General features: G+C 32.5%; 4 protein-coding genes across 8 annotated transcripts; all 4 read left to right on the top strand.

Moving 5' to 3' along the window:
* The first annotated feature begins 15,185 nt into the window (after positions 1–15,185).
* Positions 15,186–24,105, top strand: LOC131660796 (F-box/kelch-repeat protein At3g06240-like). Of its 3 annotated transcripts, none has more exons than XR_009301025.1 (3): positions 15,186–16,931; positions 17,140–17,220; positions 23,503–24,105. XR_009301025.1 is itself a non-coding variant. In XM_058930119.1 (3 exons), exons 1-2 carry the CDS (start codon positions 15,308–15,310, stop codon positions 17,195–17,197), a joined length of 1,692 nt encoding a protein of 563 aa, XP_058786102.1. In that variant the 5' UTR covers positions 15,186–15,307; the 3' UTR covers positions 17,198–17,220; positions 23,503–24,105. The 3 variants fall into 3 exon arrangements, 2 of the variants coding, with proteins under 2 accessions (XP_058786102.1, XP_058786103.1); XM_058930119.1 differs by having other exon boundaries at positions 17,130–17,220; XM_058930120.1 differs by lacking the exon at positions 17,140–17,220 and having other exon boundaries at positions 15,193–16,931.
* A 4,660-nt stretch (positions 24,106–28,765) lies between these two features.
* On the top strand, positions 28,766–33,011 carry LOC131660793 (F-box/kelch-repeat protein At3g06240-like). Of its 3 annotated transcripts, none has more exons than XM_058930116.1 (3): positions 28,766–30,737; positions 30,936–31,026; positions 32,532–33,011. In XM_058930116.1, exons 1-2 carry the CDS (start codon positions 28,862–28,864, stop codon positions 31,001–31,003), a joined length of 1,944 nt encoding a protein of 647 aa, XP_058786099.1. In that variant the 5' UTR covers positions 28,766–28,861; the 3' UTR covers positions 31,004–31,026; positions 32,532–33,011. The 3 variants fall into 3 exon arrangements, 2 of the variants coding, with proteins under 2 accessions (XP_058786099.1, XP_058786100.1); XR_009301024.1 differs by having other exon boundaries at positions 28,767–30,737; positions 30,946–31,026; XM_058930117.1 differs by lacking the exon at positions 30,936–31,026 and having other exon boundaries at positions 28,769–30,737.
* Positions 33,012–40,071: 7,060 nt separating this feature from the next.
* On the top strand, positions 40,072–43,121 carry LOC131660795 (F-box/kelch-repeat protein At3g06240-like). The gene is made up of 2 exons (XM_058930118.1): positions 40,072–41,119; positions 41,830–43,121. Exons 1-2 carry the CDS (start codon positions 40,072–40,074, stop codon positions 41,976–41,978), a joined length of 1,197 nt encoding a protein of 398 aa, XP_058786101.1. The 3' UTR covers positions 41,979–43,121.
* A 2,636-nt stretch (positions 43,122–45,757) lies between these two features.
* LOC131657766 (secreted RxLR effector protein 161-like) lies at positions 45,758–46,246 on the top strand. The gene is made up of 2 exons (XM_058927127.1): positions 45,758–45,952; positions 46,025–46,246. Exons 1-2 carry the CDS (start codon positions 45,758–45,760, stop codon positions 46,244–46,246), a joined length of 417 nt encoding a protein of 138 aa, XP_058783110.1.
* Positions 46,247–72,089: the final 25,843 nt, after the last annotated feature.

The following is a 72,089-nucleotide window of genomic DNA, read 5'->3' as shown; positions in this document are numbered from 1 at the left end:
ATAATATTTACCTATCATTCCAATTTCTAACTCAACAATTTATGTAATATTGAACATTTTGAAACTACTTTTTTAATTATATTTTAGTACAATTATTATTGAATTATAAATGACAGCTATGAGTTTGTTGTTTTATAAATTATCCGTTCATTAAAATCCTAAGATACAAACTAATTGATAAAACTTATTATGATTCCTATATTGTTTTCAGTTACATCGATCTTTTTTATTAGTCCTTAAAATTTAACATATTCTTAAATATTCTAATAAACTCATATAATTAAGACTCAAACTAACATTCTAATATATTCTAAAATTCTTTAAAATTTAACATATTCTTAAATATTCTAACAAACTAATCAACTAATCTGCAATTTTTTTTATGATAAAAGTAAATTTAATAATCAAAATATCACTATTTAATAAAAAATTAAAATAGCTTTGTTAAAATATTAATAACTTAATTTAATAAAATTTAGAATCATTAATGCCTATAAAATTGAAAAAAAATAACTTTAAAGTTTCATTTAAATTTTCAAAATCATTTTTTCTTTAATTTAATTATTGAAGTGAAAATCATTAATTTATTGAGATGATTAACCCATAATAAATAATCGTTTCCCATACCCCAGGAAAATATTAATGAAGTTATTTGATTAACATAGTAACACCGAAGAAAAAAATCAATATATTAAAAGGGTTAAATATGTTTCTGGTCCCTATAAATATCTCAATTTTGGCTTTTAGTCCCTGTAAAAAATATATTAACTTTTAGTCCCTATAAAATTACTTTTGCACTCACTTTTGGTCCCTCGACAGGACTAAAACTGAGTGCAAAAGTGATTTTATAAGGACTAAAAATCAACATTTTTTTATAGGGACTAAAAGCCATTTTGGACAATTTTATAGGGACTAAAAACATATTTAACCCATATTAAAATACAATATGATTTGAAAAAAATCTAGAGAATATGTGGTTTAAACCGTTTTTTGGACTTGACATTGAATAAAAAAGTTCTTAGGTTTTGTAAATTATAGACTAAACACTAAAAGAATAATTGAAATTTAGATTGATCTACTCTTATATGTATTATAAATTTAATGATTAATCACAAATATTATCTATAAATAATTTAATATAATAATTTATTATTCACATAAATATGACAAATCTTTCAAATTTAAATAACATAATTGAAATTTTATCATATATAAATTATTAGTAATTCTCATATTTTTAAATTTTTGTTTATATTTAATATAACTTTAAAATAAGTGTAAACATATGATATAATTTATATATATAAATTATTAATATAAAAGTTCTAATTAAATCCGTGCAACGCACGGGCCATAGATCTAGTATAATTAGTTGTATATAATTATTAATTAAATGCAAATAATTAGTTGGATACTATAAGAATAATTAAATGCAAACATATAACAACTTAAAACTTTTAGCCTAATGACTGGGCGCTGTAGCTTGAAGTGGATGTGCATGGGTTCAACTCCCACCTCCAACAAATTTTTAACATAAAAAATGAGACAATTTTGAAATGTTAGGGAAATTCTTGTAACTTTTTTTTTTTTGCAGGGTTTTTTTCAAATGACGTCTATATGGCAGGGGGCAAAATAAGTTTAATTAACCCTAAAATTAATTAAATTAGTTTAATTATTAAAACAATATTATAATTACTTAGCATAGAATTTAAAACAAAAATATATCATACAAATTTAATTACTAAAATAAAGAGAACCTTTTTGTGAAAAAGAACATAAAAAATTGTTTAATAAGTTAATATAATCTTTCGCAAATTAATTTCACATAACATGTCTTTATTATAATTTCTAGAATTTGGTTGGATAATCTTACGACATAAATAGTCGACATCAATGTAACCAAAAAAAAGGGATAATAGTTATTTTGCCCCCTGCTATATGGGCGAAGTTTGAAAAACGCCCCTGTAAAAAAAAAAGTTTGGATTCGTCCCCTAACATATGAAGATTCCCCTGTTTTGCCCCTTCAAGAAATTTAATCATCAAAATTATTGACGTGACAATCATTTTTTTATTTTGGGTTAATACCTATTTTCACCCCTGCCACATGGGGCTAATTTGAAAACCCCCCTGCAAAAAAAAAAGTTGCAAGAATTCCCCTAACATTTGAAGATTCTCTCGTTTAAACCCTGTAAAAATTTTATTTTGAAAACAAACCTTGCCACTTGAAAAACTCTATCATTTTGAACCCTGTAAAATATTATTTTTAGTAAAACCAACCTTTCCTGTCATATTCTAGAGGGTTTAAAATGACATAATCTACAAGATTATATGGTTTAAAATGAGTGAATCTTCAAATTACAAGGTTGGTTTTAAAAACAAAAATTTTACAAGGTTTAAAACGAGAGAATCTTCAAATGTTAGGGGAATTCTGGCAACTTTTTTTTTTTGCAGGGGGGTTTTTCAAATTAGCCCCATATGGCAGGGGTGAAAATAGGTATTAACCCTTTTATTTTTTAAAATTATTTTTAGTGACGTGGCATGCTTAGTTGAATTTTTTTTATTATTTTTAATAATTTTTAATGACGTGACGACTTAGTTGGAATTTTTTATTTTTTTAAATTATTTATTTTTATATTATTTTTAATGACGTGGCGACTTAGATGGAATTTTTTATTTTTTTAAATTATTTTTAATGACATGGCAGACTTAATTGGAGTTTTTATTTATTATTTATTTATTTTAATTCCATGTGGCATGTTTTATTATTATTTAATTGTTAATTGTTAAAGCTAAAATCTTGTCTTCCATGGGTGTTGAAGACATGACCTAGTAATTGCAAGGGGGCACTACCAACCACTAGGCTATTTTACTTTTGTTGTTCTATACTTGCATTAAGTATATATTATAATAAATTAGTTATATTTATCTACTTTATTTTTGTCAAATATTAATTATTTTTGTTGTTCTATTTTACTTTTGTCAAATATTAACGTTAATATATTTATCTACTTAAATATTTTTTAATAAATTAGTTAATATTTTAGTTAAATAAATTATAAAATATATCAGATGAAATATAATAGTTATATTATAGTTATTAGTTATCACTAGTTAACATTATTATTAATTAATATGGTTACAATTAATTTTTATTTTATTGTTAAAATTAATTAAATTAAAAAATATAAATTAATTTAGTTTTAATTTAAATTAATTTAATTTGGTTTTAATTTAGTTTATTTTTAATTACATAAACAAATTTAATTTAGTCATGTTTTATAGGCTATATTTTATAAACTAATTTAAAAAATAATGAACCACATTAATTTAGTCATATTTTATAAGTTACGTTTTAAAATATACTGTTAGTCATGTTTCATAGGCTATATTTTAAAAAAATAATGTAGCTTTTAATAAACTAATTTAATAAATTAATTTAAACTAATTTATTAACGTTATTTTTAATTAATAATTTAAACATTTAAAATTATTTAAATATTAACGTTTTTAAATATCATTGATATTTAATATTTTTTAAATATTTATGTTACAATATTTTAAATATTAACAGGACACATGCAATTCATGTAATATATTAATGTTAATATATTAGTTAATAAAAAATTATTAGTTAATAATAATAATAAAACATATATTAAAAAATCATAGCCTAAATAAATATATTAACGTTAATATACTGCAAGTATAGAATTATTATAATATATATACTTAATGCAAGTATAAAACAACAAAAGTAAAATAGCATAGTGGTTGGTAGTGTGTCTTTGTAATTACTAGGTCATGGGTTCAAATTCCAACTAAGTCTGCCACGTCATTAAAAATTATTAAAAATAATAAAAAATTCAACTAAGCATGCCACGTCATTAAAAATAATTTTAAAAAATAAAAAAATGGTTGTCACGTCAATAATTTTGATGATTAAATTTCTTGAAGGGGCAAAATAAGGGAATCTTCATATGTTAGGAGGCGAATCCAATTTTTTTTTTCACAGGGGGCGTTTTTCAAACTTCGCCCATATGGCAGGGGAAAAATAGTCGACATCAATGTCATTTCCCATTTAAAAATTAACCATGATGCATAATAAATCTTTTTTTTCCATGATAAAAGCCACAACACCGTCTTCAATTTTACCCATCAAACATATCAATGAACAAAAGAGAGTTCCGATGAATAAGACTCTAGCATAAAAACATTAAAAACAAAAAAAACAAAGTTTTGTTAGGACGTTAAAATCAAATAAAAGTGATAAATTTTGAGAAATATTTATAAAAATATTTCGTTGACATACTTTTCATTTGTAGGTAGTTGAAACTAATTTTAAAATATGATTATTTGTAAAATATATTAAATAAGAAAACATAACAAACTACTTACATAGACAACACAACTCAACTTAGACATCTATAAAGATGAACACTCCAAGTATAGTATAATTTGTGAACCTTCATAATGATTGTTTTCTTATTTCCTCAAATAATATAACTCTTAAGATCATAAAAATGGTGCCTAAAAACGTGGCTTGACTCTATTTATTTTTGAGGTTGATCGTCTTAAACCTAGACACAAGAGAAAACATATTTTTAACTTTTTATAACTTTATGCTAAATATATTTTCTTTAATAGATAACTTTTTTTATTTTTTTTATTTTGTTTATAAATAATATACTGTATTCAAATCCTTAAATAATAATAATAATAATAATAATAATAATAATAATAATAATAATAATAACACATGTTTATTGAATTTATATGTAGATTTAAATTTAAAATAAGAGTCCAATTTTTAAAATTTAAGCAATAACATAAAGTTACTTAACAATAAATCCAGTATAAAGTAAGCACGGAATGATATTAGTCATATTAGTGGCAAATGTGACGGTTGTAAAATGCTTCCCCAAAAAGTATAAATTTTGGTCGATAACAGGCTTGTTTGTAGATTAATTATATATCAAATTTAAATGAAATATGTGTCTTATTAGTCAATAAATAATGTTTAATTACTTATCAATAGGGAGATAATTGAACTAACTCTAGCCAACATTCTTGGACTTAAGTGGTTGTTAAACCAAAAGAATATTTTATTTATGTATATAAATTTTAGTTCTTAAGAATCGATTGTTGTAAACATTTAATTAAAATGATACAACATAAGATAATTAATTATTTTTCACAGTATATCCTTTTGTTGTAATCCCTTTGTTTTTTATTATAAGTCGTTTTGGAAAAAAAAATTGTATTTAAATATAAGTCGCTTTACAATTCCAATAAATAATTAATGTTATTTTTCTTATTATATCCTTAAATATTTATTATTCTCTCTCCTTTCAATTATATAAATTTATCTTCCACATATCATTAATGAAGGATAATTTTGTAAAAACCTTTTAAATTTCTCATTTTCATACAACAATTATTATTTTTCTTAATCTGTGTGAAAAGTCTAAAACGACTTATAATAAAAAACGGAGGGAGTATTACATTTGTGTGTCCAATACCATTCTAACTAGAAAAGTTAATATATTTTTATAGAATTACAATAAAAGATTCTAATTTTGATAAATTCAACCGAAACAGTCAAACTGTTAACAGGCACACACTAAATAGAAGCAAGTCCAATGGGCTGAAAGACTTTGCTATTTAATAAAGAGAATTTTTTTACAAACTCCTACTCTTCTTGGCCACCCGCAGTAAATTTCTCAGAATGTCCTTTTATTTTGAAAATGTATTTCCGAACCACTTTTTTTACTTAAAAAAGATAATTTCAGAAATACATTTCCGAAAACACCACTTCAAAAATGTATTTCCAAAAAAAATGCGTGTTAGCCTGTTTAAACAAAATAGTCTCTCCCAATTTCCATTTTATTTTTCTTTGACTTTATTGTATTCGGCTTGTATTTCTTGACATTTACGTACACTTTTGTACACTATTAGTTGTATATATAATATTAGTAGTTTATGCTAATATGTCGCTTATTTTATTCGGGTTATATTTTATTTATATCAAGCACTGTTTACTGCAAACGTTGTCGTTTAATTAAAAATACATGACTAATTAAATGTTGTTTAGAAAAACAGTAAAAAAAGTTTCTGCATATTTCGGAGATGTATCTCCGAAAACACCCAAAAATGTGAAAGAGGTGTTTCGGAAATGCATCTCCGATAACACCCCCATTTGATATTTTCGGAGATGCATTTCCGAATTCTAGGAAAATCTGGGGGGAAAAATTACTTCAAAAATGTATTTTCGAAGTAGGGGTATTTTAGTTTTTCGCTGGAGGTTCTCCCCATAGGAGGAGTCTACAAAGAAATTCTCAATAAAGTATGCTCAAGCTAGCTAATTTATTATTATAGAATTTCTTTTTACACCCATATACCTTCTTACAAACTCTCGGTGAAATTCTTAAAATATTCCTATATTTCAGATGTGCATCTTCGAAGGCATCTTTATCTTTTAAAAAAGTATCTTGGGAGATGCACAATCGAAATAACCCAATTTTTGGTCTTGGGATTTTTCGGATATGCATATCTGAAAAAAATATATATTTGTTAAAAAAATTAAAATCAAAGTGAATATTAATAGTATAATTAGTTGTATTAATCAAAATATATAATTAAATATGCACCATTTTAATCAAGATATATAATTAAATATATACCATTTTTATTAAGATATATAGTTAATTAAATATTTAACCGATAATCTTGTGACAAATTAATTTTATTATTTAAAAAATTAATTACTTTTATAATTTAACCGCGTAAATATTTAATCGCATATTAAATATATATCATTTAAAAAATAATTGCTTTTATAATTTTAAAAAAATTGATAAATAGATTATTGCAAAATTAAAACTTAATTTAATCTTTTTATTCCTTATTTATAACAATTTGTATTTAATTTATTCCTTGTTACTAATAACTCGCTCTATTTATATTATAAATAAATATTTTTTTAAAAATAAAATATATGCATATCCGAATTAACCAATATCTCAATTTTTTTCTAAAATTGTTTTTTCGGATATGCATCTTCGAAAAAAGACGTGACATTTTAAATTCAACGTTTAAATGAATTTTTTTAAGGAGAGTGATTTCGGAGATGCATCTTCGAAATCTATAAAATTAGAATATTAGTGTCTTCGGAGATGCACTTCCGAAGGGTATTTTGGGGTTTTTAGGGAGTGTTTTTCACCCTATATGATTGTACAAAGAAATTATCTTAATATTATCCTTTATTATGTTTTTATCTGAGTCTTTTGGGCCTGGCCCATTAGCCCAATATCTTTTATTAGTGTAGTATTAAAACTCTTATCTCTTGGTGGAGATTATGAAATAATTCAAAATTGTATTATTTTCATTGTTCTCTAGTTTTGTGTTTGTCTTGGTAGAATCCTAGATCTAAAATTAATTGTCACATTCCCTACGTATTTTTTTAAACTTGTAATAGTTCTTTCTTAGACAAGGCAGAAGAAATGTTAATTGTCGAGTTAAAAGTAATTGTACCTCTGAATTTTTTGTGTGTGTAGTTATTATTTTATACTTCAAGGGAATAATGTTTAAAATTTTCGAACTAGTGAGATTAGTCATTCATGAAGAGAGAAAAGTTCTTTGGAAGCAATGCATAGAATCATGCAAAGGGCAAGTAAGTCGAGTTGATTTTTCCCAAATCATTCTAGAGGTATACAGGGACCTCTATGAATATTTTAGCGATTCTGACTCAGAGTCTGAATCATCAGGTTCAGTAGAACTTTTAACATAAATGGAGGGATCCTTTATAGATGCTGAAGTTTTGAGCTACAAGAAAAGCTTAGTTGTTCATAGTGACATAGAGAAAATTCGTGGTAAGCATCGTATCTCCTCTACTGGAAATGAGGAATACATGATTTTGGAAACTTGTGGAGAAGGTGAAGTGGTATGTTTATTCCGTCCACAAGGTGTTAAGGATACGTTCTTCTATTCTAATATTGGACTCTTGGATGATTTTAAGATTCGATTTCCTTTTCCCGACTTTGTAGCCGACTTTCTGACCACCTTGAATATAGCCTCGGTCCAATTACGCCTAAATGGTTGGGGTTATATAAAAGCTTTTGAGCTTATTTGTGAAGCCTTTAATATTGATCCCACCCTGGGCATCTTTTTTTCCTTTTTCGAGTTAAAGGGAGCCGATAAAGGTAGCTGGGTATCTCTCAACGAAGCCTCAGATAGGAGCTTCCTCCGAGCTTATACCTTCAACTACAAATACTTCAAAGATCGGTTCATCTGGGTTAAAGGCGGCAGTATGTGCCCATATGTTTTATATGGCAGAGATGGTAGTCGGCGCTTTCCATTTTACTGGACAAAGAGCCTAGTGCTAGTATTTGAGTTTGATTATGACAAGTTAAGTGTAGATGAAATTCAAGCACTCTCCTTTTTAGACTCCTTCTCTATGATGAAAATTAAAGACGGTATGGAAATGTCTGATGACTAAGATAAACTATTGGCCCACCTAGGCAATGATCACCATTATTCCTCCGTTGCATAAATTATTTGCCCTTCCTTTTAGTCTACCGTTCTCTTTTTATCTTTGTAGGAAAAATGAAAACTTCCAACCTCAAAAAACAAAGAAAACTGGTGACCGAAGCTAGGGCTAGGCGTGCTGCCACTGAGTCGACCTTGAAATCTGACTCCTCCGATTTCCAAACTCGGTCCACCCGGAAGAAGAAATCGGAGGCAGACAAAAAGACTCAAGCAGCCTTAGTGACAGATACCGGCATCCCTGATCCTAATGCTTAACCTCCTCGTCTCACTAAGAAGTAGAAGACCATGATAGTCGACCTCGTCAATAGTGTTAATCAGGTTATCTTGGCATTAATGCAAGATCCAAGTTAGGATAGTCAACAACTCTGACCTACTTCCCAATTCAAATTTCTTATACAAAGATAATAACATAACCAAAGTATAGATGTACAAGGATTTAAATCAACAAGTATATAAGTAAGGGGATCAAAGCTACAAGTTATATTAACATGGTGAAGCTTGAAGATCACAAATCAAAATTAGGGTTTTAGGGATTTGTTTTACCTAAATATAATTGATTTTAAAAGTTGATTAAAAGCCAAAGCCTAAAAGAGGATTGGTTTAAGAGAACATGTTATCATCAAAGTTCAAATTTCCAAATATATCTCTATATTTAAAAACTATATAATCTTCAAATATTTTGATTAATTCTTCATACCTTTTGAGCATATAAAGCCTTATATGATTTGTATAATATTCATAAAATATTCTGCATCTGTTAATTTGAAACTGAATCTCATTAATCCAGCACAGTAGGCGCGATGTCAACAGCTATTCCATGGAACATGTTATTCCAGAACATGTTTCAACATCTCATTGGACATCTTCTTGTTGTACCTGTTGTGTTTTGTGCATGTGTTCTATTAGCAAGTTTTACATCCTATGATACATTATTGCTGCCATTATTTGTTTTTACAAAAATTAAGTCAACCCTAAAAACAGAGAACTTACAAGAAGGACGACTCTCGGGTAAACATACTTACTTACACTCATTAATTCAAGTGACAACCACGCATTACCACCCAATACTACTCATAGAATGCTTCGCTCAGAGTAGCCCCCTAAAACACCAATGTAACTGCCTGACTGCAATCTAGCAGCACCGGCCACCATTGTAGCGGGGAAAATCTGATATCGAAGCCATGGGATTGACTCGAATCAATATTCCGTTTAAAATCGCCACCGCGCTTTATTGTTTCCAAAGGAAAAGGGAAAAGAACGTAAAACCCAAAGTTTTGTTTTTAAAACAAGAGAGATCTCAGGTACGGGTGTTGATTATATGAGGGGAAGGTTTTAAGCACCCCTCATATCTGTGGTACTCCACAGGAACCTTTTTGAAAATCTGTGTCGTGTGTGCTAAAAAAGAGTTTGTTTTATTTTTAAAATAAGCTCGGCAAGACATTAAACCTTGGGCCTAAATACCTCCTCGGTGCAATGGAGAAGTCCGAGCTAATGTAGTTCCGCTTAAAGGGAAAAAACAGTTTTAAAAACGGATAAACACTTTATCGTCGTCGGAGAGAAATACTCAGCCATTGAATTTGAGCATGAGAACAAACAAGTTCTTTGCATCGCAAATGAAAGAAGGGCTCCAACTCGGATAAAATCAACGAGTATGCCACTAGCTCTCTCACGCGGAAAAGATCTCATTATATCAATCAATTTCAAAATCGTGGGGTATAACCACTCGTTTCGACAATTGGTCGTGTCTAAACTTTTGAAGAAAAGGCCACTAAGGGCAAAAGATATTTTTAAGAAAAAGGTTTTGAAAAGATTGCAAACATAAGAATGTTTTGTAAAAAGGGAGAAGATTTTGAAAATTAAAGAAGTGGAGGAGATGAAGAGGCTATCCTATTGCGTAAAATAAAAGCTAAGGAAAGAAACGGTTTAACCAAATAAGAAGCCAACACTTGACATTAAGAGCCAAGGTAGATTTCCCATCCTTTGGAATTATCAATACCAACACATTAACACTTGGGGATCCAGATGAACTTATTATCTTAGCACCACTTTGCATTAAGCACATTAAGATTCTGACGAAAATCGGGCAGAGTAACGGCTGTTTTTGGGTAAAATCCTTATATCAATGCCTTGGAATTAACCATCAAGGGCTTTCAAGGAAATACATGCATACACAAACAGACAACAATCCAACGCCAGACAGACAGAATAACAGCAGAGTAACAACAGAATAAGGGTCCAGAGGCACTAAGTCCATAAGTCCAAATCTCCAAAATGCTAGGGATAGTAACCAATAGTCCGAAAGAGAGCCTTATGTGTTTTTTAGATTTTTGTTGATTATTAGTGTTTTAGCATAAAAGTAAAGTATGGTCCAAGTGGACAAAAAGAAAATAGCGGAAACATAAACATAGTGTCCAAATGGACAAAGGGAAAATAGCGGAATATAAACGTCCAAATGGACAAAGAGAAAATAGCAGAATGTAAATATGATGAAATGATAAAGCATAAGCAAAATATAAAGAGCAATATAATAAAAGTGCGGAAATTAAAGTCAATTGTTAGATGTTAAAGATAACCATCTTGAAACTTGTCAAGTATGTTATCAAAGTTAGTAATGAAGATCGATGGTGAGTGAAGGATGTACTCGGATTTAAATTCAATGGAAACTTATCAGAAGCTTGATAAAATCATAGCGACTACACGATAAATTTCCATAAGTCGTAAATCAACCGCATACAATTCTCTTCCATATTTGATCTTTTTTATTCGGGACACGAAATATTGCGCTATGTTAAGCAGACCGCCAAGTGATTTATGTAGAAATCACCCTACAACGAGGCCGGTCAAAACTTTATGTGCTAATGCATGCGAGAGAAATGATATGTAGATCATTCTCCGAAAGCAATACCGCACGAAAAGAAAATAGGTAACGATCTAGTCTTTACTAAGAATCCATAAGAATTCTCAAAGTATTAAGACTTTCATCGATCAAAAGAAAAAAAGGAGAAGAAGAAGATAAAATGCATAAAGTAAAATCAACTCACACTATCATTAATATCATTCATCTAATATTATGGATTTGGTTCTTTCAAACCTATCAACATCCTAGATCCAATGATATTAATGAAGTGGAGGAAGAAGGAAGCCAAAACAAGCATAAAAAAGGCAAAAAACCACATTCTGCCAGCAGGAAATCGATTTACCTCTGTAGGAAATCGATTTCCTGAGTGCAGAGTTCAAATTTTGAAAAAAAATAAGGTGGAAATCGATTTCCTACAGAGGGAAATCGATTTCCTACACGCAGCATTCAAAAAATCAGCATTAGGAGGCATAAAACTTGACTTAAGCAAACATACAAACACCTTATGATCACACATCAATTGGAGCACGAATTTTCCATCAGTTCACCATCAAATAGGACCAATATAGCATCCAAGATGCATCACACACAAGCACAAAAGAATCACATTATGATGGATGAATAAAGATGAAGAAAATTACCAAATCTTGAACAAAACTTAGATCTACTTCAAGAATCACCAACACAAATTTTGATCTCTCAACAATTGAAGAAAAAAGAGTGAAATGGATGGTGGTTTAGCTCAAAGTTTGTGAGGTTCAAGATGTGACTCACAAACTTTATGAAAGAAAATGAGCTTTGGTGAATTTGGTAGGGATAAGGAGATAAATTGCAAGGGGTTTTTTGGCTCTCAAAGCTTGTGAAATGAGAGAGTAGAGGTCTCTATTTATAGAATTGAAGCAAGAGTAGTGACAAATTGGTCTTTTTGTATTTGGTAATTAATTCGTGGTTAATTGGTATTTAAATGGCATTTAAATGGTAAGAAATGGTAAAATGAGGTTTAAGTGGGTTTAATGAAGGGATTAATTTTGGTGAGGTGGAAAATTGGTCAAATGATCAAATAAAAAAGGTGCCAAAATGATGTCAAGCTTCCCTCCTTATATTTTTTTGAATTTCGCCCAAGGGAAATCGATTTCCTTCTTACGTAAATCGATTTCCTTCTTCAAATTTTCAAAAATTTGCTTCCTTGCACTGTTTTGATTTTTGTCCCGATCTTTTACCTGCAAAATATAAACAAAAGAGACAAAAATGCATATTTTTTTGATTTTGGTTAGTATAAACAAATAAAGGGCTATAAATGCTCGATAATTCCCCTCAGAGATAATCACAGTATCAAAGATAGAGCTTCACAATGGTGCTCTTGATTAATGATTGAATGCAATTGATGTATGATCTTAGGGTCAAAAATTGAGGTATGACAACCATCAAGACCACTCACCTCATGTGAGATGTCTCCCTAAATACTCTTAAAAACCGCCATAAAAAGGTTACTCTCTGTTGTGGGCTAGCCCTCACCCATTTTGTTTTCTATAACTACTAGGGCCTCCGAGTCTCCTTGCCCTTGCAGGGGGAACAAACACACATGTACTTTTTTTCGATAGTACAATGGTGCCCACCACGAGGTCCGGTAGAACTAACCTAGGCCTTAAGTTCAAATCATCCTACCGCTAGTGTTGACGATAATGACTATGTTATTGGTGGCAATTGATGGTATGAGGGCGAACAGTGCCTACGGCCGAAGTTGTATTGATGTAATCTCATCAGTGCACGATATTTATTTACTATTTATAACGATATTGTTCGACCCGTGCTAACGCACGGGTAGATGACAACTTAATTATTTCATTTATTTTTTCTACGAAAATATACATTTATGACGAGCTGAGACTACTTTATTTGTATGTTTTCATATACATTTCTTAACCATCATTATATTATATCTATTTATTATTTATAACGTTTTTGCGCAATCCGTGCGGACACACATGCGCAACCCATGCAGACACACAGTCTCTTGCTAGTGACTTTTATAACATTATCATGTAATATGGTGTTAACATTGTATGTGTAGTGGGGTATATCTTAATATATCATTTGTTGTTGTATTTTTGTGATATAATATTCAAGGTTGCTAACAATGAGTACACCAGAGTTGGCTTTGAGTGCATTATCCTGGAATGTTGGTTTCAAGTGAAGTAAATTTGAAAATAACAATCCAAACAAATTGAGACTTGGTTGTCTGTCCCAACACACGTTGGTAAGTCGGGAGAGGGCTAGACAAACGATATCACATGTCAAGTCTACCTCGTTTGGTGGATCCTCTCCCACTTTCCTCGCATAACCAACTTTGAACGTGTGGAGAACTATAATGAGGATTGACCACATGCTTGCCTACATAACCCGCTCCGAGGGAATAACGAGATCGAGCCCTTTTGAGTGTATCTTGATTGTCATGAAGCAAATGACATTGATTTCTGCCCGTACGATGATCACCGGGAGACACGTTTGTTCGACCTTATACTATAGATGGCTAGCTTGTGGGACGGGTCTGGTGTATAGGTATATGCTCGAGTGAGTGATGCGCTAGTTTAGCTATTTGCAGCTTATTCAGAGACACCCCTTGATGTCTGCTTTGGATATAATGGTCCGTAGAGATCTTGGTGTCATCCTTCAAGATTTCGAGAGTCGTCTAGTACAAGAGGACTATCAAAGGGTGTTAGCTACACGTTAGTGTTCTTATGTAGACGAGTACATCACATGGTTCTATAGGGTGTGACGTCCATCAGACGCTTTTGGAGATCCACCTTGGTCATCTCATTAGGAGATACTTGAGAATGGGTATGCTAGGGATGATCACACCATTGATGTGTTGTCGGTCAGTTGGACTATTGTGGATCTTGCGACATCGGGTGTAAAGTTTGGCCAGTTTAAGAGAAGAGGCAGTGGTAGAGTGAACATCGCACATGCCATTATTGTCGAGGCATGAAATGTCTTGCATTACAGGAGTTAAAGGAGAAACCAGAGTTAGACACACACAATAGTTTATGTGATTTATTTGTATTTGTATTATTTGATGTACTTTAGGAACAATTTATGTATGGTTACTATTTTTAACTTAATTAACTAATGTATGTATATTAATGTTTGAGTCAGATTATGATGCTAATAATTAGTTTTAATTAATATTCGAACGCACCTAAGGACGATTTTGTCCATTTAATGGTGGGAGATACATCCGATGGGGTGGAAAGGTAGAAAAATTCTTAGGTAGACACAAACCTAAGAAATTCTTTTACATATAACCAATTACAAAATTTTAATTAATTAAAAAATAAATATAAATTTGTCTCTCTCCTTCATAATCACAACCACCCCATGAATCTAATTAAAAAAGAAATTAAAATTTAAATAAATTAAATTTTTCTTCTCTTCTTTTATTGATTATTCCTAAAGAGAATATCCCAATCCACCTCTTAATACTCTTAGCCACCTGACGAAATTTCATTTTTGCCCTTTATTTTCGGAGACATACATCATGAAGCACATTTTGGCCAAATTTTGGATTTTTTTGAAGCTACATCTACGAAAGTAGTTTAAAATGGTAAACATTAAAAATTTTTCATAATAATTCGATTTAAAAAAAAAAAATTTCGTAGATATACCTACGAAATAAATTACAAAAATTTCATATAATTAAGTTAAGAGAAAGTTTCGTAAATACACATTTTTAACGAAAATACACCAAAAAGGGTGACAAGATAGATTCTTCTTCTAAATATATGGATATAGGATCCTTTAAATGAAAAAATTTATGAATGGGGTTTTGGAGAGAAAATAAAGCAAAAGCCGTTATTATGATGATAAACCAAGCGAAATCAGCAGAAATGGTCACCATCATTCAACACAATGATGTATTCCGTCGCCGTCCCCCACGGTGTTACGGTGCATAAGGGAAACAAGACCTCCGAATCAAATATAGAATATGAAGAACTGGTATCGATTGGTTCGTTCTTGAAATCAATGAGGTTGGCAGATGAAAAGGAAGAAGAAGAATACGGGAGCAGGAGCTATACTCCCCTATCGCTCTTCTACACCAAAGGTAAATCTCGCAAAAACTATATTCCACTATCTTTCTTCACCACCATCGTCCCGATGGATATGGATAATTTTCCAGTATTGTTCGGATCTTACAAGCAAGCATTGATGTCCGATGGAAGCAAGTGCTCCGGATCTGAATCAAATACGTTTCTGATGCATAAGGGAAACAAGTCCCAATCAAAAATGGGTCCGATGGAGAATGGAAACAAGTCCGAATCAAAGATGGATCCGATGGATAAGGGAGGGTCCTCCCAATCAAAGTTTAGCAGAAACTCTATTCCCGACAAACTTGCTTTATCTATTCTTTCAAAATTGCCCATAAAATCATTGAAGCGCTTTGGATGCGTACGCAAATCATGGTCCATTTTATTTGAAAACTCTGATTTCATGACCATGTACACCAATAGTTTCATATCTCATCACGTTTCTGATGGCGATTATCATACATTTATTCTCTCAAATCATCATGCTGCTGCTTACCATCTCACATCTGATTATCTTTACAACTCTGAATTCCATTTACTCAACAACACAGTCAAATTCAATTTGCCGCCTCCATTTCAACAGTCTGGCTGTCATAGGAGGATTCTCAACTCCGCAAGTGTTAACGGCATTTTTTGTCTTCACCAAGAATATCCAATTAATCTCCAATATGTATTGTGGAATCCTGCTACCCAGGAATTCCTGGTCATTCCTCGTAGCCCCGCTGATCTTTTACAAGACTCTCAAAACAACCTCCATCTCAGCCACGCTTTTAATGGGTTTGGTTATGACCAACTTAGAGATGACTTTAAGGTTATTCAGTATATAACATTTGATTGTGAATGCGAGAGCTATCGTCCTCCGATAATAGAAAGTTATTTCGAGATATATAGTTTAAAAAGTAATTCATGGAGAACCATCGACATGAACAAAGATCCGTCTTCTATTTGGTGTCGTTGTCGATTGTTTGATACTCGCGAAGTTTATTTGGATGGAGCATGTCATTGGGTGATTTCCGACGGAACGTACCTTGCTGAAAAATCTCTCTTGTCATTTGACCTCAGTGATGAGGTGTTCCTTACAACACCCATCGGGGTTCAACCTCCTTTGCCATACAGTTATGAAGAACGCTTGGCGGTGTTAAATGGATCAATTGCTTTAATATCAAATTATCACGATAATATTATTTTTCACATATATATTCTGGGTGAACTTGGTGTGGGTGAATCATGGATCAAACTATATATTTATGGTCCCTTTTCTTCCATTACATGGCCCCCTGTTGGATTTGGGAAGTCGGGATATATTTTCTTTCCAAAAAATGATTATGAACTGGCCTATGTTGATTTGAGCACCCAAAAAATTGAGGAGGTTGGTATTACTGGTGCAGAGTCTAGTTATTTTCAAGTCGGTCTTTACAAGGAAAGCCTTCTCTCGATTGGAGGATCAAGTAAATAGTTTTTTTTTCTTCTCTTGATAGACTTTTGTGATTTGGAAACTGATTGTGTTTTCTTTAATGAATGTGCTCCAATTTTACAATTATATATATCCCTTTTTGAGTTTCATTATATTCTGCTTGAAATATATATGCCACTATGTATAATACTGCTCTTTTGATTTTTTTTTGTGTGCACATGATCCAACTCAGTTATGTATAGGTTTCATGCCTTAGTACTTGGGATGCTGATTTTAGCTGGTTTGATGGTTTACCCATAACCTTATTTGGCATTGAAAAACCGGTGAGTTTTAATTTGGGTTTTTAAAGATTGATCCAATTAGTCCAAAATTCTGACCCAACCAAACCCAAACCCACCTGTTTGTGGTGTATTTCAATTTTCAACCAGAGATTTGTGATTTTCTATTATCTTTCAATCTCAGTTGATTCACAACCATGTTCTACCTTCCCTTTGAAGGAATGACATAATCGCTAATCATGATTTGCAAATGCAAAGCTTTATGAAAAATTATCTAAATTATGAATTTTGACTAGATTGTGATTTCCACCATAAATGAATGGAATGAGAATGGAATAATGTACATGTTTAACAACAACTTGTTGCTATAGTTTGAGTTATTATGAAAGAAACTGCATATAAATGTACTGAAGATTATGCCGGTAAATTTCCTCAGTAAGAGTTCCATCATCTTATTCTACATGATAGGATTTATATGCATACACGTAGTGGACTATTTGGTCTGTTTGTAATGATAAGCTTTTCATTCTATCGTCATAAATGTGAAAGAGTTAGTATCTTTTTGGACTTTTTGAACTCTCTATCCTTCACGGATTGGCTTCAGAAGCCTATCATGAGAACCGTATCATGTGTCTAGTCAATAGTAGATTGAGATTCCTGGCCTGGCCTCTGATACTCATTCCTTCAGACTCTAGTCTGCTTTTGGTGGCTCTGATGTCTGAGCTCTAGTTTGGTCCTGTTTGAGTGGCGTGACTTGGTGTGGAGCTTATTAGAGGTGTAGGATAGGAACTAGTGGACAATACCTTAGAGGATAGAATATCCTTCCTTCTGTTTTTCTATTGGCTATATAGTGATAAGAGTTAGTTCATTGGGGAACTAACTGAATACAATTTATAACAGAATTATCGATTGAATAACAAAATCTTCATCTTCTCTATACTTTCTGTTATTTTTCTCTCTCTGTTTTCAGTTCTTATTCATGGAAGTTTGACACATTTGATATGGTATCAGTAGATTTTCTCTGCAAATCTTGCTATTGCAAGCTTTGATTTTACTTCCGCTTCCGATTCTTGGTGTCAAGCTCGTCATCTCCCTTCCTTGGCATCGTCATGGATGATCAACAGCAGAATCCCTTTTTCATTCATCATTCCGATCATCCCGGTCTTGTTTTGGTTTCGCATCTGTTGACGGAGGAGAACTATCCGTCATGGCGTCGTGCAATGATCATTGCTCTTCGTGCAAAGAACAAGATTGGTTTCGTTGATGGCTCGATTCAGCAACCTCCTGACGGTGATCCTCAGTTCCAACTCTGGCAACGTAACGACAATGTCGTTGCTTCGTGGCTTTTGAACTCAGTATCAAAAGATCTCACAGCCAGCGTTATCTACGCCTCCACTGCGGCGGCGATTTGGAATGATCTCCAAGAACGATTCTTGCAGAACAACGGTCCTCGTTTGTTCCAACTGCGCAAAGATTTCATCACGTGTACTCAGGGTACTCTCTCCGTTGGTGCTTACTACTCCAAGATCAAAGGTCTTTGGGAGGAACTCGCCGAATTTCGCCCTATTCACCAATGTGTTTGTGGTGGTGTAAATCCTCTGATTGAACACATAAACCGTGAGTACGTTCTCACATTCTTGCTTGGATTGAATGAAAGCTTCAATCCTATTCGAAGTCAAATTCTACTCATGGATCCCTTACCATCGGTTAGTCGAGTTTTCTCATTGGTAATTCAGGAAGAGAAACAACGTGTTGTAAATGCAATTACCAATGAAAACAATGAAAACTTTGCTTGTGCGGTTACTGACTCTAATGGTGCGAAGCTTAAAGCTGGTAAGAAGGATCGTCCCTTATGTTCACACTGTGGTGTTCTTGGTCACATCAAGGACAAGTGCTTCAAACTTCATGGCTATCCACCTGGATTCAAAAAGGGAAAAGGTTCAAATTCTTCACATTCTAATGTTGTTCACACGGACATCAGGGAGGAAGACACACCCTTGAACACAAAGCAGTACCAGCAACTCATTGCTTACATTCAAGGTCAGATGGCAAGACACTCCAGCTCAGATGCTCCATCAGGTGATTCAGCTGGTATGGTTTTTACTTCATCTTATCAAAATTCATATCCTATTAGCAATACTTGGATAGTGGACTCAGGGGCAACATCACACATTGTCCACTCTTTAGAAATGTTTGATTCATATAAATCTCTATCACACAAGTTTGTGACTTTACCAAACAATGCTAAAATTCCAGTGGCTGCCATAGGCACAGTTACTCTTAGTTCTCATCTGATTTTACGAAATGTGCTATATATTCCTCATTTTCGCATAAATCTATTGTCTGTTGGACAGTTGCTACAAAACCCTCATTTGTCTGTTGTTTTTTCTAAGTCTGGGTTTATGATTCAGGACAGTCAGCAGGGGAAGGTGACTGGTTCGGGTGATTACACTCATGGTCTTTACTTCCTCAAATGTGCACCTACTCATACCTCAGCTACTCTTGAGGATATACCTACTTGTACTGTTGCTAATGTTTCTTTTTCTACTTGGCATGCTAGATTAGGACATTTGTCTGATCAGGTTTTACAGTCTATTCATCATCAAGTTCCAAATGTATTTCCTTCCAATAAAGAGAATAATGAATTCTGCAAAATATGCCCCCTTGCTAAGTTTCATCGTTTACCTTTTATTTCACATAATAATCGTAGTCAATCACCTTTCGATTTGATTCATTGTGATGTGTGGGGTCCCTTTGCTAAACCTACGTATGATGGCTATTATTACTTCTTAACTATTGTTGATGATCATACACGATACACTTGGATTCATTTGATGAAACATAAATCTGAAGCACCTATGTTGATTAAACTGTTTTTTAAGTTTATAAAAACTCAGTTTAATACTAACATAAAAGGAGTCCGCAGTGATAATGCAAAGGAACTACAACTTACTGAATTTTTGCAAGCTGAAGGCGCCATACATCAACTGTCGTGTCCTCATCGACCTCAGCAAAATTCAGTTGTTGAGAGGAAACATCAGCATTTACTAAATGTTGCCAGAGCTGTGTTGTTTCATTCCAAGGTGCCAATACGATTCTGGGGTGAATGTGTCAATACCAGTGCATACCTAATCAATAGAGTCCCCTCCCCAGGATTGGACAACAAATCTCCTTTTGAACTGCTGCATAGTAAGTTGCCAAACTATGAATCTCTGAGAGTTTTTGGATGTTTGTGTTATGCATCTACCATTCCTGCATATAGGTCAAAATTCACTCCACGTGCATCACCTTGTGTGTTTCTTGGTTATCCACATGGTGTCAAAGGCTACAAGATTCTGAACTTAGACACTAGAAAAGTCCTTGTCACTAGGGATGTAATGTTCCAAGAAAATGTGTTTCCTTTTCACTCCATTGCTGATGACACGGCACTGTCCGGTTTCTTTTCTGACACTGTGATACCCAAAGCCATAGCGGATTCTTTCACTCCTCATGCACAAAATCCTTTGGTTCATGGTAATGTTCAACATCCACAGGATGACTTGCATAGCCCTATACATGATACCCTGGATATACATCATGACCACACTGCTGCCATACCTGTTGACCAAATTGTCCCTCATCAAAGAGCATCTAGAATTCACAGACCTCCCTCTTATCTTCAAGACTACCAATGCAGTGTCCAATATCCGATACAACACCACTTGTCCTATGGAAAGCTGAAGCCAGATTATAGACAGTTTATAGGCCAAGTGTCCAATATCTATGAACCTTCCTTTTATCATCAAGCTGTCTCAAGTCCTGAATGGAGACAAGCCATGGCAGAAGAGATTGCGGCCCTTGAAGCAAATCACACTTGGTCCCTTCAAACTCTTCCACCGGGCAAGAAGGCTGTGGGTTGTAAATGGATATACAAGGTAAAATACAGAGCTGATGGGTCCTTGGACAGGTATAAGGCGCGTTTGGTAGCCCGTGGATTCACACAACAAGCTGGGGTTGACTTCGTAGACACGTTTTCTCCTGTGGCAAAGCTCACCACGGTCAGGATTTTGCTTTCTATTGCTGCTCAACATAAATGGAATTTTATTCAACTGGACATTAATAACGCTTTCCTGAATGGTGATCTTTCTGAAGAAGTTTTTATGCAACTCCCTAAAGGCTATCCTATAAAGGGGGAGAACTTGGTTTGTAAACTCAATAAGTCTCTGTATGGCTTAAGACAAGCATCCAGGCAATGGTATCAAAAATTCAGTTCCACCATTACTTCTCTGGGATTTGAGCAGTCATCAGCGGATCATTCTTTATTCTTCAGTGGTACAGCCTCGTCATTAGTCATATTATTAGTATATGTAGATGACATTGTACTTGCAGGACCGGATCCACAAAGATTGAAGCAAGTTGAAGGTCTTCTTCAGCAACATTTCAAATTAAAAGTGATGGGAGATCTACATTATTTTCTAGGATTGGAAATTGCCACTTCACAAAAGGGGATTCACTTATGTCAGAGAAAGTACACCCTGCAGCTACTTCAAGACACGGGTTATCTTGCTTCTAAACCTATGAGTGTGCCTTTGGATTCGACGGTATCGTTCAATGATTCTGACGGTGAACTGCTTGAAGATGCTTCTGCCTATCGAAGACTTATAGGTAAACTCATGTATTTGACAATTTCAAGGCCTGACATTGCATATGCGGTCAACAAACTGAGTCAATTCATGCAACAACCTCGTACCACACATTTGACAGGGGTACATCATGTCTTACAGTACCTTAAGGGGACTCCGGGAAAAGGCTTACTCTTCCCAGCAAAATCTTCTTTTCGCATTACTGCATTTGTGGATGCTGACTGGGGCAGTTGTAAAGTAACACGCAAATCAACTACTGGCTTTTGTGTGTTCTTAGGTGAAGCATTGATCTCGTGGAAATCAAAGAAACAGCCTACTGTGGCTAGATCATCTGCTGAGGCAGAGTATCGGGCTTTAGCTTCTCTTACCTCTGAATTGCTATGGATCAAACAGCTCTTGCGAACCTTTGAAGTACGATTGCAGTCTGTTATGGTGTTTTGTGATAGTATGGCAGCCATTCAGCTGGCATCAAATCCGTTGAGCCATGAAAGATCCAAGCATGTCGACATTGATTGCCATTTCATTCGCCAGCATGTACAAACTCAGTTCCTCAAGCTGATTCATGTCAAGTCCTCCCAGCAGCTTGCCGATCCTCTCACAAAAGCTCTCTCGCGTCCACTATATGAGCTGTTAACTTCCAAGTGGGGAATGTTTGATATATACCTTCCCACTTGAGGGGGAGTATTAGAGGTGTAGGATAGGAACTAGTGGACAATACCTTAGAGGATAGAATATCCTTCCTTCTGTTTTTCTATTGGCTATATAGTGATAAGAGTTAGTTCATTGGGGAACTAACTGAATACAATTTATAACAGAATTATCGATTGAATAACAAAATCTTCATCTTCTCTATACTTTCTGTTATTTTTCTCTCTCTGTTTTCAGTTCTTATTCATGGAAGTTTGACACATTTGATAGAGCTTGCTATATTTCTCCCATTTTTGTTTGTTGTGGTTTTATTTCGGATCTGTTTTGTTCTGTTTATTTGTCTGTTTCCTGTTTTGTTGCTGGCTTGGCACTCCTTGTGCCATTGACTCATTGTATTTGTATTTGTGAGCTTTCGTCTTATTTAATTGTATATATTATTTGACCATTCAAAAAAATAAAACAATAAATTCATAATCATGGAGTTATGTTCTGTATGCTATTTGACTTAAGGACTTGTTTAGGTTGACTTATATCTATTAGTATAAACACTTGTGAAGCTGTTTGGGAATGACATAAGCTGTTTTCAATTATTTTTATAAGCTCTCCATGATAGCTTCTGAAAACAACTTATTAGCTTATATGAAACTAGGTTGATTTCATTCTATTTTTAATAACTTATAATAGATAAGTACTAATATGATGAGGTCTTATGCTATAAGTGCTTAATTAAGTTGTATATCCAAACAAGGTCTTGTTTTGTGTTTGCTATGTAGCACCGTCACCTCTCTGAAACAAGGCGTGTCTCTGTCAGTGTCGGACACCTGCACCGACACTTGTGATTACATTTAATTTATTCATTTTTTTTTCAAATTAGTATTAGTGTCGAGGTCGTGTTCGGGGTGTCCGTGCTTCATAGTGTGTTTGTAACTCATCATTTGCTGTTACTGAGTTTGAGTTTGAGTGGAGAGTCATGAAAGATGCTTGTTGTGACGTCTGTTATGTTGACTTTTCTTCAATAGTATGATCACTAAGTTTTGTGGATTCTTGAAACCTGTAGAGGCTCAAGGAATCTCTTGCTGATTATTTTGCTGCTACACCTATTGTGTCTAAAGATGGAGCTGTTATACTTGGATCCAAACGGAGCACTGTATTTGAAGTCGATGCTAAAACTGGAAAGCTGCTTAGAAGTTATGGTGCTGCTGATTTTCATACTGTTGTCGGTGCAAACAATAATGAGCTTGCTGATCCAACAAAGCTCAATTTACCGGAGTTCTTGCTTCAGATGGTTAGGACCGATTTTTTTTTACAATCTGTGGGTCCTGGTTCAGGAATAGTGTTGTGGACTATGTCAGTAGCTGAATTTGAGGTCGTGCTATTTTGTAAATATAATGAAAATCCTACCTTTGAGGGATCACTTGATGCAGAAGGTGAGTATGCTTCTGTTGTTGACAGTGGCTTGGATTTTTTTATGCCGTATACTTGTCCTGACAGTAAACTCAGAGAAGTCTATCGCCAGCGAAAGAATTTTCTGTTTGAACCTGCTAACTTTGAAAGATTATCTGATATGTTGTACCACATCAAACTTTTAAGAAATAACTTGTTTGTGTCATGTGTAAGTGAAAAAGAAAGCAAAGTTAGTATGTGTTATATTTTCCAACCATATATCACAACTTAAACCATTTTTGTGCATGTTTGGAAATAAATCTACCCACTGCCACCTCACACTTCAATGTGTCTTTCAATAGCATTTTAAGGTGAAATTTAAAAGTTACAAATTGTAGCTTCTAATGGACTAGCGTTTATAAAGCATCCACCCTACAAACAAACATAGGCAGGCAGGCAATGTCAAATATTTCTGAGCATTGAGATGGCCATTTGATTTAAACTTGTCATCGAGTAGAGTATAAGACATTTTTTATATATGTTTTTTTTCTTTCCAACATGCATAAATTCCAAATTATGATGCAACATATTAGACTCCCAATATGAAAGCTCAAATAATACGTTTCTTTTGTCCCAATGTTTAATTTCTTGTCTAGTTCCCCCATCAAACATTGGTCCTATTCCATATTTGTTATTAATATTTTCCACTTGTTTTAAAATGTCAGATCCCGAGAAATTTAATGGTGGATTCCTTTCCTCTAAACATATTATTCATAGTTTAAAAACATTGGTGGCTCATACAAAAACACTTTTTTACTATTGCCTTTATGTTGAATTAAATTTTTTTCCATATCAAGTACTCATGTTAACAAAATGATTAAAATCATCACTTGCATTGCAAGTTCAAAGCAAACATTTGTGTTTCTGAAGAAAATTCAAAATGTATCCATTTAAATTTCTTACACACCTCACCATCCTTAGGAAGTTAGGATGCCTTATTTACTCGTTTATATCATTCACCAAATCATTCCACCACATATCTCAACTCAAGAGTCACCTTGGTTTTAACAGAAAGTAGCACAAAACCTTTGTTGTTGTTTTTTTTTTTCTCTTTAACTCAGTCTAGATGTTCCACAATGCATGCATTTTTGTAAATTATTTTCATCTTCTACAAAATACAACATACATTTATTTGGACACATATCTACCTTGTTATTAATATGGAAAATATTAATAGCAAATATGGAATAGGACCAATTTAATCTAATCTGATTAAATTGGTTTTTGGTTTTCAAGAAAATATGTTAAAGAATAAAATGAAGAGTATTTCTTACAAATTTATTTTTTGAGTGATAAACTTGAGTTGTCTATAGCCTTAAAGTACTACAAAATGATATTAATCGACTTTTATGTTGTAATATAATATTATAAATATAATATGAGTCATGTTAACGAGTGCTCCAAGAACACTGGTTAAGGATTTCAAATATAGAAAATACTCTTTAAATAAATCAATTATTTAAACTTGCAATACTTTTTATTTTTTCCAGGTTTAGCTTAGCGTCTGAGTCTAAGTATTAAATATAAATGTTCATATGATTTTATAAAATTAAAACAATATCTTCTTCCATCTTAAATTTACTAATTAATGTCAATTTAATCCTTTATTTGTTCATTTCAAACATATAGCCCTTTAATGTTTTTTAATAAAAGGTTTTGAAAAAAAAATGTGTATCTCGTCAAATTATATATATATTTTTAAAACATTTGTTAAGATTAACAATTATGAGTTGAAAATTTTGAGAAATACAACGTGGAAAAGTCTTACGTGGAGATTTGAGTATTTATAAGTGAGATAAGACATGCACATCACCTTAAGATTTTGAATGTATTGCCTGCTGAAGCCCTTCTTAACTCAGCACCATAAGACCACAACATACTAAATTATTTACTTGAATCCCCCTCAACTATTTGTCTTGCAATTTGTCTTGCCCTAAATGCTCTGCACCCTGGGATTTCAGTGGAATACCTTGTTATAATATCAGCAACTACCTCATTCAGTTTCATCTTAGTATTGTTCTTCAAACCATCTACAATAACCTTAGCAACCTATTATGCCTTATCACTTTTGTTAAAAAAAATTCTCCCATACTTATGTTTTGCAAATAGTGTCTTTATCCTAAAAGTTGTGGATGTTAGTACCCTACTACACAATACTGTATAATTGCACTTCTTCTTGTCCTTGCAAACCACCCTGCATCTATTAGAATCATTCTTCTCAAACTTCACATCCATTCCATTTAGCACATTATGCTCAAGTATGACATCATTAAACTGTCTCAAGGAACGAAACTCCATTCCTACTTTGAAGACATAATCCTTGCTCAGTTTATCTTCCTCATTGAACCTTATAACACATGGCCTTTCATCAGAACTATTATCCTCAGCCCCACTATCCAACTCGTCTGTTGTTAAGTGCCAAATTGTAGTTATTTTGTGTATGTAAATAGTGGCACTTATCAATGCTTTTTGTTAATACCGTTTGAATAATTCCCCGTTTTTGTGTAAATACGTATACTTTGTGAATAGATGTATTTTCATATACTTTTATACCGTTTGATAGTTTTGTTGTATTTTTGTAGGTATTCTTGCGTTTTCGGAGCCTTGAGGAATAAAGTGTCGAAGACACGGCTGCGAGAGCAAAGAGAAAATAATTCTGCTGTTCTGGTGCAGGGCGCTTCGCGCGCTGTAGGGCGCGTCGCGCCCTCTTTGAGTTTGAAGAACATAGTCTGGCAGAAGTTAGGGCGCGTCGCGCCGGATTAGGGCGCGTCGCGCGCTAGGGCGGTTTGGTAAATTTATAAAGGGCGCGTCGCACCGAAGTAGGGCGCGTCGCGCCCACTGCGAAACTCAGTTTTGTATAAATAGTTAATAACAGATTTTTTAGGTTTTTTATCACCTCTTCTTGACAAGTTGAGCTCTGATCCTTTTTTGGTAGTTTAGAGGCTTAGGAAACACCATTGGGTGCGACGTCATGTGGATTGATCATGGATCTGACTCGATTTCATTGTACCGGTGAGATCTTTCCGGTTCATCTTCTCTCTTCCCTTTGTTTCATTCCAATGGTGGGTGTTGTATGTATGTTTCTACTCTTATTGTATGTATATTTGTGGATCTTGGGATCGTTTATATATTCGCTTTACAAATCATCATTGTTGTTGTTCTTGATCTTTTTGCTTAAATGCTCTGGATTTGTGTTGTTGCAGACATGGACACCATAGATCTTGATTAGGAATGATAACTGTTAGTTTCTGGGTTGCAGACATGGATTCAGGACTAACAATCGTAGTGGGTATCGAGTCTAATGCCTCCGTGTTGTTTGTGTCGGTGGAGAAATCGCTGATGTGAATAGTACGGTTGAGCTTTCGTCGGTGTTGCAGACATGGGCACCGATGTGGCATCTCGAGTGATGCCCGGTGATGTTGATGCGTATTGTGAGTGTCGAGCGATAGATCTTCAGATTTAAGTATTCGACGGGTAGAACGAAATGCAATTCCATAACTATTTCTCTTAGACTATTGAGATTGTTTATCTGCTTTTATTTACTTTTCCAGCATTTACCTTTCCGCACCCAAATCATGAAACTTAGAACGCGAGATAGTCGAACGGCAGTTCTTCTCACCAATCTCTGTGGACACGATAAATTCCCGGATAAATATTTCCAAAACTTTTGTTGCTTGCCGCTTTACCGCCACAACATCTGTCATGTATTCATCTTCAATGACATGTTGCTTCCCCATTTCTTCTGTGACACACATTTTATTAACTGGTTGACTTGATGCACCAGGATTTGCTTGATTTATATGCTCAGCAGCATTTTCATTCACCATATCATCCATTTCTTCAGCAAAACCCTTCACTATTTCCTCCTCACTATCATCAAAATGCACACCCCTTATTGACTCATCACTTGATTCATCCTCACAATTATTCTCCTCACAATTATTCTCATCATCTGCTTTGCCCTTCCCCTTCTCCCTAATCCTATCCATAAAGGTACTACCACCTGACTCAGGTTTTGGTTCACAAAATATCCCAGCATCACATTTATTTGCAACAACAAACATCACTAACTCAACAGCATCTGAGTCATCCCTAAATGGCAATACGTCTTCTTCAAAACTACCATTTTCAGGTTTCCACCACATATTAACAGTTTTTTCATAAAAGCCAGGTTCAATGGTTTTCACTAAGTCACGTGCTTCATAAAACGACCAGTAATCTATGTCTTGGTTGTTAAACCCAATTATATTCCCACCTTCGTATCTAATCTCTGGGTCTTTCACAAAACAACCTTTTATATAAAACATTACTTTAAAGGTAATCATTTCCTGACCAATACATAATAGGGTACATTTTTAGGTTGACTTCAGATAAAGTATAAACTAAGGAGAAGTGATTATAATACGAAACCCTAACAATTCTAAATTGGGAGAAGCTGGGACCACCAATGGAAGAAGAAACAACCACGCGCAGCTAGGGTTAGAGGTTGGGGAAGAACGAGAGTGTGGCTTTTGGTTACTGAAGTTGTGTATTTGATACACTTAAGTTAAACTTAATCTCCTTTTTCGTGTGACATTTTTAATTTTTCTGTTTTTCATGTCAACAATGCCACGTCACCCTCCGTTAGTGAAAACTAACGGGAGGGACAATATTTTTTGACGTCTAATTTTGCAGGGACCATTTTTCTAAAAAATTTTTTACAAAGACTAAAAGTGCAGGGTCCCTTATTTATAAGAACTAAAACCATATTTAATCCTTAATTTTAATTACGACAATTTTGTCTATTTAGTGGTGGTGGGAGACACACCTGAATGAAATGGAGTGGAAAGAGAAATCAATAATGGGCCCGGTAGGAAAAAGAAATAAATGGGGTTTGGAGCCCCAATTGAAAGCTAGAGAAAATAAAGCAAAAGCGGTTATGATGATAAACCAAGCTCAATAAGCAGAAGTGGTCATCATCATTGAACACGATAATGTATTCCGTCGCCGTCCCCCACGGTGTTACGGTGCATAAGGGAAACAAGACCTCCGAATCAAAGATAGAATATGAAGAACTGGTATCGATCGGTTCGTTCTTGAAATCAATGAGGTTGGCAGATGAAAAGGAAGAAGAAGAATACGGGAGCAGGAGCTATACTCCCCTATCGCTCTTCTACACCAAAGGTAAATCTCGCAAAAATTATCTTCCACTATCTTTCTTCACCACCATTGTCCCCATGGATATGGATAATTCTCCAGTATTGTTCGGATCTTACGAGGAAGCATTGATGTCCGATGGAAGCAAGTCCTCCGTATCTGAATCAAAGATGGGTCCGATGGAGAAGGGAAACAAATCTGAATCAAAGATGTTTCTGACGGAGAATGGAAACAAGTCCGAATCAAAGATGGATCCGATGGAGAATGGAAACAAGTCCGAATCAAAGATGAGTCTGACGGATAAGGGAAACAAGTTCGAATCAAAGATGGGTCCGATGGAGAAGGGAAACAAGTCCTCCCAATCAAAGATGTTTCTGACGGAGAAGGGTAACAAGTCCGAATCAAAGATGAGTCCGATGGAGAAGGGAAACAAGTCCGAATCAAAGATGAGTCTGATGGATAAAGGAAAGTCCTCCCAATCAAAGGTTAGCAGAAACAACTCTGATCCGATGGATCAGGGAGAGTCCTCCCAATCAAAGTTTATCAGAAACTCTATTCCCGACAAACTTGCTTTATCTATTCTTTCAAAATTGCCCATAAAATCATTGAAGCGCTTTGGATGCATACGCAAATCATGGTCCATTTTATTTGAAAACTCTGATTTCATGACCATGTACACCAATAGTTTCATATCTCATCACGTTTCTGATGACGATTATCATACATTTATTCTCTCAAATCATCATGCCACTGCTTACCATCTCACATCTGATTATCTTTACAACTCTGAATTCCATTTACTCAACAACACAGTCAAATTCAATTTGCCGCCTCCATTTCAACAGTCTGGCTGTCATAGGAGGATTCTCAACTCCGCGAGTGTTAAAGGCATTTTTTGTCTTCACCAAGAATATCCCATTAATCTCCAATATGTATTGTGGAATCCTGCTACCCAGGAATTCCTGGTCATTCCTCGTAGCCCCGCTGATCTTTTACAAGACTCTCAAAACAACCTCCATCTCAGCCACGCTTTTAATGGGTTTGGTTATGACCAACTTAGAGATGACTTTAAGGTTATTCAGTATATAACATTTGATTGTGAATGCGAGAGCTATCGTCCTCCGATAATAGAAAGTTATTTCGAGATATATAGTTTAAAAAGTAATTCATGGAGAACCATCGACATGAACAAAGATCCCCCGTCTTCTATTTGGTGTCGTTGTGGATTGTTTGATACTCGCGAAGTTTATTTGGATGGAGCATGTCATTGGGTGATTTCCGACGGAGAGGACCTTGCTGAAAAATCTCTCTTGTCATTTGACCTCAGTGATGAGGTGTTCCTTACAACACCCATTGGGGTTCAACCTCCTTTGCCATACAGTTATGATGAACGCTTGGCGGTGTTAAATGGATCAATTGCTTTAATATCAAATTATCACGATGATATTATTTTTCACATATATATTCTGGGTGAACTTGGTGTGGGTGAATCATGGATCAAACTATATATTTATGGTCCCTTTTCTTCCATTACATGGCCCCCCGTTGGATTTGGGAAGTCGGGATATATTTTCTTTCCAAAAAATGATTATGAACTGGCCTATGTTGATTTGAGCACCCAAAAAATTGAGGAGGTTGGTATTACTGGTGCAGAGTCTAGTTATTTTCAAGTCGGTCTTTACAAGGAAAGCCTTCTCTCGATTGGAGGATCAAGTAAATAGTTTTTTTTTCTTCTCTTGATAGACTTTTGTGATTTGGAAACTGATTGTGTTTTCTTTAATGAATGTGCTCCAATTTTACAATTATATATATCCCTTTTTGAGTTTCATTATATTCTGCTTGAAATATATATGCCACTATGTATAATACTGCTCTTTTGATTTTTTTTTGTGTGCACATGATCCAACTCAGTTATGTATAGGTTTCATGCCTTAGTACTTGGGATGCTGATTTTAGCTGGTTTGATGGTTTACCCATAACCTTATTTGGCATTGAAAAACCGGTGAGTTTTAATTTGGGTTTTTAAAGATTGATCCAATTAGTCCAAAATTCTGACCCAACCAAACCCAAACCCACCTGTTTGTGGTGTATTTCAATTTTCAACCAGAGATTTGTGATTTTCTATTATCTTTCAATCTCAGTTGATTCACAACCATGTTCTACCTTCCCTTTGAAGGAATGACATAATCGCTAATCATGATTTGCAAATGCAAAGCTTTATGAAAAATTATCTAAATTATGAATTTTGACTAGATTGTGATTTCCACCATAAATGAATGGAATGAGAATGGAATAATGTACATGTTTAACAACAACTTGTTGCTATAGTTTGAGTTATTATGAAAGAAACTGCATATAAATGTACTGAAGATTATGCCGGTAAATTTCCTCAGTAAGAGTTCCATCATCTTATTCTACATGATAGGATTTATATGCATACACGTAGTGGACTATTTGGTCTGTTTGTAATGATAAGCTTTTCATTCTATCGTCATAAATGTGAAAGAGTTAGTATCTTTTTGGACTTTTTGAACTCTCTATCCTTCACGGATTGGCTTCAGAAGCCTATCATGAGAACCGTATCATGTGTCTAGTCAATAGTAGATTGAGATTCCTGGCCTGGCCTCTGATACTCATTCCTTCAGACTCTAGTCTGCTTTTGGTGGCTCTGATGTCTGAGCTCTAGTTTGGTCCTGTTTGAGTGGCGTGACTTGGTGTGGAGCTTGCTATATTTCTCCCATTTTTGTTTGTTGTGGTTTTATTTCGGATCTGTTTTGTTCTGTTTATTTGTCTGTTTCCTGTTTTGTTGCTGGCTTGGCACTCCTTGTGCCATTGACTCATTGTATTTGTATTTGTGAGCTTTCGTCTTATTTAATTGTATATATTATTTGACCATTCAAAAAAATAAAACAATAAATTCATAATCATGGAGTTATGTTCTGTATGCTATTTGACTTAAGGACTTGTTTAGGTTGACTTATATCTATTAGTATAAACACTTGTGAAGCTGTTTGGGAATGACATAAGCTGTTTTCAATTATTTTTATAAGCTCTCCATGATAGCTTCTGAAAACAACTTATTAGCTTATATGAAACTAGGTTGATTTCATTCTATTTTTAATAACTTATAATAGATAAGTACTAATATGATGAGGTCTTATGCTATAAGTGCTTAATTAAGTTGTATATCCAAACAAGGTCTTGTTTTGTGTTTGCTATGTAGCACCGTCACCTCTCTGAAACAAGGCGTGTCTCTGTCAGTGTCGGACACCTGCACCGACACTTGTGATTACATTTAATTTATTCATTTTTTTTTCAAATTAGTATTAGTGTCGAGGTCGTGTTCGGGGTGTCCGTGCTTCATAGTGTGTTTGTAACTCATCATTTGCTGTTACTGAGTTTGAGTTTGAGTGGAGAGTCATGAAAGATGCTTGTTGTGACGTCTGTTATGTTGACTTTTCTTCAATAGTATGATCACTAAGTTTTGTGGATTCTTGAAACCTGTAGAGGCTCAAGGAATCTCTTGCTGATTATTTTGCTGCTACACCTATTGTGTCTAAAGATGGAGCTGTTATACTTGGATCCAAACGGAGCACTGTATTTGAAGTCGATGCTAAAACTGGAAAGCTGCTTAGAAGTTATGGTGCTGCTGATTTTCATACTGTTGTCGGTGCAAACAATAATGAGCTTGCTGATCCAACAAAGCTCAATTTACCGGAGTTCTTGCTTCAGATGGTTAGGACCGATTTTTTTTTACAATCTGTGGGTCCTGGTTCAGGAATAGTGTTGTGGACTATGTCAGTAGCTGAATTTGAGGTCGTGCTATTTTGTAAATATAATGAAAATCCTACCTTTGAGGGATCACTTGATGCAGAAGGTGAGTATGCTTCTGTTGTTGACAGTGGCTTGGATTTTTTTATGCCGTATACTTGTCCTGACAGTAAACTCAGAGAAGTCTATCGCCAGCGAAAGAATTTTCTGTTTGAACCTGCTAACTTTGAAAGATTATCTGATATGTTGTACCACATCAAAGTTTTAAGAAATAACTTGTTTGTGTCATGTGTAAGTGAAAAATAAAACAAAGTTAGTATGTGTTATATTTTCCAACCATATATCACAACTTAAACCATTTTTGTGCATGTTTGGAAATAAATCTACCCACTGCCACCTCACACTTCAATGTGTCTTTCAATAGCATTTTAAGGTGAAATTTAAAAGTTACAAATTGTAGCTTCTAATGGACTAGCGTTTATAAAGCATCCACCCTGCAAACAAACATAGGCAGGCAATGTCAAATATTTCTGAGCATTGAGATGGCCATTTGATTTAAACTTGTCATCGAGTAGAGTATAAGACATTTTTATATATGTTTTTTTTCCTTCCAACATGCATACATTCCAAATTATGATGCAACATATCAGACTCCCAATATGAAAGCTCAAATAATACGTTTCTTTTGTCCCAATGTTTAATTTCTTGTCTAGTTCCCCCATCAAACATTGGTCCTATTCCATATTTGTTATTAATATTTTCCACTTGTTTTAAAATGTCAGATCCCGAGAAATTTAATGATGGATTCATTTCCTCTAAACATATGATTCATAGTTTAAAAACAGGGATTGGATTCAGTGACTTTACTGTTTGATAACTTTGTGACTTTAGACAAATTAAAAGATGGATGATTGATTAAAATATATTATTTATTGAGAGACAAATATTGATTTAGAGAGAGATAGACACAAAGTTACCAAAGTCATACAAAAACACTTTTTTACTATTGCCTTTATGTTGAATTAATTTTTTTTCCAAATAATATAGTAAGTACTCATGTTAACAAAATGATTAAAATCATCACTTGCAAGTCCAAAGCAAACATTTGTGTTTGTGAAGAAAATTCAAAATGTATCCATTTAAATTTCTTCCACACCTCACCATCCTTAGGATGCCTAATTTACTCGTTTATATCATTCACCAAAGCATTCCACCACATATCTCAAGAGTCTTTGTAACAAATGAATAACCTTTATGACCTTGGTTTCAATTGGAAGTAGCGCAAAACCTGCAGACCAGCACCCGAATTCGAGTCAACGGGTGAAAATTCGAGTTGATTGGATTTGGGTTCAGGTGTCATCCGATATTTCGTATGAGTTTGGGTAGTGTGAAACCCGCATCTGAAACCTAAAATCACACCCGCTTATATATATATTTTTTGTGGAAAGTTGTAGGAAAATTGTATTTTTTGTATTTTGTCGTGGGTTCGGGTTTGGGTGAAAAAATCCGAACTCAACTGGTGTGGGTGTGAGTGTTATTTTGCCACCCGAACATCATTTGGATTTGGATTCGGATGCCGATTTCAAGTGCGGGTTTTGGTAGTGTGGAACTTGCACCCGACTTGACTTGTTGCCATACGTTGTCATCCCCAATTGTTTTTAGACTTAATCTAGATGTTCCACAAATGCATGTATTTAAAAAAAAAAAATTATTTTCACCGTCTACGAAATACAACATACATTTATTTGGACACACATCTATCTTGTTATAACTAAGGTTAAGTTTATTAATGATTTTCTTAGCATCGTATAAAGAAATGTGTTGACTTGGCTAATTCAATTGTGTTTATTAACAAATTAAGTATCATTTTCATTTCTTTGTAATATATGCAATTATAAAATCACTGTGTCTCAGAAATCTAACATTTGCAATATCAGTTATATAATTGTTTCAATCATCCTAATCGGTTCACCACCAATACCTAAAGAATAATACCTACCTAGTTCTTTGCTTAATAGCAAATTTGAATCCACTTTAAAATGTAAAGCACATAAGCCTAGTCACTGTTAGAAAAATCAATTGAAGTCAAATGAATCGAGGCTAGAATCGTGAACGAAATCACTTTCCTATAAGTATTTCAAGCACTCAGAATATGTCTTAGAGTTGGAACGTAGGAGTACCTAGGATAATTCAGCCTTTTATCGAGTTTGCGTAAGACCGGCGAAAACTCGAATGTAACGAATAGTGTCTGAAATTTTAGTGAATATGATATGCTTATCAGATGCACATATTTTGTTATTAATTTCTTAAACAAGAATGAGGTTTTTATAGGCCACTTTAGTATTGGTTCATAAGTAGCGACCCTTGGCGAAACAATTCCTTTTTCCAAAAGTTACAATGTTTAGCCTTCTGCAACATTTACCAAGAGTTGCATGCTTTCATTTCGCCACTCTTCATGAAGTGTTGCCTATTTCTCATTCAAACTACAAACAACCTATTGCAACACTCCACGAAGTTTTGCCTATTTTCATATTCAAAATACAAACTTCACATAGATATTTTTTTTGTCATTTTAGAACACACCCATGGTGATTAAATATTATTAATCATTAATAATTTTCAACAATCCCCCACTTGTTCTAATAATGACAAGATCAATTCTAGAATAAAGGGAAACAAAGAATGTTAATACAATTAAGTATCTTTATATTTTAAACTTAATCTTAGTAAGGATAACGCAAAGTTTAATCAGAATATTAGGCAGAAATACTTTTAAACCATTAATCCAGATGATTATACCGGCGTTATGTTACACACATTCTTTAAGGGTTCTTCGCCTACATTTCTCGTCTAACACTTATTTAGGGCCATATGCTATCCTGTTTCGAATATTTTTCATGAGAGAAACTCCAACTCTCACTTTGAGACGACACCATCTCGAAATTCACATAGGTGAAGTTCATATTGTGTCCTTTTCCATGAGACATGTACCCTTAGTACTGAACTTTATTAAGAGTTTAAAAGAAAACTCAACCCTCATTTTTAAGGTCGACATTAATCCGAAATGTTTGACAATTATCCAAATCAACGACTTGTTTCTACCCATTGAAAATCTTGAGGTTAGTGTTCTGTTAACGTAAGATTGGGTTGCTCCTGATGTCGGAACTCTTACTCAAGGAGTTTCAATCCCATACCTCTCGAGGTTGTTTTTACTAAGTCTCCGGCCAGTGGCTTAGTAAATGAATTTCCCAAATTATAGATCGATTATATATATATATATATATATATATATGTGTGTGTGTGTGTGGATAAAATGATTACATCTTTAATTAATTTTCTCGTGAAAGAATGTCTAAGGCCCAAATGCCTAAACTTTCTATAATACACTTTGCTTAAATCTATAAATAGTTTGACTATTGCAATGTATCAACACTTTTGAAACATTGTTTTTTTGTTTATGGAACTTCCAATAGAAGATCCTTCAACAATTCATCTTCTTGACCAACATAAACGAGCGCCACAAACTCTAATTCCATGGTTGAAAGATTAATACATATTTGTTTCTTGCTCTTCCAAGAAATTGCACTTTCATCTAGTGTAATTATCCACTCATTTGTAAATTTATGATCTCCAACACTCGATATTCAACCCACATTGGTATATCCTTCGAATATGGTCCCTACCATAATGGAGGTCAAGATTTTGGTTTTTTTTAATTTTATTTTTAAAGATAATCGAAAATCCTTGTGATGACCTTCCAATGCTCACCATTTGGATTTCTAGTAAATTTACTCATTTACTAAGTGCAAATGCTATGTCAGGTCTAGTACATTACATTAGAAAACCAATTTCATTTGCGTATTCTAATATAACCACAACTCTTCCATCATCAATTTGACACTAAGATCAAATTGAATATTCAGTTTCTTGAAACGTGGCAGTTTGAACTTATCTAGAACTTTCTCAACAAAGTGTGTTTGACTAAGTTCATAACCCTCACTATTTCATATTTACTTTGATCCCCAGTAGAGTGTCAACTATTCCAAGATATTTCATTTTGAATGCGGAAGTTTTTCAATATAATGTGTTTGACTATGGTTTTAACCCCCACTCTTTTGTTATACTTTGATCGAAAAAGGGTGTCCATTATTTCAAGATCTTTACATCTTGAATGTGGAATCTAGAAACCTCTTTGTTTCTAATATTTCATTCTTCTCGTTGATAATGATCAACATATAATACACATAGAGACAAAGAGATATCACAATATTCTCATACAACTTTCTGTGCAAACACTTGTCACAAGAACTAAATGAAAAGAGGTTTTAGATGATCATGTATGATGATGCAAGAAGTTTTTAGATGAAGTGACAGATGACAGTATGAACAATTTAAATTAGTATAGTATAAAATGCAATGAATACCTTAGTCATGTTCATTTTCTCAAGTCTTCATTTGAACTTATATGCTAAACTTCTTGATTAACTTCATCGTTGATGTGCATGAAACTTTTGATCCCTTTCTTATTTGAGAACCTTTGTGTTAATGCCTTGATTTGTGTGATTGGCATTTATGTTTGGCTAAAATATAGTAGCAGCAATATGTAATAGGTTGTATAGAACTTGCAAAAATAAATATGTACGAAACAGGTACAACAATGATTAATGGTCCTGAGTGTTGACTACCTAAAATGTTATATTGAAAGGGTATTGTCTGAAGAATCAAGGGAGACATATTGCTTTGAAGAATATGCATATGTTTGTGCAAAGTCATAAGTAATTCTTGTTGAGGGGATCTCCTCTGTAGGTACAAACTATATCTCAAAATCAGAATAGCTTATTGAGATGTGGCTCTTATCATCCCATGATTATGTGGATTGTTTGGCTGTAAAGGTGGTGTTTACTGTGCTTCATATGTTCCCCCTAAGTGTTATGGATCAGATATTATGGATGTTACCCCAAAACCATAATGGATGATGTCATAGCAGATGTTGAAACATCATCTTAATTTCTTCAATCATGGAATGTATGTGTTGTTGCCTGGAAGTAAGTGTAAGTGGGAAGAAGTAATCAATCAGGATAATCTAGTGTGAGTAGATAGTTCTAACTGACCATCTGGTAGGTAATTTGACGCGAGACTTAGTACTTATTTGAAAATAACAATCCAAACAAATTGAGACTTGGTTGTTTGTCCCAACACGCATTGGTAAGTCGGGAGAGGGCTAGACAAACGATATCACATGTCAAATCTACCTCGTTTGGTGGATCCTCTCCCACTTTCCTCACATAACCAACTTTGAATGTGTGGAGAACTATATTGAGGATTAACCACATGCTTGCCTACATAACCTGCTCCGAGGGAATAACAAGAATGGGCCCTTTCGAGTGTATCTTGATTGTCATGCAGCAGATGACATTGATTTATGCCCGTACGATGATCATCGGGAGACGCGTCTGTTCAACCTTATACTCTAGATGGCTAGCTTGTAGGACGGGTCTGGTGTATAGATATATGCTTGAGTGAGTGATGCGCTAGTTTAGGTATTTGCATCTTATTCAGAGACACCCCTTGATGTCTGCTTTGAACATAATGGTCTGTAGAGATCTTGGTGCCATCCTTCCAGATTTCGAGAGTTGTCTGGTACAAGAGGGCTATCAAAGGGTGTTAGCTACACGTTAGTGTTCTTATGTAGACGAGTACATCATATGGTTCTATAGGGTGTGACGTCCATCATGCGCTTCTGGAGATCCACTCTGGTCATCTCATTAGGAGATACTTGAGAATGAGTATGTTAGGGATGATCACGCCATTGATGTGTGTCGGTCTGTTGAACTATTGTAGATCTTGCGACATCGATTATAGAGTTTGGCCAGTTTAAGAGAAGAGGCAGTGGTACAGTGAACAACGCACATGCCATTGTTGTCGAGGCATGGAATGCCTTGCATTACAGGAGACAAAGGAGAAACCAGAGTTAGACACACACAATAATTTATGTGATTTATTTGTATTTGTATTATTTCATGTACTTTATGAACAGTTTATGTATGGTTGCTATTTTTAACTTAATTAACTAATGTATGTATATTAATGCTTTAGTCAGATTATTATGCTAATAATTAGTTTTAATTAATATCCAAACGCACCTAAGGACAATTTTGTCCATTTAATGGTGGGAGACACACCCAATGGGTGGAAACGTAGGAAAATTCTTAGGTAGACACAGACTTAAGAAATTCTTTTACAAAATTTTAATTAATTAAAAAATAAATATAAATTTGTCTCTCTCCTTCATAATCACAACCACCCCATGAATTTAATTAAAAAAGAAAATAAAATTTAACTAAATTAAATTTTTGTTCTCTTCATATTGATTATTCCTAAAGAAAATATCTCAATCCACCATTAATACTCTTAGCCACTTGGTGAAATTTCATTTATGCCTCTTATTTCCGGAGATTTATATTATGAAGCACGTTTTGACCAATTTTAAAGTTTTTTTTCGTAAATACATCTACAGAAATAATTTAAAATGCTAAACGTTGAAATTTTTTCATAATATTTCAGTTAAAAAAAAAGTTTCATAGATACACCTATCAAATAAGTAAAAAAAACTTTATAATAATTAAATTAAGAGAAGGTTTACATGAAAAAATTTATGAAAAGATATTCAAATAGATAGATAATGGGCCTGATAGGAAAAAGAAATAAATGGGGCTTTGGAGAGAAAATAAAGCAAAAGCCGTTATTGTGATGATAAACCAAGCGAAATAAGCAGAAATGGTCACCATCATTCAACACGATGATGTATTCCGTCGCCGTCCCCCACGGTGTTACGATGTATAAGGGAAACAAGACCTCCGAATCAAATATAGAATATGAAGAACTGGTATCGTTTGGTTCGTTCTTGAAATCAATGAGGTTGGCAGATGAAAAGGAAGAAGAAGAATACGTGAGCAGGAGCTATACTCCCCTATCGCTCTTCTACACCAAAGGTAAATCTCTCAAAAATTATATTCCACTATCTTTCTTCACCACCATCGTCCCCATGGATACGGATAATTCTCCAGTATTGCTGTCCGATGGAAGCAAGTCCTCTGGATCCAAAGATGGATCCGATGGATAAGGTAAGGGAGAGTCCTCCCAATCAAAGTTTAGTAGAAACTCTATTCCCGACAAACTTGCTTTATCTATTCTTTCAAAATTGCCCATAAAATCATTGAAGCGCTTTGGATGCGTACGCAAATCATGGTCCATTTTATTTGAAAACTCTGATTTCATGACCATGTACACCAATAGTTTCATATCTCATCACGTTTCTGATGACGATTATCATACATTTATTCTCTCAAATCATCATGCTGCTGCTTACCATCTCACATCTGATTATCTTTACAACTCTGAATTCCATTTACTCAACAACACCGTCAAATTCAATTTGCCGCCTCCATTTCAACAGTCTGGCTGTCATAGAAGGATTCTCAACTCCGCAAGTGTTAACGGCATTTTTTGTCTTCACCAAGAATATCCAGTTAATCTCAAATATGTATTGTGGAATCCTGCTACCCAGGAATTCCTGGTCATTCCTCGTAGCCCCGCCGATCTTTTACGACACTCTCAAAATAACCTCTATCTCAGCCACGCTTTTAATGGGTTTGGTTATGACCAACTTAGAGATGACTTTAAGGTTATTCAGTATATAACATTTGATTGTGAATGCGAGAGCTATCGTCCTCCGATAATAGAAAGTTATTTCGAGATATATAGTTTAAAAAGTAATTCATGGAGAACCATCGACATGAACAAAGATCCGTCGTCTTCTATTTGGTGTCGTTGTGGATTGTTTGATACTCGCGAAGTTTATTTGGATGGAGCATGTCATTGGGTGATTTCCGATGGAGAGGACCTTGCTGAAAAATCTCTCTTGTCATTTGACCTCAGTGATGAGGTGTTCCTTACAACACCCATCGGGGTTCAACCTCCTTTGCCATACAGTTATGAAGAATGCTTGGCGGTGTTAAATGGATCAATTGCTTTAATATCAAATTATCACGATGATATTATTTTTCACATATATATTTTGGGTGAACTTGGTGTGGGTGAATCATGGATCAAACTATATATTTATGGTCCCTTTTCTTCCATTACATGGCCCCCTGTTGGATTTGGGAAGTCGGGATATATTTTCTTTCCAAAAAATGATTATGAACTGGTCTATGTTGATTTGAGCACTCAAAAAGTTGAGGAGGTTGGTATTACTGGTGCAGAGTCTAGTTATTTTCAAGTCGGTCTTTACAAGGAAAGCCTTCTCTCGATTGGAGTATCAAGTAAATAGTTTTTTTTTTCCTTCTTGTTTACTTTTGTGATTTGCAAACTGATTGTGTTTTCTTTAATGAATGTGCTCCAATTTTACAATTATATATCCCTTTTTGAGTTTCATTATATTCTGCTTGAAATATATATGCCACTATGTATAATATTGCTCTTTTGACATTTTTTTTTGCACACGATCCAGCTCAGTTATGTATAGGTTTCATGCCTTAGTACTAGGGATGCTGATTTTAACTGGTTTGATGGTTTACCCATAACCTTATTTGGTATTGAAAAACCAGTGAGTTTTAATTTGGGTTTTAGTCTAATATGCTGACCCAACCAACCCAAACCTACCTGTTTGTGGTGTATTTCAACCAGAGATTTGTGATTCTCTATTATCTTTCAATCTCAATTGATACAAAGTACAAACCCTAATCACCAATCACAACCATTTTCTACCTTCACTTTGAAGGAATGACATAATCGCTAATCAAGATTTGCAAATGCAAAACTTTATGAAAAATTATCTAAATTATGAATTTTGACTAGATTGTGATTTCCACCTTATATGAATGGAATAATGTACATGTTTAACAACAACTTGTTGCTATAGTTTGAGTTATTATGTAAGAAACTGCATATAAATGTTCTGAAGATTATGCCGGTAAATTTCCTCGCTAAGAGTTCCATCATCTTATTCTACAATCTGTGGGTCCTGGTTCAGGAATAGTGTTGTGGACTATGTCAGGCTATTTTGTAAACATAATGAAAATCCTACCTTTGAGGGATCACTTGACGCAGAAGGTGAGTATGCTTCTGATGTTGACAGTGGCTTGGATTTTGCTATGCCGTATTGCCGTATACGTGTCCTGACAGTAAACTCAGAGAAGTCTATCGCCAGCGAAAGAATTTTCTGTTTGAACCTGCTAACTTTGAAATATTATCTGATGTTAGTTCTTATTAAAAACATGACATGCTCCCGATGCCAGTTTCGCATCTGATGCTTCCATCACAACCTAAGAGTGAAAAATTCCTCCCCGGTCACAATGGTAATATGATGCTTCCCGGGCCTGTGCCAAATTCTTTGCAGCCAAAAATCAGCTTCTCAGATAGTAATGATAATAATGCAGTTGTGATCTCTCTGCCCCATATGAAGATTGCTGCACCAAGGGAAATTGATCTGAACAGTGTGATTGAATTGTCAATGACATTATTGGTTGTATTATCTGTGGTATTTCTTCTGATATTTTGCCAAAATCGATCTACAAATAAAGCAAAGATCCAAATCAGTGGCTCAGATTTGAAAAGCCCACCTTCTAAGAAAAAGAGAGCTCGTAAGTCAGGAAAAAACAATGTCATTATTGAAAAACAGGGTAATCATCTGTATTCAGTTGAGGAGAATATACAAATATACAAGGAAGCAGAAAATGAAGCACGGTTGCTGTATAATAAAGCTAACGGACGCAGGATCGGTAAACTGAATGTATCTAATAAAGAAATCGCAAAGGGAAGTAATGGTACCATTGTTCTTGAGGGGATATATGAAGGTCGATCAGTTGCTATCAAAAGTCTTGTTCTGGCTCATCATGACGTAGCTCATAAAGAAATCCAAAATCTCATTGCGTCTGACTTTCATCCAAATATTGTTCGATGATACGGCGTGGAATATGATCAATATTTTGTTTACCTTGCTCTAGATCGTTGTGCATGCAACTTGGATGATTTGATTACTATTTATTCAGATATGTCAGAAAATCCAGTGCTAAACAAGGATCGAGCTTTTGAATCTCTCAAGAAGACCCACATAGAGGTACGGGGGGATGATACACTTTGTCTTTGGAAAACAAATGGTTATCCATTACCTCTTTTAGTAAAGCTGATGAGGTTAGTAGAACAACATATTTTAATGAACTATTACAGGACGCAATATATAATTGTCACATTATGTACGTATTTTTTTAAACTTGTAACAGTTCTTTCTCAGACAAGGCAGAAGAAATGTTAATTGTCTTAAAAGCAATTGTACCTCTGGATTTTGTGTGTGTGTATAGTTAGTATTGTATACTTCAAGGGAACACTGCTTAAACTTTTCGGACTAGTGAGATTAGTCATGTATGATGAGTGATACCGTCCCATCAGTAAACAGTGCAACAAAAAAAGATTAACATACTGTTGTGATAAGGAGTTTATTAGGATTTAACATAAGGAGTTAGTTAGATAGTTAATTATTTACTTGGAGTATTTACATTATTAGAGGACAGCAATGATAGTTAATTATCCTTTCTTAATCTGTCAATAAAATTGTTCACTCTTTTCAAATCTAAATTTCTAACCCATGCCCTAAATGTTTTGATAGTAGAAGTAAAAGCAAGGGTTTTATATGATGGTTCAATTATAGGGTAAGAAATGCTTTTTTGTTAAGATTGATGTTTAGGTGCATTGCTGCGATTAAGGAGAGCTGAGTTTTATAAATAAGAAGGATGTGTTATAAATAGGGGTGGCAGATCTAAGATAGCAGCTTCGGTAAAGAGATAATGAGATACATGGACATGGACAGCATGAATGGAGGTAAAAACATAAATGGTAGTAGCAACAAGATTGAAGGGTAGTGAACAAAAGTGATCTGTTAGTTAGTGTTGGAATTTCCGCCTTAATTGCGGTCCGTCCCTAGTCTCCTTAATTGCGAAATTTGGCTTGCCTTCATTGGATCCCTGACATGTTCATTGTGTTGGATTCGAAGGGGTGGATTTAGTCCCACATTGGTTTGAGATATGACTTGTGTTGAGTTTATAAGTGGGGTGGGTAATCCTCACTCTACAAGTCGGTTTTGTAGGGATGAGTTAGGTCCAACCCATATTCTGAGATGATATCAGAGTCTATCCTAGATCCGCTGTTGGGCTTCCCGCATCGTCCACACTTCAGGCTCATTGAGACCCAAGCGTGAGGGGGTGTGATAGGACCTGTGTGTATGTTTATAAGTGAAGAAAATCCTCATCCAACAAGCCGGTTTTGTAGGGATGAGTTAGACCCACCTCAAATTTTGAGAGTTAGTATATATTTAAGCCTAGTTATTAGAGGTTGACATCTTCATTTATTGATAGAAGATGAATTCTCACTTTGTGTGTTTAATTTACACCTATTTATTTATATTTTGTTGACATATTGACTTTTGCTTTTATATTGCAATATAAGGATGTGGTTTCTGGGCTTGTTCATTTGCACGAACTAGGAATAGTACATCGCGATTTGAAACCCCAAAATGTTTTGATAATCAAAGAAACATTATTATGTTCCAAGCTTTCTATTATGAGTATTAGCAAGCGACTTCTTGAAGATATGTCTTCATTAGGCCATTGTTCTACTGGTGAGTAAAAAAGTTAAGTTTGTGTTTTTTAGTACTCACTGTTGCTAATTAGCAATGTTGTTAAACTCGGACCAATCCTTGGCTTGGTTGTTGTATTTAAGGTCACTGGGTCAATGGCCGAACCAATGAATCACTAGTTAAACTGCATGAACTGATTAATGTTCAATGTATAATTAATATAAATATAAATATACATCTAAATCATTTATATTAGAAATAGATAATTTATTTTCCTCATATGTATGGTTAAATTATAGCTTTGTTTAGTGGTAAAGTTTCCATTTTTGAAGCACTAACTAGTTGAACCAGACACAACTCAATTCGATTCAATCCAGTTCGATTAGCTTGCAATTCAGATGAGGCTGAACCAATCGATGAATTGGCCGGTTTGTGTTGAACTAGTCAATTTAAAACACTCTTTTAATGCACTTGTACCAAAAACATGATAATGTGGGAATAATTTATAAATGGCAATTTCCTATAAATCGGATGCTAATTCCAATTTTTCAATAGCATCTTCCAAAATTTGCTCTGTAAGAACTTCGATCATATCAGCAAATTGGCAACCTTTCCTAAATCTGGTCAAGCAGTTCAGGCGAATTTTCTGGGTTTTAACCGGTTTGCTGAGGACATCACCAGTATGATAGCATTTTTGATCCAATATCGCGACATAATCAGCTTTGGGTCTGATTTATGGCTGAACAGTTAGTGAATCTACCAACACAAGCTAAGAAAATTGGAGTGAAATGGATTTACAAAGCCAAATTGAACGAAGAAGGCAAGGTTGATAAGTACAAAGCAATACTTGTTGCAAAAGGGTATACACAGACAAAAGGGGTAGACTACAATAAAGAATATGCTCCTGTTGCACGATAGGACACAATTCGAATTTTATTAGTTGTGGTAGCATAAAAAGGATGGAATGTGTACCAGCTGGATGTGAAAAGTGCCTTCTTATATGGAGAATTGAAGGAAGAGGTATGTGTGGATCAACCCGAGGGCTTCATTAAACACGGAGAGGAAGAAATGTATATAGGCTGAACAAAGCCTTAATGGCCTAAAGCAGGCGCCAAGAACATGAGTTAGCAGAATTGATAGTTACTTCCAGCGAGAAGGATTTACAAAGAGTAAACATGACCATACTTTATTCATTAAGAGAAGCGAGGAAAAAGTAATCATGGTAAGTATTTATGTTGATGACTTGATGTATAATGGGAATAATGAAGAACTGTGTGCAATATTTAAGCAGTCCATGATGAAAGAATTTGAAATGACGGACCTTTGAAAAATGAGGTTCTTCCTTGGAGTTAAAGTAAGTCAAAATGCGAATGGAATCCACTTATGCCAAAAGAAATATGCAAGAGAAGTTTTGGAAAGATTCAATATATGGAATTGTAACTCTGTCAAAAATCCAATAGTTCCTGGAACTGTATTATCAAGAGAAGGTGGAAAAGATGTCGATTCAATTTTGTATAAGCAATTGGTAGGTAATCTAATGTATCTTACAACTACACGCCTAGATATAATGTACATAGTGTATTTGATTTCACGTTAGATGGCTAATCCTAAGGAGGAACACATGATGATTGCTAAAAGAGAATTGAGGTACTTAAGAGGTACTTTGGACTTTTCCTTATTTTATAGAAGAAGGACTGCCTCGAAGCTTTTGGCATATAATGATAGTGATTATGCAAGAGAAGTTAATGATAGAAAGAGTACTTCAGGGTATGTGTTTCTATTAAGTGAGGCAGCAGGTTGTTGGAGCTCAAAGAAGTGAGCCATCGTTACCTTATCCTCTAATGAAGCTGAATATGTGGCGGCATCCTCATGTGCTTGACACTGTGTTTGGATGATAGGGATTCTTGAACAAATTAGAGATGAAAATTGTGAATGTATTGATATTCTTTGTGACAACAGTTCATCAATCAAGCTTTGTAAGAACCCGGTGATGCATCGGAGGACTAAACCCATTGATGTCAGATATCATTATTTACGGGATCTTTCAAATCAGGGGGTGGTAAAATTGGTTTTTTATGGAACAAAAGTACAAATTACAGACATTATGACAAAGTCGTCGAAATTGGATCAGTTTGTGAAACTTAGGAGGCTACTAGGAGTACAATCACTTGAAAATTAAATTGTATGCTCAATGAGCATTTCAGTTTAAAGGGAGAAATTTGTTGGCAAATTTACTAAGAATTAGTCTTTATTATAAATAGAAATGATAAATTAGCTAAGTTTAATAACATGATAAGTTGAATAAGTTTAATTGGTTATTATAGTTTTATTCTTTATTATTATTTGAGGTTTGTATTGAAACTGAAAGGCTTATATAAAGCCATTATATTTCATTTTTTTAACAACATGAAGTTATCACACTTGATTAATATTACTAAAGTTATTACTACTTCTTCACAATCTAAATCAAACTTTAGTGATCCGCGTGAAATTCTTATTAGAAAATCCGGACGTGAATGTCACAACTATCCATCTTGGATGCAAAGTGTTGAAATGTAAACTTAATAAAAACAATGATAATGAAAGTAGTTGCATGAAGTACAACATCATTCTCTGTGATGGATTGCAAGACCAGAAAAATATTTCAAGGTTGGTTCCTTAATGTAATATTTTCTCTTATAATTTCTTATTAAAAATATTTAATATTAGTTAGGAAAGCATAAATGTAACTTTGTAATGTTAGTTTTAATTGTTGTTGTTGTGGTATCAAATAAAATGTTTAATGTTGTTGTTGTTGAAATTTAATGTTTAGCGATTATATTGATTTTGTTTATTTATTGTTATTGTTGTAGAGATTTAATGTTTAACGATTATATTGATTTTGTTTTTGTTGTTGTTTTTTTTACCGATTTTGTTGTTGTTATTGTTGTTTATTGCTTTTAGGGGTGGGAATAGGTCAGACCGACTAATAGGGGCCTACGGCCTAACCTACACAGGCTAAGGCCAGACCAGACTTTTTTTAAATATAAAAGACCTAAGCTTTTTTATAAGCCTATTTAATTAAAAAGGTTAGGCCACAGACCATATAAAAAACCTTTTAAATCTATCAGACTGACCTATTTAGAAAAATATGAAAACAATTATTTATTATATTTTATTGTATACTTTTAATTGAAACATAAAAAACAAAGCTTAGTTATCTTCAAGAAATTATGGGAATAAGCTGAAAAATCTTATGAACAATGTGATATGTTGTTTTCATAAGTTCTCTCAAACAAATAGTATCACAAAACATATGCTACTAGGTATACTCGAATAAGTCAAAACAAACAAATATTTAGTCTCATTGATATTTTAATTTGTTAGTCTATTTAAAAATTAATTAAATTACTTATTTACAAATGTTCAAATGAAATAAGTTTTTAAGTAGGCTTGCAAGCTAACCAGACTTTTAAAAAGACCAGACTCGGGCCTAAAAGTAAGTCTATGATAGGTTACAGACCAGACTTAAACTTAGATTATTTTAGCAGGTCAGCTTCAAGCTTGGCAAAACTTAGCTCGATCCAATTTATTCCTACCTCTAATTGTTGTTGTTGAGATTTAATATTCAAGAACTTTGATGCTTTGCATATCAAAAACAAAAAGAAAAGTTAATACTAAAATTATGTAAACAAAATGTTGTAGTTGAGGATGGTACTGTCATACCCCAATTTTTGACCCTAAGATCATACATCATTTGCATTTCAATCATCAATCAAGATCACAATCTTGAGGTATCATTTTTCCTTTGAGGGGAATCATCAAGCACTTTTAGCTTTTTATTTGTTTTATACTAACCAAAATCCAAAAATATGTATTTTGTCTCTTTTGTTCATATTTTACAGGTAAAAGATCGGGCAGAAATCAAAACAGTGCAAGAAAACGGATTTTTGAAGATTTCACTATGGAAATCGATTTACCCATGTGGGAAATCAATTTCCCTGGGGCGAAATTCAAAAAATATAAGGAGGGAAGCATGCCACCATTTCGGCACCAATTTTCTTTGATCATTTTTGTCATTTTACCAATTTTCCACCTCATCAAAATTAATTCCCTTCATTAAACTCATTTAAATACCATTTTACCATTTAAATACCATTTAAACACCATTTATATATAAGCTAATTACCAAATGCAAAAAGACCAAATTGCCACTACTCTTGCTCCCATCCTATAAATAGAGGTCTCTACTCCCTCATTTCTCAAGCTTTGAGAGCCAAAAAACCCCTTGCAATTTCTCTCTTCATCCTTACCAAATTCACCAAAGCTCTTTTTCTTTCATAAAGTTTGTGAGTCACATCTTGAACCTCACAAACTTTGAGCTAAACCACCATCCATTTCACTCTTTTTTCTTCAATTGTTGAGAGATCAAGATTTGTGTTGGTGATTCTTGAAGTAGATCTAAGTTTTGTTCAAGATTTGATAATTTTCTTCATCCTTTTTCATCTATCATAATGTGATTCTTTTGTGTTTGTGTGTGATGCATCTTTGATGCTATATTGGTCCTATTTGATGGTGAATTGATGGAAAATTCGTGCTCCAATTGATGTGTGATCATAAGGTGTTTGTATGTTTGCTCAAGTTAAGTTTTATGCCTGCTAATGCCGATTTTTTGAATGCTGCGTGCAGGAAATCGATTTCCCTCTGTAGGAAATTGATTTCCACCTTATTTTATTTCAAAATTTGAACTCTGCACTCAGGAAATCGATTTCCTACAGAGGTAAATCGATTTCCTGCTGGCAGAATGTGGTTTTTTGCCTTTTTTATGCTTGTGTTGGCTTCTTCTTCGGTTAGACCGTTCTTTTCCTTAGCTTTTATTTTACGCAATAGGATAGCCTCTTCATCTCCTCCCCTTCTTTAATTTTCAAAATCTTCTTTCTTTTTACAAAACCTTCTTATGTTTGCAACCTTTTCAAAACCTTTTCTTAAAAAATATCTTTTGCCCTTAGTGGCCTCTTTTCTTCAAAAGTTTAGACACTATTAATCGTCGAAACGAGTGGTTATACCCCACGATTTTGAAATTGATTGATATAATGAGATCTTTTCCGCGTGAGAGAGCTAGTGGCATACTCGTTGATTTTATCCGAGTTGGAGCCCTTCTTTCATTTGCCCTTATATAAAGCCATTATATTTCTTTTTTTTTTTAATAACATGAAGTTATCACACTTGATTAATATTACTAAAGTTATTACTACTTCACAATTTACATGAAACTTTAGTGATTCGCGTGAAATTCTTACTAGGAAATCAGGACGTGAATGTCACAATTATCCATCTTAGATGCAAAGTGTTGAAATGTAAACTTAATAAAAACAAGGCTTAATTGCAACTTTGGTCCCTCTATTTTGTTTTTTTTCTTTTCGATTTTGGTCCCCCATTTTTAAAACCACGATTTTGGCCTCTTTCTAAATTTTCTGTTGAAAAAGAGACAAAAATATGGACTAATTTTGCAGAAAAAAGCAAAATAGGGGGACGGAAATTGCACATATAACTTAAAAAGGGGACTAAAATAGTGATTTTTAAAATAGAGGGATCAAAATCAAGAAAAAGACAAAATAAGGGGACTAAAGTTGCAATTAAGCCTAAAAACAATGATAATGAAAGTAGTTGCATGAAGTACAACGTCATTTGCTGTGATGGATTGCAAGTTCAGAAAAATATTTCAAGGTTGGTTCCTTAATGTAATACCTTCTCTTATAATTTCTTATTAAAAATATTTAATATTAGTTAGGAAAGCATAAATGTAACTTTGTAATGTTAGTTTTAATTGTTGTTGTTGTGGTATCAAATAAAATGTTTAATGTTGTTGTTGTTGAAATTTAATGTTTAACGATTATATTGATTTTGTTGTTGTTGTTGTTGTTTTTTGTTGTTTTTTTTTTTTTACCGATTTTGTTGTTGTTATTGTTGTTTATTGCTTTTAGGGGTGGAGCTTAGCCTACACAAACAAAGGTCAGACCAGACTTTTTTTAAATATAAAAGACCTAGGCTTTTTTATAAGCCTATTTAATTAAAAAAGATAAGCCACAAGCCATATAAAAAACCTTTTTACCTATTAGACAGACCTATTAAAAAAACATGAAAATAATTATTTATTATATTTTATTGTATAAAAAAAAACATAATAAATGGCATAATTTTTTTTCGATTTACAACTTTTTTTTAAAAGTTAATGGTTAATTTATATATTTTGAAAATTGTAAAATTTCAAATATTCACCATCTAAACACATTTTAAACTTTCAAATCAAGTATACATGACAGAAAAGAATGTAATACCAATAAAAAAATGTCGCAAGGTATTCCATTTTTTACGAAAATTCTAGAAATGTCCAGCAATAGGAATTGGATGAAATTATATTGAGCATTATGTTAACGTGTGTTTCAGTTTATCTTTTCAGACAAATGAATGAATTATTGAACACTGCATCATTTTTCCAACATGATGGGATAGAAGAAGACATTGTAAAATTCAAATAAGAAAGTTTGTTGCACTTACCCATAGAGTGTCGTTGAAATTGTGATGCAAAATTTAGAGACAAAGTGAATGGCAGACATGGATTTGAGTTGAGTAAGGTCAAGTCTAATGTGCACATAAGCTCTGGATTCCACCAACTTGATGCAACTTCTAAGAGATTCAGCTCAATTAGGTGGTCCTATGTTAAATTGAGGACATTTGGCACATATCAAACTAGTATAAGTTCAAACTTTAATTCCATAAAAAAAAAAACTATATTTCACTTTAGTTATATGCTCCCTCCATTTTATAATAAATAATGTATTTCTAAAAATATTGTATATCTTAAAATAAATGAATTTTTAATTTTTAATATATATTAGTATTTTTATTTGATATTTATTATAATAACGAAAAACCTTAAATATAAATAAAAAATATTTTCTTCAATTTAGTTATTCTTTTGAAATATTAAAATTAATTAATTAATGTAACAATAAAAATAAATTATTTTATCAACTCTTTTATCTTTTTTTTTTTTTTTACTGAAAATGCTAAGTATTTACGATTGAATAAATTCTAGAGAATTTATGTTAGACAAACTCCAATAAAATTTAATAATTTTAAAATGATGCTGACAACATTAATCTATTGATTAGTTTTTTTTTTTTTTTTTTGAAATAAAAGAATATATATTATTTCAAAAGTAACTGTACAAGTACAAACACAAACAACTCTATGGACTAGTTACATCATGAGTAAAGCTAATTTCTTTCTAAATTTATCTTTCATCCAACCTCTAAAGATTATAGATTCAATGATCCTATGAACAACAGTAGAAGAATCTTTATTAGTATTCAGACCAAAGGTATACTCATTACGAAACCTCCATATACCATGGACAGTTTCCGCCACAGCGATCTTCAGCATGCTAGCCCTGAAACTCTTGCCTTTCGTGTTCTGAAGAATCCACTGCATCTCTTCTTGCCAATGCAGAGGGTTCCGCTTAACATCAAGCCATGATAACACATCCTGCCAAATGTTCCTAGTAACTTTGCATTTGGTAAGCAAATGGTCAATGTCCTCTTTGTGGTCCTCACACAGGTTACAACAGTCCTCATGTAGTAAACCGAGTCGTTTCAATCTGGCTTTAGTAGCCAATCGATTATGGCAGACAAGCCATAAGCAGACTATGGCTCTAGGCCTCGCACCATTGTGCTGGATAAGATGACACCAATTGACCTGTTCCTCTTCTAGCATCAACTGTTCATACATATTCTTCATGGAGAACCTCCCTCTGCTAGTCATACCATCCCAGATTTGCCTGTGTTGTTGGATGTCCTCCCTTCTAGCCAAAATAGCTTTAGCAATCCACGATGCAGAAGCAGATATATTGGCAGTCCAGATCGTATCATTCTTCACATAATAAGTGTGCATCCACTTGATCCATAAACTATCCAGCTTCATACTAATGCTCCAAAGACACCTCATCATGGCCACTTTATTCCAGCATTCCATATTTATTAGATTCATGCCACCTTGCTTCACAGGTCGACAAACACGGTTCCATGCTATAGGACTTTTCTTGCTTTTCTCCGTACCTGTCCAGACAAACGCTCTACAAATGGAATCAATTTTTTGGATAACAGTCTTTGGAATAAGAAAGCACATCATCCAGTATTGAGTTATGGCTAAGAAGATACTTTTGACCAGAAGGATTCTACCAGCCATACTTAGGAGCTTAGAGGACCAATGACTGATTCTATTGGTGATTTTCTCAATCAAAGGGAGGTAGTGGATGATGTTCAATTTCTTGCTAGCAAGAGGTACACCAAGGTACCTAACAGGGAGACAACCTCTACCAAAATCAGTAATCTCTTGTATGTTCTTAATGGTGCTTTCCTCCATGCCACTGCAAAACAGTTTACACTTTTGAGGATTAACAACCAGGCCTGTAGAATCAGAGAATTCCTTGAAAGCATTCAGCATATACTTCACTGAATTTTCCTCCCCTTTGCTGAATAATAACACATCATCTGCAAAAGAGAGATGTGTGATACTAAGCTTTGCACAGTGATAATGGAATTTGAAATCAGTATCTCTGGACATTTTCATCATGACTCTATGCAGATAGTCCATGATGATAACAAAGAGCAAAGGGGAGATAGGATCCCCTTGCCTTAGACCTCTCTTTGCCTCCATGATATTAGTATACTCCCCATTAACATTGAAACGATAAGAAACAGTGGAAGTGCCCAGCATAATCCAATCAATGAATTGTTTAGGCATACCTATCTCTTGAAGGATACATTCCAAAGAAGTCCAGTCAACCATATCATACGCCTTCTGAAGATCCAGTTGCATCATACAATTGGGAGGCCCGCTTTTCCTGCCATAGCCCTTCAAAATCTCTGTTGCAAGCAGGATGTGATGATGAATCTGCTGGCCAGGAACAAAAGCAGCTTGGCTGTTATGAATAATATCTTTCAGGACAATTCCCAATCTACTAGTCAAAATTTTGGAAATTATCTTATAGAAGGTGGTGCACCCTGCTATAGGACGAAATTCTCTAATGTTGACAGCATTAGCATGCTTAGGGATTAAAGTGACAATGGTGCTATTGAAAGCTCTAAGCAGTTTACCGTGTAGGAAGAATTCCTGGACTGCCTCAATAACATCTCCCTTTATGATTTGCCAGCAAACTTTGAAGAATTTAGCTCCAAAACCGTCAATTCCTGGAGCTTTTAAGTCTCCAATACCGTGCAAAGCCTCCTCTATCTCTTTAACAGTGACATGAGCTACTAGATTCTCCCTCTGATGCATATTAATCTGCTTGCCACACCTGAGGGCTTCAATATCCACATGCTTCAGTTGCCTAGATTTACTGCCCATAAGCCCTGTATAGAACCTAATAACTTCATTATGAATGTCTTTTTGCTCAGTGAGGACAGTCCCATCATCCATATGCAGGGTATCCATACTTTTGTGTTGGCTCCTTGACTTGATGCTAGCATAGTAATAGGCAGAATTACTGTCTCCTTTAGTCAACCAATCAATTTTGGATCTTTGCCTAAGCATACTCTCTTCAAAAGCATTCAGCTGGATAACTTTTTCAGTAAGGTTTTTAACCTTCATAATGCCTACAGGATCCATCCTGTTCAGATTGAGGTCATTTTGGGCCTCATTAAGCTCAGTTCTTGCATCCCTCAGCTGGAGACTCATGTTGGAAATGTTTCTGCTAAACTGAGTCAAGACTGGTTTCAGTCTTTGGAGTTTATTCCAGAGAATGTACATTGCTGTTCCTGAAAGAGGTTCATTCCAACTTTGTTTTACCACATCCTGAAAACCAACAAGGTCAGTGATACAGTTGTAGAATTTAAATCTTCTGTTCTTGCACTGTCTCTTAGTATTATTCATAAAGCACAATAAAGCATGATCAGACACATTGGGAGGCAGGCACTTCAGAATCTTGTCACTAGTGGTTTGGAACCAGGCAGTATTACCAAGCATTCTGTCTATTCTAGAATATATAGGGCCAGAAGCATGTTTATTACTCCAAGTGAAATGATCCCCACTGCTCTGCATTTCACTGAGACCTGTATGTGTCAACATCTCATGAAGGTCTTTAAACTCAGCTTCACTAACCATCCTCCCTCCCATCCTATCCTGGGCATTCATCACATTATTGAAATCACCAAGTATGCACCAAGGTCCCTGGATGGTAGGAAAGATCTGTTCTATATTCTTCCAAAGAATCTTCCTCTGAGCCAAATGGTTATGAGCATACACTGCAGTTAGGTAATACATGAATCTACCCTGTTCATCCAGCACTTTACAATGAATATATTGATCAGTATACCTAATAGTCTGAATATCATTCTTAGTAGCATTCCAAGCTATCCAAATCCTGCCATTGGCATGTTTATTGTAATTGTCTATATAGCTATCATAAAGGTTGAGTTTCTCTCTAATGCACTTGGCTCTATTCACTTTTACTCTGGTTTCTATGAAAATCATTATATCAGGTTGTATGCTATGGAGACGGGAGCTAATCTCACGCAATTTACCTGAATTGTTCAGCCCCCTTACATTCCAAGAGGCTAACATGGATCAGCATCTGAAGGCACTAGTGTATCCTTCAAAATACCTAGTGCTTCAAAACCATTAATACAATTTACCACATTAGTTTTCCCAGCAAACAGTGATTTCTTACCTCTATCACGACTGGATGTGACTTTGGTCCAGTTATCACCCTCCTGCTCCTTGGAATTCTCAGGATGTTGCACAATTGGAGTCTTAGGTGTTGCTACTTTCTCTGGAATATTGTTGCCCTCTTTCATCTGGTCTTCCACAACTGGCTCTTTAGGTTTAGGTTGCCAAACCCTCTCAACCTTTTTTGTTTGCTCCTTACATTGATGACCTAGTTTTTTGCACTTATCACAAAACAAAGGCCTCCATTCATACTCAACATGCTGTGTGAACTTTCTACCTTCATTGTCCTTGATAGCAATTTCCTTCACCATTTCCTTAGTGATGTCAACCTCCACCAGAATCCTTGCATATGATACTCTATGTTTGCTAGCAGTACACTCATCTGTAACTAGTGGAACTCCAATGGCGCTACCAATTTTACTCAAACTCTTAGCCCCCCAAAGATACAAAGGGAGCTGCGGAAGCTTGATCCAGATTGGAAGCGTCCTCAACATATCCCTTTTCAGATTGAAATCAGCACGCCATTCTTGGAGCAATAGAGGAACATTCCTCATCGTGTATGGGCCTCTCATAAGCACAGCATCAAGATCTTCATGTGATTGGAATCTGAGGATGAAGTAGCCTTCATCGTTGTAGTACATATCAGGAATCTTGACAAAATTCCATGTCTTCACCATAAAATTCTTGATCATGTTCATACTGAAATTTTCTCCCAGCGCATAGAGAATAAGAGCATTCTCCCAAAATAGGATCTCCGATTGAACATCGTCTTCTTCGATTTCAATTTCAACTTCTCCATCAACCAGTGACGGTGCTACGTATTGAATGGTTAAGCCTTTAGATGGATTTCGATTCTCACTCAAAACATCAACCCATAGTTTGCGATCCGATTGCGCCTTCGTCTTCGCAATCCGTTCCTCTTCTGAATCTAGGGTTTCATCTCCAATTGGTCTTGGTGTCTCCTTCTGTGTCTGTGTATGCTCTCCCGACGGGACAACAAGTTCCTCAATCTGAACAGGGAGGACCTTCACCGCCGTGGACGGTGCCGGTGATGGTTGCGTTGCCGGAGACGAAGGCACCAGTTTTGGCCTCCCTCGCCCTCGCTTCCCGCGCGTTCCCATTCAATCTATTGATTAGTTTTAATTTATTGGATATTTGTTTAATTTTTTTTTTAAAGAAAGAGTTATGCATTTAAAATAAAATAAATAGAAGAACAACAATGTATTAAAATGCACCTCGATATTATTCAAGATTTGAAGATTTTAATAAATCTGATAGGTAAAAATATTACATAAATTAATCATGAGAACTTATATTGATGAGAAAGAAAATGTGACACCGATTCAATATTTATGTAATATATTCATCGTAGTCAAATAGCTTTTTTATAGAAGTAGCCTCTATAACAAAAGAGAAAATTTTGTTTAAAGAAATTTCGGTTGTAGATCACTTATTTAATTTATTAAACTCTTCATTTTTATTTTATTTTGAGTCAGGTTTAAATTCCTCTAGTTATATTTTTATTTTATTTTTTTTAAATTAAATATGTTTTTGGTTCTTATAAATATTTCAAATTTTGACTTTTAGTCTCTATAAAAAAAGTTATGTTTTAATTCTTATAAAATTGATTTTTCATTAAGTTTTAGTTCTTCTACCGGAACTAAAACTACGTGCAAAACTAATTTTGTAAGGACTAAAACATGATTTTTTTTTAATAAGGACTAATTAAAACTCAAATTGCAATGTTACATTAAAAAGATAAAAACGGCATTTAAAATTATTAACATAGTTTTAGAAAGGGGTAAAACCAAGTTTGAGTTATTAACGTAGTTTTAATAGGAATAGGGCTTAACTTAAACATCTATTGATGTTGTGAAAAAATTATTGTTGACAATACCTTCTTCTATAAAAAAAACATGATTGTTGTCTTAAAGATGGTCTTAATTTTATGGAGACTCTCTCTGCATAAGAGATCTAATTTATCCACGATTCAAATGAGTTTTATCTATATATGATTTGATGATGACAAATATATAAAGAGAGTAAATTTAGTCACATTTTAACTTTTGATAAAATTTGAAGTTTTATTACTATAAAAAAAAAAATGAAGTCTTATTCTTGAGGGAGAAGGTGAACGTCTATATCATTTTACACCTTTCGAAGGAATAATCTCTATAATTACACGTATATGTATATGTAGATGATCCTCTAATTTATAAAAGGAAATTTCTTTCTCTACCTCCCTCTTTTCTTGGCCACCTCTGGTGAAAAACCCAAAATACCCTCACTTCGGAAATGGATTTCTGAAACGTTTTTTTTTTTCAAAATTTGTCTTATTTCGGAAATGCACTTCCGAAAACACGAAAAAAAGGTGTTTTCGGAGATGCATTTCCGAAAACACCCCTTTTTGGGTTTTCGGAGATGCATCTCCGAAAACACTTTTTTGGAGGGGTGTCTTCGGAGATGCATATCCGAAATATTCCAAGACCAAATTGGTCTTGGAATGTTTCGGATTTACACTTACGAAAGAATTCAATAATTATTAAAAAATTAAAATCAAGGTGAATCAATACAATTAATAGGTATAAAATCAAGGTGAATCAATAAAATGAAGGTGAATCAATAAAATCAATGTGAATCAAAATTTCCTAAACAATTTTAAAGTTCAAAATTATTTTTAACTTACATAAATCAAAAACATTTTAATTCCATAAGTAAATTTTGAATTATATAAAATTAAATATAAAATTTATTCATTAAATAAAATTAAGACAAAATCTTTTTTTAATTTTTTAAAACTAAATAAAAAATTATAACTCATTTTTAATTATCAATCAGAATAGAAATATATACATATATAATAATAATTATTAATTTTGTAAGTGAAATATATAAATATATAATATATAAATATATAATAATTAATATATAAATATATACATATATAATAATTATTATAAATTAAAACACTCATTTTTATAATTTTTATAATTATTATATAAATATATAAATATATTTATAATTAATATATAATAATTATTATATAAATATATAAATATATTTATAATTAATATATAATAATTATTATATAAATATATAAATATATAATAATTTTTATAAATATATAATAATTATTATAATTATTATATAAATATATAAATTAAAATACTCATTTTTTTAATTTTTTTTGTAAATACATAATAATTATTATAAATATATAAATAAAAATTATAACTCATTTTGTAAGTGAAATTATTTTAGTTTTTTTAATTAAAATTATTTTAAATTTTAAAATATGAATCAGAATAGAATTATGTAATAATTATTATTCATAACTCATAAATTATATCAAAATATATAATTATTTATTATTCATTACTCATAAATTATATCGAATTTATGATATATGAATTAATTAATATCCTAAAATTAATTTTTGAAATTTATAGATTTTTTTTTGTTTTTTCGGAGATGCATCTCCGAATTAATCAAAATCTCAATTTTTGGGATTTTTTCGGAAATGTACTTCCGAAGTCCGGAAAAAAATTAGAAAAAAAATATTTCGGAAATACATTTCCGAAGCAAGGGTAAAGTGAGATTTTCGTTGGGGTGACCCCATAGAAAGGTGGGTAAAGAAAAAATCTTTATAAAAAACAAAAATTAGTCTTATAATAATAGTCTAATTTAAGCATGGCAATGGGGCATAATGAGGACAAGTTTTAGTTTTCATGAATCCAAACTTAAATTTTAGATAATTATTCGTTCCCAACTCTAAACTTAAATCGAAATGAATAATTGAATTTAAAATTCGTTTCAAACGGATTAAAATATTTCTTTCACGTAGCCCCCCAAAGATATCCCAACTCTAAACCTAAATGGAAATGAATAATTGAATTTAAAATTCGTTTCAAACGGATTAAGATATTTCTTTCACGTAGCCCGACCCAAAGATAAAGTAAACAAGACCATATTTATTCTGGTGTAATGTGTTTTGGTATGAAACAATGAGACAAGTGCCCCATATTTATTGTAGTTATAGATAAATATGGATTTTTTGTGGAGGCGGTGAAGGAGGTGGTTTGCTAATGCGAGCTTTTTTGAAAACACTTTTTTGAGATTTTGGAGTAGGTGAATCCAGAAAAGTTTGTTAACATGTTCAAAATATGAAGGAGAACATATCGGTGAATTGTCACTCGGTGTAGGTTTGACCTTCTTAGGAGCACCTTTTGTTTTTACCGGTAGAGAGGGTGGTTTCAAGTCTCCGATTTTCGGATAAGCAATATTCTTCAATTGCTCTTTGATGTGGAGTTTCATATTGTCACCGACTTTCAAAAATCTCTTTTGTATCACTTCCCATTCGGTCAAGATAGAGATATTTGATTTAGGGGTGTGCAAAATATCCGGTTTTGATGTCCAAATCCATAACCAAACCTAAACCACTTTTAAATATCCGGATATAATTGAATGGTTATTAACCGGTTTAGCTATTAATGGTTTGGTTATCCATTCATATAATCCAGATATAATTAAATGGTTATTAACCGGTTAAATCATTTTGGATTCGGTTATAATCCGGTTATTATCCAAATCCAAATATTTTAATTCTTAAAATATTAAATTTTATTTGAAAAAAATATTTTCGGAAAAAATAATTTTCAAAACTGGATTTTTTTTTAAAAACCGGTTATATAATCATAACCAAATTTATAACCGGTTTTATAACCAGTTTTGATTAAAATGTGGTTATGGTTATAAATCCAAACCATTTAAATGGTTATGGTTTGGTTTTTGAAAATAACCAACTATGCACACCCCTAATTTGATTTACCATCTTTCATGACACCATCATCATCAAACATAAGACTTTTTTAGTGAATGCAAACTTCATCCATTTGTATCAGGCTATCAAATTTCATCTTCTTAGATATAAGACAAGCACATGGGATCCCATGGATTTTTACAAGTTTGGAACCACACTTTGAGCTACTGAAACCTATGTTATCAGCTCATTTGGTTTTGTGAAAAATATAATTCAGATCTGCTCGAGATATGTTGCCAAACAACTGAGAGTAAATATTGTTGTCTTTGAATTTGTGTTCAAATAGTGTGATGCTACGACCAAATGATGTTTATATTTCACTATGCTAGTTTTGGATCATTTGGTTCAAAGAGTCTCAATCTCTACATAAATCACCCTTACTATTTTCCAACCAATTCTTTTGTGTAGCATAGGCAGACTCAACTCGATTTGTTGTTGTATTTCCAAGGTGTCTAACTTGAACCGTCCAAGCACAAAAAATTTTCTCCCTCACTCGATCCAAACTTGTACTTTCAACTTGTTTCAATAAATCCGAATATTTTTCACACACCTTCCTGAAATGTATAACATCATCGACATATAACTCTTTTGTAAAAAAAATTATTATAACATTCCTTGCATCTATTACTTTTTCCATTATGACGCTCGTTTTGACCATTTTCCATCTTCGCCCTATATTTTTTCGTCCCTACTGCGGGTTTTACCCGGCTTCTCACATTCTTTGTTATATGACACCTACAAAGTAATGCATAAGAAGTAGGAAATACCTTTGCAATCGAATTCATCAAAGTGGTATCGTAGTCGCTAACAATTACTTTCGGCATGTCTTATTGGTCCTTCAGCATAGCCCGACACACCCCTAAAGCCTAAGTAACATTCTCCTCTTTTTCTCTTTCTAGAAATGCAAACCCCAACGAAATAAATCTTTTTAGTAGAGGTAACACAAACAATTTCCAATAGCGAAAGCATGCACTTGTTGGTCTTATACGTTGAGTCAACAATTAGCACACTAGGAAACGTGTTGAATAACTTGATGGAATGAAGATGAGTCCAAAATATATCTCTAATGGTTACTTAATCCCCGTGTGTTCGGTACCTAGATACATAAGTGTTATCATCTAAAAGTTTCAAGAGGTGTTGTATTTCAGTTCTCTCCCCCCTCGGCGTCTTGTTAGTTTGGTACCAAACATTGTACACTTGCTTGATATTTGCGATATTTCCGCGTCTTTTACGTTTCAAAGTTGCAAGTATGTTTTTCGGTTGCACCAAATTCAAGGCACCCAAATCATGGTTATGTTGACCACATATATCATTTAATCTCTACTTCTTGTTTTCCAACAGATAATCACACAACTTAAAAGGACGCACACATTTTCTTGAACCAGTGTCATCTTGTTTGAAATTTCAAAGAGTGGGTTATATTTTCCACTTCTTTCGCATGTCAATGTCACAAATGCATTCCTTTTATCCGAATCATTATCAAACTTTCCGATTACAACACCAAGCCCCGGTTTGGATGACTCGGTATGAATTCATTAAAGCATGCGATCACGACATTCAAACTCTTGCTCGTTTTTAAATTGATTGCCAACATCTACCTCCTTCAAAACAAGATATTTTGCATTCGAGAATGCAACATATTTCTAGAAAACATCGGGGTGCACCATATCTAATGAAAACAATAACATAAAATATTAAAAAACAACTAATATTGAAAACAGACAGCTGGATAATAAAGACATACAAGATATAGAAATACATTTTTGGAGAATTTCATACTAAATCCGAAACTGCAATTCTGGATTAAACGTAAGTATTTTCACCTCCAACACAAGATTAATGTTGGAAATGAGGCTTGAACCAAATGAAGTTTATCTTGAATTCCAACTTCTTATGTTCCTTTTTATGTGATGAAACACAAGAATGGTGTTTTGGAGTGAAAATCTTGATTAAGAATGGAAGGGTTTTTGGAAAGGATTTTTAGAAAAAATCGGTATGAGATCTGATCATGCAGATGACTGTTTTTAGAAAATTCACGTCTGATATTTCTAGAGATGCATCTTCAAAAAAGCCTGACATGCAAATGTGGCAGATTATCAAATTCCCGTTTCAAAACTCTAGATATACATTTTTGGAATCTTCAATAAGATGCTCAACCAATAATATATTGAATTGATTGATCCGTAAATACATTTTCGAAACAAAATTTGGTTATGCAATAAGGTGACATTGACTTTTTGAGTTATTGAGTTACGCAAGGTGCGTCTGAAAATATATCTTCGAAAATTAAGAATTATTTTTCAGATTTTCATAGAATTCTTTTCCATCTTATAGGGTATGATAAGAAATTCCAAAAAATTTATTTGAGAAATATAATTGTTTGGATGTGTATTGTCTAGTTCAGCGTGATGTTCTAATATTCTAGAAGTCATTAATTTGATGCCCACTATTGTGTCTTTTATATTCTTACTTTTATCAATTTTTTGTTTTCTTATATAATTTTGTTTTCAAATTTGATAAATATATATTTTAATAAAAAATAATAATAATAAATTGATATAGCTATTTTTTTTGTTTTTATTTGAAAAAATTACGTGTAATTTTAATTTTAATATCTTATCTCTTTTTTATTTGATCATAATTTTTTTTTACTATTGTTTAAACGTGAATAAAAATAAATATTTTTAATGAATTATGTCAAATTAAGTTTTTAAAATAATATTTGTTTTAATATTTGTTTTTTAATATATTTCTTAAATTATATAAATATAATAAATACTAATTATTTTTATCATACAACTCATGAAGTACATAAAATTAGTAAATGTAATCCATGCTATTAAGATGATAAAAAGTGACATGATAATTTTTATTTTTAATTAAAAATTAAATTAATAAATTAATATTTTTTTAAAAATTATTAATTAATTTTATATTATTTAGAGACTTAATTAAAAAATAATAATTTAAGAAATTCATTGATGATTTCTTTTATTTAAAATTAAAATTTAAGACAAATTTTATTAATTTATATATTTTTACTTTTGAAAATATGTATTTTAAATTTTATCTTAGGCTTTCAAATTTGTTGAACATACCCTATCTTCATGTCCTATTAGAGTTATCAGAGTCAATATTTTTAAATTAAAATAGTTTATTTCTCTCAAATCATAATATATCCTGAATTCTAACAAATATTTAAAATAATAGTTTAAAATAATTTTTGAATTTTTTTATATATTTAATATATTACAAATAATTAAATATAAACTAAATATCAATATATTAATTAAATAACTAATATTTTAAATTATTAAAATTGAAATTTTATATTATCAACTAGACGGATTTATGATGGATATTAATATTCTTGTTATCTGTCTCATATTCATATTTTGAAATTCAAAAAAACAGAAAAACTCAAATCAAAACTCAAATCCAATCAAAACGAATTTTTCATTTTAAAGTTTAAGGTGAGATTATGTGGGTACTCATATATAGATTTTGGTTTATGTCTATGTCTAGTCTAATTGCACACTCTTATCATCTGTCTCGCTTACTTATACTTACTTTGTTTGAAAACTATAATACACTTCAGTGCAATGTGTAGGAACTTTTTTTCTTCCCCAAAGAAACCAACACAGATATTTCTTTACAATAAAGAAACCAACACAAATAAGAAACCCCATTAATTGTCCTTAATTTTCCAACAATATCTTCACAAAAAAATGTCTTCAAATAATGGGATAAATTTATATGGAAAAAACCTTTTGGATATAAAGTGGATGTCCTCAAACTTAGAAACCTGGAAAGGGTTAATGTCAAATTAGTCTTTGCCTTCATGATTTGCTTCAAGAATTAATTTACCTAAAAAAAAGGACCAAAAGAAAGGATAACCGACCATAAATGTACCATTGTTATTGACTTATTGTTATGAAACACACGACTGTCTTGGTTTTGGTTTAAATAAATATTTATGTACTGCTAGCTTTGGTTGAAAAGACTGTGGATAGATAAGGATAAACAGTATGAAAAAATTCAAGTAGAATGCAATGACACTTTTGAATAAAATGGTACTTTCAACAACAAGTTGCATGTGTATTTTCTATTCTCGCAATATTCCACTAACTTTGCTTGGTCTTTTAGGAGTTGCATGTGGGATGGGTCATTTGGCACCTCCCCTGCCTCAAGCTTTATCTTGGACAAATCTGACATTGTGGTGTGGGGGTGTTAGCTTGAAGTGCTTTCAATCTAGATTTCTTTTTGTTAAAAAAGTACTTGTCTCTATCAATGAATTTGTATTGTTATGAACTTATGGCATGTTTGTTTATCTTTAAAAAATATATTTTTTTTATATTTATAAAAATAATTTTGGGAATTTTTTTTAAATATTAAGAAATTTTTTATATTCATTTTTATAAATTGAAAAGCTAATTTTTACCTCCTAAAATATAATTATATATTGTTAAAAATTAAAGATATGCGAAATCACAATTTTTTTTTATAAAATAATATCTTAAAAATTGTTTTTATAAAAATTTATATAAAATAATTTTAAATTTAAATGTTTTTTTTTTGAAATTCTAAAATAAAGCATTTATAATAAAAATATAAATATCAAAAATAATATCTTAAGAATAATTTCAAAACCATTAAAAAAACTAAATCAGACTCTTAACTATTGTTATTCTTTGGATGGAGATAATTTATCTTATGATATTAGAAAGTTAGAATATTTTTTATTATTAAAAATGACGTTAATTTAAGAATGATTTTATTAAATAGGATAAGTTTAATTAATTTTATTTATTTATTTTAAACTATCAAAATTTATTTATTTCTTACTTATATTTGAAATCAAATGATATATCACGTTTTTTATATTATAAAAAAAGGATGTATACCTTACGGTCACTATTTTATTTTATATTTTAAACTATCAATTTATTTGTTTGTTACTTATATTTGAGACCAAATGATATTTGATATTTTATTTTATATAAATTCAATTTTAATTTAAGGTGTTAAGTTTGTACTCATTTATGCTTAAGCTAGTGATGTAATGGTCTGACGTAAATCGTGTAATAATGTAATGATTATCAGGGCCGTCTTTGTCTTGAGAGCGTGCAAGGTGGACTACCGCACAAGGTCTCAAAATTTTTATGATTAAATCATACTCCCTCCGTCCCACAATGAGTGACCCAGCACACCATTTCACACAGATTAAGAAAAGTAGTTAAAAGTAAGAGAGAGAATAATATTTTTACTATACTACCCTTATTATGTATTGGGAGTGATGGAAGTTTTATTAATTAAAAGGTAAAATTGGAAAAAAATGTATTGGAAATTGAAATGGGTCATTCATTTTGGGACATCATTTTATTCCAAATGGATCACTCATTATGGGACGGAGGGAGTAACTAAATAGGATCTCATAAATCTTTGTCACGATTAAAATAAGGGTAAATAGGACCTCTAATTATTTTGTCATGGTTGAACCATAACTAATCTACACATGGCCTCTAAAAAATTGAGACAACGTTGATGGTTATACATTTTTTGAAACATTTTTCTTCAAGTGGCTGCGATGGTGATGAAGATGATGAATTCTTATATGATGGACATTATCAAAGAAATCTCGTAGAGAGGGTGGATTTGCAATCACTCTAACATTCAAATCTTGTGGAGGGGTGTATTTGCAATCACTAAACATTCAAGTCAGTAAAAATTGGGAATGTGAGATTTAGTGTATTATAATAGTGGATACTTGAATCTAAACCATTCTTAAATTTTATAGTTACAATTTATCGTTAAAAGACCTTGGAACCTATTTGCAGCACAAAAGTGTAAATATTAATTTTCATCGTTTTCATAAGGATTAATTGTATTTCAAAGATCGTTCAATAGTTTATATGATTTTAAATCTAATTTATTAAATGATTGATTGTTTGTAAATATTTACAATGTAAAGTAGTAGAAAATAAAATAAAATTTTCGGTGGTTTAACAAAAAAAATTTCAATGGGGGTTAGATTTCATTCATTTATTCTCAAGTAGTATCATTGATTAGTAATATACAATTCTAATCAGTTATTAATAATATCGCTCAAAACTCTCATTGCAACTCACGTTTGAGTCATGACATGAGATCAACCGTATTATCTAATAGACCGTCTTTTAAATTATTAACCAATACGTCAGCATTAAGTTTCAAAAGTTAATATGGATACATAGGCTAAATTAATCTATGTCTAGATTTTAACATCTAATATATTAAAGACTTTGATCTAGTAATGACCAGTAACTTATGAATATCAAGTCATTGCATAAAAATATATTTTAGGTAGCTAATCCAAAATTATTGTTACTTTTTACACATAACAAGACAACTAATAATTATTGTTACTTTTTAAACAATGATTTTTTTTTTTTTGCAGATAATATTCTTAACTTTTTAGTAATTCATTTTTTTTCTCTCTCTCTCAATAATAAATGACTAGGAGTAATTTTGACAAAACTACTATCATGACTACTTTGAACTTTGAATGACCCTTAAAAAGAATACATTTTTTCTAAAGAGTGACACTTAAAAATGAACGGAGGAAGTACAACATAAGAATAACTAGCGGGATACCCGTGCGTTCGCACGGATACGGGTGTGGTACACTCATTTGTTTGAAATGATTTATTTTGTATAGAAAATAAAATAGGATAGTTAAATAAAAATTATATGAAAAAACAAATATGAAGATATGAAGGAAGATTGACACGCGCATTTGTTCTCAAAATATAATTAAAATAAAATAAACTTTTTTAAAAGAGATAATAAATCGATGACTATAATTCTTTCAATGTATAAAATATTTGAATCAATAATATATATATATATATATATATATATATATATATATATATATATATATATATATGACATATCATATGAGAATGATATTTTTACGTGAGAATGAATCTAAACCATTAGATTTTAAAATAAATGGTGGAAATTATGTGTCATTCTTTTTATTTTCTCTCCTACATCACTTATGTTTTACAATCATTTCATATATGGCTTTTCTGCAAACACCTTGCAATGACAACTTCAACGATAAAAGATTGTTCTACAATCATATTTCGTAGAAAATAAAAACAAATTAAAAAGCAATACCTGATCTATAGACTGAGTTTAAAATCTAACATTGCAGTGTAAATTAAATAAGCAAAGATCTGTAGAAAAGGAAAAAGGTGGGTACCGTAAAACCCTAATTTCTTCTTTAGTTGGCTACATGAGATAACCCAATGACATACTCATAACAAACCACAAATATATCACTCAAATCATCGACGATGGCTTCACGAAACTTCAAACCTAAAACCAAAATAATTAAATTGAATTGTAACGATGAAGAATTATAAGAGAGGCATCAGAAGAAGAAGAAGACATGGGAAAATGAAACAATCTTGGAATAATGGGTGAGGAATTATTGGTTGGTTATATATCTAAGAGTAATGATAAAATTGTTTTGGAATGTGGAAGATGGAGGTATAAGTGTAGGTGAAAAAAGTAACCCTTGTGATCTCACGGAACCGTTTTTGATGGAATATTTGGGAAATAAATGGGGAGATTTGTTAGGAAAGCCATGTGACTTATTTAGGCAGCAGAAAAGGGACGCCACTTAATAAGGGATAAAAAAAATAGATATTTTTTTATATTATAGATTACATAGAATATCTTTAAATTTTTTTTTATATTTATAAAAATAAGTTTGGAATTTTTTTTTTAAATATTAAGGAATTTTTTATATTCGTTTTTATAAATTAAAAAACTAATTTTTACCTCCTAAATATAATTATATATTATTAAAAATTAAAACAGATGCGAAATCACAGATTTTTTATAAAATAATATCTTAAAAATTGTTTTTATAAAAACTTATATAAAATAATTTTGAATTTAAATGTTTTTTTGAAATTCTAAAATAAATAATTTATAATAAAAATATAAATATCAAAAATAATATTTTAAGAATAATTTCAAAACCATTTAAAAAATTAAATCAAACGGACTCTTAACTATTGTTATTCTCTGGATGGAGATAATTTATCTTATGATATTAAAAAGTTAGAATATTTTTTATTATTAAAAATGACGTTAATTTAAGAATGATTTTATTAAATAGGATAAGTTTAATTAATTTTTTTTATTTATTTTAAACTATCAAAATTTATTTGTTTGTTACTTATATTTGAAATCAAATGAAATATCACGTTTTTATATTATAAAAAAAAGTATGTATACCATACTGTCACTATTTTATTTTATATTTTAAACTACAGAAATGCTAGTATTACACCCATTTTTACATTCACACCGTATTTATATACAGTAATACATACTTTTTAGTTTTTTATAATTTTTTTCTTTCTTTTGGTTTGTGTGTCAGAGTTGAAATGATTCGAAAAAAGTGACGGTGTATATACTGTGTAATGAAAATTGAATGTAAGCATAGCATATCTGCTTAAACTATCAATTTATTTGTTTGTTACTTATATTTGAGACCAAATGATATTTGATATTCTATTTTATATAAATTCAATCTTAATTCAAGTTGTTAAGTTTGTACTCATTTATGCTTATGCTAGTGATGTTATGGTCTGACGTAAATCGTGTAATAATGTAATCGTTATACATTTTTTAAAACATTTTTCTTCAAGTGGCTGCGATGGTGATGAAGATGATGAATTCTTATATGATGGACATTATCAAAGAAATCTTGTGGAGGGGTGTATTTGCAATCACTAAACATTTAAGTATTCTAATATTTTGCATTTCACTTAAACAATATCACAAGATACATCATCAGTCATGGATCACTAAGGTTTTTCTTCTGGTTGTAACATGGTTGGACTACAAAAAATATTAGTTTTTCTTTGGATTCAAAAAGCATAAAGATAAGATATCAATTTTTTTTTGTGTATCATTTTATTTTTCAAAAAAGTATCTTTTATTTTCTTTCGACTTTAAAACACTTTATTTTTGATGAATTTCATGTATTTGTATGCATTTCATGAGGCGTAGCTTGAATCACAAGTTAAAGCTATTAAATTTGTATTTCCAGTCATTTGATTCGAATCATGTGTAATACATGACTCGAATCATAAGCTATGTGAAAAATGGGATATACCTTTGTAGTATTTTATTTGAATCACAAATTAAACACGATTCGAATCTCAACATCTTGTGATCTAAATCAAGTGTAAATTGATTTGAATCTTAGTGTGTATATACCCATCACCATGATTTTTTTCTGCTTTACTAAAACAACATATTGATTATGAATTCATGTCGAATTCATTCTTTTTTTGTTGCATCTTATTCTTGTGAAATTTGTTGCTGTGTTTGAGTGGATTAGAGAGGGGGAGTTGATTAATCTTGATGTGTTGTTCATATCTTGATAACAATCAAAGCCAAGACCCGTTCATCTAGAAACTTGAGAGAACCTTGTGTGTGTGTTCTTCATTTACATTCATCTAAAACCTTTGACTAACACCTTGTGTCTTTAGAGTGTTAGTGAGATATTCCGATATTACTCAACATCTTTATCCTTAGTCTTGTTCCATTGTTGAGGACCTTCATCTTTAAAAATTGAGTGTTGAGGGAAATTAGTGGTACATTAGAATATTTAATGTTTTTGTGTGAAGTTAGTTGTTTGTAACAGGTGCATGTATCGTTTCTTTAATGTCGTTTGGTGTTATTAATCAAGAATATAGTTTTCATGATACTCCAAGGAAGACCTTGGCGAGATCTAGTATCAACTGTCCGTAAGGCGGGGATAGAAGTTGTTCATCTTGGGTGGAGTTAGAGAAATATTAATTATAGACAAAGTTGATAGTTGTCCAATCAATGCTTAGCTATGGCAATCACTCAGACAAGAGACCAGTGAGATCAGGTGGATTGCCACATACGAATACTTAGAGCAAAATTATTGTGGATAGCGAGGTTATTAGATCATAATCTTTTTGAGATCTTGTTTTTGTTAGATGTTTAGTATATCTGTATCAACAAAGGGAATTACCATTTGATAGTTCGTTCTAATCGAAATGCTTGTAATTGAATTATCAAAATAGTGGAAGATCGTGATTATCCTCTGATGGTTTTCAACACCATTGAAGAGTGGAGTAGGCAATGCGATGAAGAATGTCGAACCACTATATATTTCTGTGTATCTTTTCTTCTTCCGTAACCTCTTTTAATTTTCTATTGTTCATCATTTTGCCATTGCATTAGTACATCATTGCATTGATTATAAGCCACATATGTTAGACTTTGCTTATAAAGATTTAATGTATAAGCTTAAGTCTCTGGTGTATCAATCTTATTGAAATATCATGAATTCAAATGTGTCTTGATAGAACATATATACTAAGAGTTTTGAACATATTGTCGTTTGATGTTACCAAATAATCATTTATTTTACTTCTTTTATTATAACCTCTATTCTTTCAATTATTTTAATTTACCTTTTCAACATTGATAATGAAAGAAAATTTCATAAATTAATTTATAATTTTTTATATAAAATTAATTATATTTTTAAATATGTATAAATGAAAAAAAAAAGACTTATGCTAAAACAAGAACACTGTAATATTTTTTCAATTGCAAATTTTCCCACATGCTTGTATATTAAAATAAAATAAATTTTAATAAAATTTTATCACTTTTAAATAGAAATAAAATGTAATATATGAATGGTGTAAAATAATTTTATACTATCATCTAATAAAAAAAATCATCATTCAACCATATCATTACTCTAACTTAAAATATAAGCGTGATTTGGTAGAATAGACTACTCTTGTAAAATATTGTACATATCTTCAACTTTCTATCTTAAATAACTATTAATTTATCGTACGTTGTGACAAATATATTTTTAAAACTTTTATTAACTCTTCATATCATATTATTTTTAAAACCTCTTAAAAATATCAAACACAGTTTATAATATAGACGCATCCTTCAAAGTCATTTTTTCAAAAAAAAAAAATCCAAAAAGAGACTTTAAGATAGTCCAATTTTTTCTTTCAATTTTTTGAATTGTTCAGATCTATAAGCTAAGTCCATATTTTTCTCATTTTTTCAATTACCAAATAACCCACATTTTTGGAAATTTCTTAATACACCATATGCATTACTAACACACTTGGTGACAATATTAATAATATTCTCAATTTCAAAAATGCATCTCCACACATAGCTAAAATATACATAATTCATTTATTTTTAAAACACACCCCAAATTTATTATTAAATTTATTTTAAAAATATATTTTCAGAATGAAGATACATTTCTTAAACATATTGAAAATACATGTGGTTTGACTCATGGGCAACAACATGTCAATCAATGAAAATACACGCGTTTTATATGTCAATCTATGAACACATAAAAGTTAAATTAAAAAGTTATATTTAGAATATAAAGTATCTTATAGATATTGAATCGTTGGATGTGTTTTGACTTACCTTGTAACTAGAAAAAGAAATTGATATTGCAAAACTTATTACCTGTAACTTTTTGAGCTACGTCTTATATATATATATATATATATATATATATATATATATATATATATATATATATATATATATATATATATATATATATATATATATATATATATATATATATATATATATATATAGGGGACGACTCAAGTGAGAACACTTGGTTATTATGAGAAATGAGAACAATGAATCACGACCATTAAATTTTGATTTTGTTGATTTTAATGGACTGGATTGGTTTCTCTTTCTATGATTCTTAGTATTTATTTTAAATCAACATAGAAAGAGAAACCAATCCAGTCCATTAAAATCAACAAAATCAAAATTTAATGGTCGTGATTCATTGTTCTCATTTCTCATAATAACCAAGTGTTCTCACTTGAGTCGTCCCCATATATATATATATATATATATATATATATATATATATATATATATATATATATATATATATATATATATATATATATATATATATATATATATATATATATATATATATATATATATAATTTCGGTATTTTTAGCTGATTCTATAAATGCATTTTCGAAACTTTCGAAATGTATT

Source organism: Vicia villosa, linkage group LG3 (assembly GCF_029867415.1).
Source record: "Vicia villosa cultivar HV-30 ecotype Madison, WI linkage group LG3, Vvil1.0, whole genome shotgun sequence".
NCBI classification, from domain to species: Eukaryota; Viridiplantae; Streptophyta; class Magnoliopsida; order Fabales; family Fabaceae; genus Vicia; species Vicia villosa.
This window is presented reverse-complemented; position numbering and strand designations above follow the sequence as displayed.

Excerpts from the sequence above, each read along its gene's own strand:
- LOC131660796 (XM_058930119.1), top strand. The coding sequence starts at position 15,308 with ATGATGTATTCCGTCGCCGTCCCCCACGGTGTTACGGTGCATAAGGGA. Across the intron at positions 16,932-17,129 it reads TCTCTCGATTGGAGGATCAA|TTATGTATAGGTTTCATGCC; the intron begins GTAAATAGTTTT and ends GATCCAACTCAG.
- LOC131660793 (XM_058930116.1), top strand. The coding sequence starts at position 28,862 with ATGTATTCCGTCGCCGTCCCCCACGGTGTTACGGTGCATAAGGGAAAC. Across the intron at positions 30,738-30,935 it reads TCTCTCGATTGGAGGATCAA|TTATGTATAGGTTTCATGCC; the intron begins GTAAATAGTTTT and ends GATCCAACTCAG.
- LOC131660795 (XM_058930118.1), top strand. The coding sequence starts at position 40,072 with ATGACCATGTACACCAATAGTTTCATATCTCATCACGTTTCTGATGAC. Across the intron at positions 41,120-41,829 it reads TCTCTCGATTGGAGTATCAA|GAATAGTGTTGTGGACTATG; the intron begins GTAAATAGTTTT and ends GTCCTGGTTCAG.
- LOC131657766 (XM_058927127.1), top strand. The coding sequence starts at position 45,758 with ATGAGGTTCTTCCTTGGAGTTAAAGTAAGTCAAAATGCGAATGGAATC. Across the intron at positions 45,953-46,024 it reads CAATTTTGTATAAGCAATTG|ATGGCTAATCCTAAGGAGGA; the intron begins GTAGGTAATCTA and ends ATTTCACGTTAG.